This window comes from Amblyomma americanum, chromosome 4 (genome assembly GCF_052857255.1).
Source record: "Amblyomma americanum isolate KBUSLIRL-KWMA chromosome 4, ASM5285725v1, whole genome shotgun sequence".
In the NCBI taxonomy this organism is placed as follows: Eukaryota; Metazoa; Arthropoda; class Arachnida; order Ixodida; family Ixodidae; genus Amblyomma; species Amblyomma americanum.
Window position 1 is genome coordinate 121,295,717 of NC_135500.1, and position 72,089 is coordinate 121,367,805.

General features: G+C 49.1%; 1 protein-coding gene across 1 annotated transcript; it reads left to right on the forward strand.

Moving 5' to 3' along the window:
- Window positions 1-9,976: 9,976 nt before the first annotated feature.
- On the forward strand, window positions 9,977-34,438 carry LOC144128304 (heart- and neural crest derivatives-expressed protein 2-like). The gene is made up of 2 exons (XM_077661621.1): window positions 9,977-12,136; window positions 32,204-34,438. Exons 1-2 carry the CDS (start codon window positions 11,504-11,506, stop codon window positions 32,291-32,293), a joined length of 723 nt encoding a protein of 240 aa, XP_077517747.1. The 5' UTR covers window positions 9,977-11,503; the 3' UTR covers window positions 32,294-34,438.
- Window positions 34,439-72,089: the final 37,651 nt, after the last annotated feature.

The following is a 72,089-nucleotide window of genomic DNA, read 5'->3' on the forward strand; positions in this document are numbered from 1 at the left end:
ATGCAATAGAAACCCTACAAGCAGCTGCTGAACGAACAAGACTTCGTGCCGGAAAAGGATGGCTAAGGCGTCTGTTTATAAAATACGTTTTTTTTTCTTCTTTCCTTTCGCACCATAGTTTTACTTTGTGCCAGTCATCAAGAAAAACGCGCGCGTAACAAAGTATAAGCACGAGCACGAATGGATAAGATGGAAAAAAGATAAAGAGGAAAAAAGATAACGATAAGAAAGCTTAGGAAATAAACGCTTCTCTGGGTGGACGCGTCCACTTTTATGTCTCGCCGTGCTCCCTTTTACGACGTCGTGTCGCGCGACCGACGCCCCCATGGGTGCGCGCGCGACTCTTCCGGCCGTCCGACGAGGTCTCCGTCTCATGACGGCGACCCTCCTCTGCAGCCGCGGCTTGTAGGCGACTTTGCCGAACCTGATGCGCGCACTCCGCACTCGTAAATCACCACTCCGCGCGGTGAAATATGCCTTCTGCCTCGACTGACAAGGAGCGAGCTGTCTGCGAGAGAAAGCACACACAAAAAAAGAAAGGATGAAGCTCGTCTGTACGAGGAAAGACGACAAGCGTCGAATTAGCAAAAAAGTAAAATGAGGTCCGGAAGGGAGGGGGGTTAGAATAAATGTTACGAAGGCTGACTTTGCGCAGGATTAAACGCAACAGCCTAGCTCTAAGCGAGTATCGTTACGTGTGAATTGGCAGCGATCGAAGGCAGCGCAACATACCAAGCACTTATGAGACAGGAACTATAGCCAAGAACCGATGTGGTGATCCTTTCGGCCAGGCTATGCGAGAACTTACTGTTTCCTCAAGTAATTCGCGCAGCTTTCTAGTTTTTGCCCTTTATAACACAGTTAAGTGCGCAGAAGATGTTCTCACGAACTTGCTGCTGTGAAAGCAAATATGCCATTCAACGATGCGTCTCATATCATTATACGTCCCTTTTTTTTATTAGTAGAGGGTAGCCAACCGTGGCACCCTTCGGGTTAACATTCCTGCCTTTCCTCTTCTTTATCTCTCACTCTCTCGCTGTAGAGTTTGATGTCTGATGTTTTGCAGATGTTTTTGCCTTGCAGTGAATTCCCCTCGGCTGACGACAATAATGCAGATGTCTAATCAAGCGTCTCTGGAGACAGCAGAAACATCGTTATAACAGCCACAAACGTGTAGAGAACCCTGATTTGGTTTTCCCGTTCACTCCTGCGCGAAGCCACACGAGCCCAAAGACAGACTGCGAGGGGTGTCCTTCATACAGACTACACTATACCAGCACATTATTGTCCTAATGTGAAGAAAGCTGCGCGATTAAGATGACGTCAGTTTCCAGAGATAGTACATCTCATTCTATGAGTAGAGTATACGCTTTCCTATATACGCGCGTGAGCACCAGTTTCATACAAATGGCTTCAACTCACTTAGAGAATACTATCATAAAGGACGCTGTTATTTAGAGCCACTGGCCAAAATCATGGTGCAGGACAGGCGGTACGGGCCATTGTGACCTTTTGACAAGTGGTGCGGACAGGTGGCCTGAATTTTCGATCCTGAGAACATTTGCGTTCGCCGATGCTCGTCGCGATATGCTCGCGGCCTATAAGGCGCAGGGCATACTATACCAGACTCCATCAAGACGCTATTGTGGCCGCAGGGCAGTGCGCTCACTCGTGAGCGAACTTTGGTGAGCCTCTGTGCATTCCTCGAACACACGGGCTTGACGTCCCGTCTGTTCTCCGTCAGGTAGTTACACGCAGTGACCGAACGCTCCGCGAGTTCTACCTTGAACGATTAATAACTGGACGCCCCACTCCAGTTGTAACCTACACAGTGCTGTGCGCGTGTGTGATTTAATTCCTCTAAAATGAACTAATCACGCGCACAACCTGGACACATTTCTTATTGTGTAAATAGTTTGTACATATTACTTCTCCCCCTATCCTCTCTTCCTGTCCCCTCACCTCTTTCATTTCATTTCTCCGTTCTGCTTACTATCCTTTATTTCCGCTGCCCCAGCTCAGGTGCTTCAGTATCGATGGCAGATGCCGGGGCTAGCAAAAATCTTTTCCTTCCTTTTTACTATTATTTTTAATAAAACCACTACCACCACCACCACATTTGCTGTCCATGCATGTTTGAAGAGCCATCTCTTTTTTCGCCTCCTTCGTCAACACCAATATTCCTTTTCTTCACCTTCCCTTGCTTTTCCTCTATACCCCCTAGGTTATCGCTAAGGTTTTCCTCAATTAATCATCCCCTTCTCTCTCTTATACACAATGCTTTTAGTACGACAAAGCCTCGCTAGCTGTTTGAGCGGGCTAAGGTTCGAAAGGACGCTCAGTTGTGCAGGTAGCTGTATATTTTACAAACCAACTTCGGGTAGACTTTGCTGTCCTATACTGCTTGGTCTTTAGTTTCTTCCTGCTTATAATGAGCAGTGCTTATAATGTACAGTGGCCTCACTGATTGTCAAATGTGAAGTGCTCAAAGGACGTTTTTTAAAGCAATGTATGCAGCCCCAAACAGCAGCAGGCACTACTAACGCGTAATGATAGGATGCGTTTCTCGCGAATACGCAGCAACAATTAACATGTGGTGCGCATTACAAACACGGTGGTAAACCTCTGTGGACCCTTCATCGTTCAAGTCTCGTTCCAAGCACCAATCATTTCCATTCGATTTTACTGCATCAATGAAAGTACCACGGCATGTTTTCGCTCGCTTCTCCTTTGCTTTTACATAGCGCAAATGATAGCATTACCTTGAAAGCCTTCAAAACTTTGTCACCCTCTTGGTGAATAATAATAGTAATTGGTTTTTGGGGAAAGTAAATGGCGCAGTATCTGTCTCATATATCGTTGGACACCTGAACCGCGCTGTAAGGGAAGGGATAAAGGAGGGAGTGAAAGAAGAAAGGAAGGAAGAGGTGCCGTAGTGGAGGGCTCCGGAAAAATTTCGACCACCTGGGGATCTTTAACGTGCACTGACATCGCACAGCAAACGGGCGGCTTAGCGTTTTGCATCCATAAAAACGCAGCCGCCGCGGTCGGGTTCGCACCCGGGAACTCCAGATCAGTAGTCGAGCGCCCTAACCACTGAGCCACTGCGGCGAGTATCCTCTTGGTGATGTTTTCTTGCTCACGCATTGCAGGGTGCCATCCGAAACATTACAGCAAAGCTTTTTTTTTTTTTTGCTTTCGTCAAACGCAAATTCAATGTTTTTAATGTTCCTCCACTTGTAACGTTTCTGAAACGTTACAATGAGTGTTGGAATTAAGCATCTAAATAACATAAAAGCACCATTTTCTATAGTGACAACTTAGTCCTGCAAGAGCATGCAGGCTTGCCATTTGTGAAGGCACACAACTTAATCAAAGCTTTTGCAAGGACCAACGAAGAAGGCGACACTTGAGCTCCACAATACAGCACAACATGAAACTCGTTCACACTGACCTTCCGAACGAATATCATGGAGTCAAGTTTATATGATGAAGGATGTCCCCCATGAGTGATAGTGGCGAATGGGTAATACGCAAATATTTGTGACAAAATAATGAGCAGTGCATGCAATCTATGCCAGGCACAATATAATAGATTTAGCTGCAAACTATACTACTAGTTGAAGAGTAGAGAGAGATTAAACATTTATTTATTTATTTTATACTGCGGAATCGCTTGACTTCAAGCAGGGGATTGTGGGTGGGGTCCTCAGTCCGAGACTCCAGTGGTTGCTGCCGACGCTTTGGCGATGGCGACTATAGCGCCTCCTGGTCTTCCAGGGTGCCACTGGCCAGCGTCACCTCGCACACTGCTCTAGCGCCGCGTTGTGTGGCTTTAAGTGGTTCGATTTAGCTGAGCATGTCCATGTAATGTGCGTGAATGTGGCAATTTCGCCACACCAAGGACATGTATCTGCGTATAATGTTGGGTGAATGCGATGTAGGTGGTGAAGATTGGGGAAAGTAAGTGTTTGGATGCGTCTTAGCGGGTAGGCGTCCGCCGGGGAAAGTTTCAAGAAGTGTAACGACAGTGCAAAAAGTTTTGAGCCATCATGCTTTAAATATATTTTAATGTTGCCTAATAGTTATGATTTGATCACTGTAACAACTTTTCTGACAGCATTAAACAATGCTTAGTTGGAACATCGAACTAATTTTATGATACAACAAATAACATTATTTGATAATTTCTAACATTATAAAAGCGTTTTAAGTCAGTATTGGCGCAATGTTTGCGATGAATACTAAACGAACCTTTACAATATAACAGAAAACGTTATTTGTTTATTTTTTACGTAAACGTAACGTACGGTGCGATAATAACGTTACTACAACTTACATTACAATTTGATAGTGTAAGGTGGGGTTTATTCTGAGAAGCTTCCTAACGGGAGCAGGGCCAACAGCGGGTCAGCTAGTCCAGCCGAGAGCGTGTGCCAGGCGATGACCATGCAGCTCGCGCATATGCTCGTCGTCTTCTTTACAATAGTATTATTCTAATGTTAGTTACTGTACCTGGGCTAATGCTGAAACCAAGATCTATTAGCGACATTGTGTAGCGTTATTTGGAAGCTCGTCTACGATGTCGAGGACATTAATACTTCCAGTGAGCTTGCGAGAACTAGCCAACCCTTCGTAAGTGTAGCCAACCCATTTTTCTTTTGACGTTGCCGCCTCTGCCTTGAAAAATAAATCCGCGGCCTGGCAAGTTCGTGAGAACACCGCACGAATCATGTCGTGCGTTGGCTACAGAACCGAAAGCCTATGGAATGTATCTGCTCACATCGCTTCGCTTGTTGCTGCATAGTGTCATTGCTTACGCGCGGCATGAAATGGCAGATACGTTATCACAAACCACTCGAATATGACACCGCGGACGAGGCGCACTTGACACTGAATGATAAATTATACCTATCGCCAAATGCCCTCATCCAGGACTGTTAGCACTTGCACGGCAGGTATACCCATAGTGAACAGAGCAAAGTTTTCCCTCACCGCAACAAAAGTTGGCATCTGCAAAGGAAACGGCAGCTACTCCACGCGGAGTTCTGAAAAGGAATTAGAATCAGCTGAAGGAAATGACGGAGAATGAACGGGTGCGTATGCAATGCGAACGATTTGTTCCGTTCAGCCAGCTCATTTCATTTAATTTAATTCATTTCATTCATTTAATTCATTAATTTAATTCATTAATTTAATCAGTTTAATTTAATTTATCGGCGTAACAGAGAGGAGTAGGTAACTAACAATATATACATCTGTAATAGGCAGATTAATTAAGATGATTATACACAGCAGACTTGAAGGCGTCGGGTGCAGTGATGGACACGCCTCGCATTCGGGAGGTGCTGGGTTCGATCCTCAGTGGCTTTGGGGAGGCGCCGGTTTTCTAATGGGTACAAGGTTTCCGTCAGCACGGTAATCGGCTTTTCTGGTGTGAAATGTTTGGGCAAAGGGTCTTGGATCAAGCCTTTGTTTTGACGGGCCAGTGATTCATCCCGCCACCAACCATCCCTAAATCCGCCTCGTGTGGCAAAAGACCACATGTGGCCCTTTTTGATGATGAATTGATTAATGGACGATCTCTTCGTTGCTCTACCGTATTATCTACTAGTTTCATGGTTGGCTAAAAGAAAAAAAAAAGTAGTTATGTTGCTTCCTCTCCTTTTTCCTTCGGGCTCCAAAGTTGTTGCCTTTGGCTCATCGATATGTCGGCACCGGATCCATCACTGCGGTTATTGCAAGACACGCGACGTCTTTTGAACCGCAGAAGAACAGGGGAAAAAGAAAGGCGGAGAGGTGGGTGGGGAAGTCGGTGATGGCACGCGGACTCACACGAACCGAAGAAAGCGATCGGTGCCACCGGCGTTGCCCCGGGGCAGCATTCGTCTGGTCCCTCTGCCCCCAGGAAAGCAATAACTCAGCCGGTGGTATATACTACCAGGACTGAGGAGGAGCGAGAGGCTCCTTTTCCTCCGCTTTTCCGTCTATACTCGGGGAGCAGTGGCAGCAGTGCACATACTGATGGAAAGGCGCGCCACTCAGATAGCGCACCGTCTGTCAGTGCGAGTGGTACGTAGCATGACGCCTTCTTGACTGCTTGCTCTCGTCCAAACGGCCGGACCCGCAGTCCGCTGAGAGCCCCTACAGCTTCTAGAATACTACGGCGGCGGCGGTAGCGGCCGCCCTCTCCTTTCGGGACACGTCGCGAGAGAAAGTGAAACCCGAACCCCGGTCAATTTTCCGACCCTGCGTGCGTCTGCAGCACGGGTCGCTACACTGGAAGAGAAATAAAGGAATGGGGAGACAGTGGGGAGGTGACGGGCGGTCGTTGGCTCGGTTCGTTTTTCTAAGCCGAGACCGCAAGTCTGTCTGTCTGGACTGTTTGGGTGCGCCGTGTATACCCCCCCCCCCTCCCCTCCCCCCCCACCCCCGCCGCCACGCCGTCGTCGCCGTCTTTGAGTCTCTCTTGTCTCAGCGAACACTCGGAGACTGACTATGCAGCTGACCGCCACTGCGTCACCTCCTCCCCACTTCACTCTTTCTAAACACTCTTTTCTAGCCTTTCTTTTTTGCTATGCCTTCCGTGCACGGAAGCGGCCGACGGTCGCCCCCAAGACCTTGTGTACTTGCGCTGTCGTCGCACCATCACTTTAGGAAGGCGGCCGTGTTTCGGGGAAGCAGCGTCTCTTTCCAGGCCCTGCCGAGACTGGTCGCGATGCGTCCGGAATTCTTGGCTACAGGAATTCTTTGTTTCTGTCTGCATGTCTCGTCTGAGCTCGCGTGCCTGCGAAGCTCACTAATACCTCATTGAGTGTGCCCTGCAGGGCCAGTTTGTTCTTTATGAGTGATCGACATTAAGGTGTAACCGATAGCTGTTTGAATTTGTTGCTGGGACGTTATTCTCTTGTGTCTGCCGTTTACAACTTAATATTGCTCACATTCAGCTGAAGCCTGATGACGTCCTGAGAAGGCGCAGGAATATTTGCTTTAAATCAGGGAAAGAACAATTAAGCCCAGCCGCTTCCTCAGTTGGTAAAGCGATTGCTCCGGTGAAGCGATGGTCCCTCGTTTGAGCCCGCCTTTGTACACTGCACAACATGGACTGGTGGGCGAGTTGGTTCTTGCGAACCAGCGCAACAGCTTGATGCCAAAATAATAATAATAATAATTGGTTTTTGGGGAAAGGAAATGGCGCAGTATCTCTCTCATATATATATCTTTGGACACCTGAACCGCGCCGTAAGGGAAGGGATAAAGGAGGGATTGAAAGAAGAAAGGAAGAAAGGGGTGCCGTAGTGGAGGGCTCCGGAATAATTTCGACCACCTGGGGATCTTTAACGTGCACTGACATCGCACAGCACACGGGCGCCTTAGCGTTTTTTCCTCCATAAAAACGCAGCCGCCGCGGGAACTCCGGATCAGTAGTCGAGCGCCCTAACCAGTGAGCCACCGCGGCGGGGCTTGATGCCAAACAACAAAAGGAACAAAACACAGCGCTGTTTTGTCACTTTCTTGTTTGGCTTACAGCCGTTGCTCTGGTCTACAAGAACTTTGTACACTGCGTTTCTTGCCAAATGGTCCCTTTTACAATGCCGCAATTCTGCATTGCTGCCAACAGTGGCTCCTGATGGGAGTTGGGAAATATTTGAAAAGAAGAAAGAGATCTGTGCAATGATTTTCGAGCGCGCCATAATGTCTTGAGAGTTCTACCTCTGGCCCTTTGAAAAAGGCCGCATACCTTCGGAAAGCGCGGGGCAGTGTCGGTGGACACGAAACCTAGTTTTGTGAGATAGTTGGTTTGGTTCGGTTTATGGGGGTTTAACGTCCCAAAGCGACCCAGGCTATGAGGGACGCCGTAGTGGAGGGCTCCGGAAATTTCGGCCACCTGGGGTTCTTTAACGTGCACTGACATCGCACAGTACACGGGCCTCTAGAATTTCGGCTCCATCGAAATTCGGCCGCCGCGGCCGGGATCGAACCCGCGTCTTTCGGGCCATCAGCCGAGCGCCATAACCACTCAGCCACCGCGGCGGCTAGTGAGATAGTTGATTTGAACTCAGTGACAACAATATCATAAAAATGGAAAGGAAATTAAGCGCTGAAGATTAATAAGCGATGCAAAATGAAGTAAACTAAACTAACATCCTGTCGCAGTTGCTTAATCACAACCGAAGGCTTACTGACGCACGTTTGCTTCGAGCCATGTTATCGTGCCTAAGGGAAGCGTAGCTCAGAAGACATCTCTCAAGAAAACGGGAGAGCTACAATTTCGCCGCTAATTCCGAATCTTTCTTTAATTTCTGCTCCCTCGATGTCCATTGACACTAGCACTTGTCACTTTTATCGCTGCGCTGCTTATCTCAGCATCATGATAAATTTGTCGACTCAGATCAGAGCGCAATGAGCCCTACGATTTAGCGTTGTGGAAGAAATGTGCACCTGAGCTTCCGCGCTCATGCGAGCATATTAGTTATGGCGGCGCTGGTTCATAACAGTTTGGAAGGCTCGTCATCATTTCTCCTTCACAGGATGGATGTATCATTACGTAGTTTATCGAGGTACTGCAAAAAAAAAATACAGCTGTTAAAGGACGCCTCCTTTCCCAGTGAATTTCAGCGCCATTGCTTTGCGGACAAACAAGCGGACAAAAGGTTAGGTCGATTGTTGTTGTTACCCGCCGCGGTGGCTCAGTGGTTAGGGCGCTCGACTACTGATCCAGAGTTCCCGGGTTCGAACCCGACCGCGGCGGCTGCGTTTTTATGGAGGAGAAACGCTAAGGCGCCCGTGTGCTGTGCGATGTCAGTGCACGTTAAAGATCCCCAGGTGGTCGAAATTATTCCGGAGCCCTCCACTACGGCACTTGTCTCTTCCTTTCTTCTTTCACACCCTCTTTTATCCCTTCCCTTACGGCGCGGTACAGGTGTCCGGTGATATATGAGACAGATACTGCGCCATTTCGTTTCCCCAAAAACCAATTATTATTATTATTATTGTTGTGGATTTTTTCTACGTACCAAAGCAAAAATAGAGAGAGGGGGAGTGAATTATGAATGGAAAAACAGGGAGGTTAACCAGGCGACGCCCAGTATGCTACCCTACACGTGAGAAGGGGGACGAAGGGAAAGATAGAAAGGGGAGAGAGGAAGGTAGATTAATTTTTCGCGTGTCCGTAACTAGCAGGGTACACTGGACACACTCTGAAAGTTTACAGCCTTGAAATCAATCCTGAGTCTTTCAAGATTTATTTGAAGCAACATCACAGCTGTCCTCTGCGATGAGGGTTCAGTCCAAGGACCCTGTATCTTGGCTTCACTAAGGCGGCGAGGATCTAAGCGGCAAAAATCGAAAGATTTAAAACATAGTGAAGACGTTCCAGCGTGGACGCATGCCGGATTACTGGACGCCTCCTGCGCATGCGCGGTGTCCACACCTCACCCCTACCATGCCAAATCTCTCTGTTAGATCTTGCGATCTCGTCGTGGAAAAGAGATCTCAGAACTACTCGGCTGACGACTGCGTTCCTTTTATTTTTTTGGCGCACAGTAACGGCATTCCTTTGAGCGTTGGACAAGGGGGAGAACTCATTTCGGTTCAGCAGAGCTTATAGGAAGAGCTCAGAAGAGTATTTCGTCCCGCCAAGCGGCAGTCGGAGCGCAGAGACCACCGCATAGGGCACGTAGTACGCCTCCCGGCCATTTGCGCCCTAATGACTCCGGCCTGGGAAGCACGACGGGGAAAGACATTACGCCAGTAACAAGCATGGCACGCAGAGAAAGAAAACAATTGAAAGGAGTCGGCGCGCGTATTATCATAAAGGTGCAAAGGCACCCATCGGTGGTGCGCGTCGGGGTGCTCCGGCGCTGCGCCCGCAGCGGTGGGGGGCGTCCTCGCGAGGGAGAGCGGGGCGCGGGCGGGGCCAGGCCGCTGCCCGCCTCTGAGCCCTCCGCGGGGCGCATGGCGGACCGGCGCAGACGAGGCGCAGTCCGGCCATGCGATGCCCGAGCACCGGACTGCCCGGCCACGTCAACGACGCCAAACTTAAGCTGCCTCACCCGACCTCCTTATCTACTCCGGTGGAGTCCGGAGCGTGCAAGACAGCACCACCGGTGGCCACTACCTGATGACGAACGCGCAAGAGCCATGGACTTCCCTCGAGAGTACCGTTCAAGGCGAGTGCATGTGCAGTAGTTCGGCGCAGTCGTCCCGTGAAATGCGACTCGCGGAAGCCTGTGTGCTGTAAACGAAAGCTTGTTGGAGACTTTTGAACTTTGTGGAATCATCGCTGACCACCCTGACCGGAAGAGAAGTGTCTTGGCCGCAGAAGACTGTTAAGCGCAGACTGATCAAACGGCGTCATTTGAATATTGTGGTTCCCAGGCACATGGACTGTGATCAATGCGTGACTGGCCGAAGCCGTTTCTGCCTGGAGGGTGTCCTTGATGGTAGTGCGCGGGCAGGGCCCGAGGCGTACACTGGAAGCGAAAGATCACGCTACTCTTTGCAGCCTGGTGTGTGAAAACCGAAGAACAAAACGCCTCGAAAAAGAACTCCGCGCGGCTTTTTTCTTTTGCCGTAGAGAGGGACCCCGAATGGGCCCCGTGCGTCGGAGGCTCCCTACCCACAGCTGCGGCCGAGGAGATCGCTCTTCCAGACGCTAGTGTGCACGGCTTTTAGATTGAGGACCGTTCGTAGAAGTGCGCGTTAAGGTGGCGGCAACTCGAGACTGATTATTTTTTGAAGGCAACAGTTTGAAAACCGGATAAAAAACGAGGTCCGTCCTATATTTATTTTTTAAATTTTTGCGTGGAACACTCTCATAAACAGCCGTGATCATCACAAGCAAAACCGCGGGATTAGCGAAAAATACTGGGAAGAACGGTTCAGAACTGGAGTGTTCGCAGCCCATCAATTTGGCGAGCCATCGTTCCGTTTTTCTGTTCTTAAAAGTAACCGCGCTACAAATGCACCCATTGATCTGTCTTCGACGGACTGCGACATGACAGTCCAGCAGGGAGGCCTCACTTTCTTCATCACGAAACATTACGGAATCCTGCCGGTGGTGTGTGTGCTTTGTGACGCCTGCTAACAATTCCTTCGAGGGCAGACCAAGGGTGTATTGTAGTCTTTCATACAGTCGTAACGCTAGAAAACCTAAGAGGAATTTACGACCACCGACTGAGTTACGTGTGAAACCGCAGCTATAGTTCTCTGTTCACCCACTTACGAAGCCCGCAAAGCCACACGCCTTCCGCCAGCCGATATAAAAGCAACCAAAGTGCATCAGGCGTAGCCATCTCAAGTCCAGTCCAAGAAATCGTGAGTCGCGCCTTCGTGCTAGTAAGTGCGCAGCAACACAGCCAAAGACTGCGCGTATTCGTCTACGGAAGCCAAGGGCCAAGACTGCGGAGGTAGAAGGACGTTCAAGCGACGGTCCTTACGCAACGAGATCGCCGTAGAGCACCGCCCATTGCGTACTGCGAAGGTCTGTCCATCCGGAGACATGAGCCTGGTGGGCGGCTTCCCTCCGTCGGCCGCGGCCTTCGCAGCGCCGGAGTCTCTGTACGGCGCGTACTACGCGGGCGGTCCTCCGGGAGCCGAGTACCTGGGCTGGCTTCTCGGGGACCAGGCGGCGGCCGGCGACTTGAGCGGCAGTGGCGGCGTGCCGGCGTGCTCGTACTCGGCCGGCGGACCCGCGAGGCCGGGCTCGGACGAGCCCTGGGCCTCGCCTCACCCGCCCAGCGCCCCGCCGGCGCGCGGGGTCAAGCGGCGGGTGACCGCCAACCGCAAGGAGCGACGCCGCACGCAGAGCATCAACAACGCCTTCGCCGAGCTGCGCGAGTGCATCCCCAACGTGCCGGCCGACACCAAGCTGTCCAAGATCAAGACGCTGCGGCTGGCCACCTCGTACATCGCCTACCTCATGGACCTGCTGCAGGGACCGCCCAACGCGGCCCACCAGGCGTGCTTCAAGGCAGACCTGCAGGCGGCCCACGCCGCGCTCACCCTGCACCAACAGCAGCAGCAGCAGCAACAGCAACATCAACAGCAGCAGCAGCAGCAGCAGCAGCAGCAGCACCCACAGCCGCAACTCACGCCGCTCGGATCCCCCGACGACGTGCGCCGCAAGGAACTGGTAAGTGTGCCCTCTTCTTTGTAGCGAAAGCGCGAGGTACATCCGTGTATGCGGGCCTATTTGATTTCGTTCGGAACAGATCAATTAGAACAGAAAGTGTAGAAAGTTAACTACGGTAATAAGATAATTCATCCGATGAAATATGTTTGACGAGGGTACCTACCTGGTCTGATAATTCGCAGTCACGAGGGTGTCTCTAGCTAATGTAGTATTTTTATAGAAAGATCTGAAGTGTATAAAGTAACGCACCCTATATACACTGCAGCTGTTGACGCTGCATGACGGCACTTTCTCAGCTACAAGCCGGGGAAAATTTCATACTATATTTTTTTTAAATAAACAGGATTCCATTGAAGAAGTGAATAGGGATAGAAGCTTTATGTTATCCCGGCCTTAGACCTCTATAAATACCTTTTGACCAGAATAAGTTACTACATATACCTATACAAGTGCAGAAAATGGACACTGTTAAATACCTGAGGAATAGCGAGTCACTGGCGAGCGAGAGTGGCAATCCACCTGACGGGGATAGCCAGTTCATGAATACTGCATGTGGGTGTCAGTTCACAGAAATTTCTATATCCGTGGCTTTTGGTGCGCTGAGGGAGAGCATTATGTTATCGGCCGCGAACGATTACAGACCACTGAAGCGGCTCAGGTCCGAGTCGTCGAATTCAAGCCGTGAGAGAAAAAAAAAACTGCTGTATTTCCTGAACAGTTACTCTCTTTATATATCTCTCTGTGTAATTGAATTGTAGCAGCGGTGTAGAGGCTACACAACTGGCGTCACAACATATTTGAATGATGACTTCATGTTTGGCTGATTGGTACAAATACACTTCCTGGCGCAAATGCCTAGGTGTACACGAATGCTCTGTTTGAAAACGCCCACCCTCCCCTCGCCACCCGGTCCTCGAACAAAGTTACAGTTCCATTTGAACTGTCAGGTAAATGACAAGCGCACTGCGTGTGGTCACGGCGGTGAGTCGATTTTAGGTCGCCAGGGATTTCATGTTGTCATGGTTCACGTGTTATTTTAATGTTTGGTGAGTGCATGTGCATTGCATGTCCTCAAGCACTGTGCTTGAATATGTCGTTGAGGGTGTCGGAGGAAGGGGAGTAAACTCGCTCATGCGCACAGCGGCAGTGCTAAGCCGTATTCGTGAATTCAGTTTAACCTGGAAGGTGGCTTTCCAAACCGCAAGCTGGATATTCATTTGATTGCAGAGCCACCATGACTTATGAAGCCGCCACAAGCGGTCTTGTCTTTGATGGAGCATTTGTCGGTAACCGGATCTATTCGCATGCCGATAAGATATAATTATAATTGTTTTTTTTTGGGGGGGGGGGCGGGGGAAGGAAACGGCGCAGTATCTGTCTCATATATCGGCGGACACCTGAACCGCGCCGTAAGGGAATGGATAAAGGAGGGAGTGAAAGAAGAAAGGGTTGCCGTAGTGGAGGGCTCCGGAATAATTTCGACCACCTGGGGATCTATAACGTGCACTGACATCGCACAGCTCACGGGCGCCTTCGCGTTTTGCCTCCATAAAAACGCAGCCGCCGCGGTCGGGTTTGAACCCGGGAACTCCGGATCAGTAGCCGAGCGCCCTAACCACTGAGCCACCGCGGCGGTTCAAATGTGGAATTACACTTTTTGCACGGATGATATGGTAGCAGCTAGTGGAATTATTACGGTGAAACTCATGGAAGTCAACAATGCACGAATTAAAATTCCTCGTGCTTCTTAATTGTGAGCTGCGAAGAAAACGCGACAGAACATCCGAATTACTTTGGTTCCCGATTCTAAGCTCGTCACAACTTACAACACATAATTTAAACATGTGAAATTTCGGCACATTGAAACTTAGGATAACCGCGTCTGGCAGACATATTGTCGTGGGTCCTGTCCGTGGCTTGTTACTTCGCGAGGCAAGCTCCAGCAAGACACATTTCTAGGATGAAGAGCTGCTTGTGTGCGTGGCAGTCCGAGAATCGCTTGACCAAAAATAGCCTACAGGTCGAAGGCATGAGGCTTAACGGCAGCACCGTTTCCCTTTAGTTGGCTGCATATTCTACATATCAGCAGGAGCACTGTACCTCGTGCTAACCTTTCGGCCTCTGCTGTCATTAAGTTTTGTTTTTCTATGTCCTCTACTGTTATAGGCGGTGTTTCATTTTATTCTTGACGGACTTTTTAAACTAATGCTACAATAGCTACAAAGCGCCGCTTTCGGAATTGGTTTATGTGGCCAGGCCGATATCCTGTCCAAGCATATCGGTGAATATTGGCTGATTACCAACGCGTTCTAAATGTCTTACTGATATTTTTGCTGTAATTAGTCTGCATTTCCTTAAATTACCATGTATGACCCAAGTCCTTCGTGGCATCTTCTAGCTTCCAATGACAAGTGTATGAGACAAGTGCTACAGGAGGAAGAGCACAGGAACACAGCTAAAACATGAAATGTGAAGACAGTTATTGGTAAAAATGTGTGCACTGTACACGCATGCACGCACGCACGCACGCGCACGCGCACACACACACACGACATGGGAATGTCACACACACACACACACACACACACACACACACACACACACACACACACACACACACACACACACACACACACACACACACACACACCTTTCGTGTTTTGTGTTCTAGCTCGAAAACGAACCACCCGTCCGCTTTCAGACCTCGGAGAATGCGGTTGTAACTTCAGTCCACGCTGGGCTCACGAAGAGCCAGCTGCAGCTAGGCTCTGCTGGTTCTAAGAACGCCTCGGGATGTGGCGCCCCCATTCTGTCCCCGTGTCCCTGCAGCCTCTCTCGCGACGCCGTCTCGAGGGCAGCGTCTCTCCCCCCTGTCGGGATCCCGGCTTTTGTTCGACCACGTCGGCTGTAATTGAGTTGTTGCACGTGGTGTCCGCTTCGTCCGTTCCGCTGTCTCGCCTCCTTCTGCGAAAGCTAGAGTCTTGGTCAATGCACGCTGTGGCCATGGCTGCCTCTCTCTCGGGCAGGAACACGAAAGCAGCAGCGCTGAACGTTTCACGCTTTGGATTCAGCCTTTGGTCCATGTGGGAAAGAATGGTCGGAGTTTGAGTGGCTAGCAAAATCTTTTGGGTGGACTCTGTTGGTATCCATAGTTTTCGAGCTGAGGTCTTCAGCAGGGACGATATGCCGAAGAGCAGTATCTCTAGCTTTCAAGTAAAGGTTGCGCGTAGCTTCTCAGAGCACGAGCTTTTGTTCCTGAAAGAAACAAGGAAGGAAATGGATTAGTTGCCACTGCGATATCTCCCAGAGGCTCTGCGAAAGAGAAGGAGAAAAAAATCACTTTTTTTTGGCCTTCTTAATTAGACGCATAGAACGATTGCGAGCCGGACCAGGACTCGCTGTAGGTTGTCGTCTGTACCTTTAACAGTGCTGTGTCTTAGGTTTCCCACTTGTTTCTAGTTTTGTTTTTAAGTGCGCTGCTTTTCCTTTTAAATTGTTTTATTTTCTTTTGATAATTTAGCTCATTTTCATTTATCTTGAATCGGCGTTAAGCCGGGCATAGCGTTGCTTGTGCGGGCTCTCTCTGTCTCTCTCTCTTTTATGTTGTCTTTATATCTTCTGAGAGGACCAATAAAAGGGTAAAATGGGCGCATGAGGAAGGACAATTAGGGCAATGAGGCTGCTGTATGAAGCTTGTTATAAGGATAGCCTAGCAGGGGCTAAGAGTAATTGGAATTCGTTACCGGAATCTGTTTTTTCCTCGCAAAATTTTTCTGATGCGTTAAATCGTCTATTTACCTGCTAATATTGATTATATGTATGTTTTGTATACGTGTGCTGCTGATATTGTATAAGTTTATTCGTTTGGTTTATTCTTTTGGTATCCGTGCGCTGCTAACATTGTATAAGTTTATTCTTTTGGTTTTATTCTTTTGGTTTCCGTGTGCTGCTAATATTGAATAACTTTATTCTTTTGGTTATGTAACATTATATGTTCACTCCTGCTTGGGCCAAGCAGTGGCCTGCAGTATTATGAAATAAATAAAATAAATAAAATAATTGGAATTGAATTCTGCGGTTTACGCGAGTTTCTCGGATAGCGAGGGAAGGGAGAGATAGGAAGGTTAACCGGAAAATGTCTGGTTGCGTAAACCCTAACGTGGGGGGTGGAACAAAGGGAGAAAGAAAAAAGAGTGGGTAGGAAAGTTGAGTTCATCGTGTCAACAGAGCGTGACCGTAGCCAGAGGTCATATGTGTTCGATAAAAACAAATAACGTCCACATGTGTTTACAGGCGGACACTCATGCGTGTTGTTGTTGTTGCCTGAAAAGATGATGGCACATACCCACGGTGGGGGATTGGCCAGTGTTTGGTGCAGGTCCAAACAGGGAATGTCTAATCCAAGTCTCTAGTTTGGATACATAAACAGTGCTTTCGTGTCGCTCTTGTTTGAATGTCGCTCTTGTTTGTGTGTCTCTTGTTTGAATACATAAACAGGGCTTTCGTGTCGCTCCGCGCTGACGAAAGCTGATGCTACGCATCTAAATTTTTGGCCTTTAGCAAGAGTCAACCAAAGGGTCAGCAATTACAGGGCCTCCAGGAGATGCCAATAGATGACGGAGATGGTTGGGTGTGCACGAAGGGGAGCAAGGAAAAAAGAAATTGACTACGCTTACGCTTGCACATAGCATCTGAGAGGCGTTTCGAAGCGTTTTGTGGTGTCTCACGACCGCACCTTCCACCAATAATAAATAGAGATTGCACGATGCGTGAGGCACAGTTTGCGTTCACGTGGTGGTCATCTGATCTCGGGGAAGAGCTACGCTTCTTATAAGAGGGTAAGTGCAGCGCGAAGCACGAATCACAGACCGAATTTCGCGTTGGCTTCGGGTAGCGTCCTATGGATACAGCTCTCGCCAGAGCTGTATATAGCATCTGCCCCGCCTTGCCGCTGAATGTGTGTATACTTCGCAAGAAAGTGCCGCACGAAATACCTCAACCGCGGCGAATCATTGCGGGAACAAACTTCAACTCACTCTAACGCGTCCGGCTTGTCGCCAGAAGCTTCTTCGTCTTGGTTCCCACGTCGGAAGCATTCTCTTGTTCTGGACGCCTCAAACGAGATCAGGCAGAGGATATTCATCATGAAACGGCCAAGGTTGAGCCCCATAGAAACTAAGCATTTAGAAATTTATACCACCATGACTTTTCGCAAGCCATCGCTACACAATCACCGAATGAGACGTCTCCGCAGTGAAGTATCTCCGGCAGGCGTTACAGCCTCCCGTACCAGACTGCCTTCCCCACAGTCGTCAGAGGCCGCCGCGGTGGCTGAGTGGTTATGGCGCTCGGCTGCCGGCCCGAAAGACGCGGGTTCGATCCCGGCCGCGGCGGTCGAATTTCCATGGAGGCGAAATTCTAGAGGCCCGTGTGCTGTGCGATGTCAGTGCACGTAAAAGAACCCCAGGTGGTCGAAACTTCCGGAGCCCTTCACTACAGCGTCTCTCATAGCCTGAGTCGCTTTGGGACGTTAAACCCCCATAAAAACAAAAAAAAGCCACAGACGTCAGCAAATACGCGACAAGCCCGAAGGCGTTGCGGTGCCTTTTGTCGGCTCCGCGGGGCACCGCGTGCAGCTGCGTCGCGCAGCCGCCTTATTTACACTGAATACACCGCGCCGTGAATCCTCCGCGCTTGTTCCCGCCTGGGGAGAGAGCGAGAGAGGGGGGAAAAGCTGTCACTGCGTCCAAGCGTGTCTCGGTGCATGGTGCGTCCATCGGGACCACTACACGACACTTGTCGGCCCGCTAGGCCCCGACGGGAGCGCACCCTGGGGGTGTCTCTGTCCGAAAAGATGCTGCCACAGGGGTCGGGCCGAAACGTCACTTTAGCGACGCCGGTTTGTCAGCGAGGCAGCGACATGAATCGGCGGGCCTCGCGGGCGCACGCGTGAGGCGCTGAAACACGTGTATCCGATTGCAGAGCAAACATGGCAGAGCCGACTACGCTGCGACCTCCTCTCCCACCCTTCTTTTCATTGCTTCTTCCTTTTCCTTTTCGTAGCAATGTCTGTCGTCGCTTTCACCTAGGGAAATGCATACCGCTTCAAAATTCGTGTCAACCGAGCTGTCTCGACTTGCGTCCTCTCGAATGTCCATTCAGTGTACCTCAGTATTACCCCTTTTAAAAAGACGACGGCAACAGAGACCTAATATTAGGCCTCCGGGGATTCAAGAACTAGGTATTGTTGCGCCTAGTTGCTGTTGTTGTTGTTGCCTCGAATAAGATGGCACATACCCACGGTGGGGGATGGGCCAGAAAATAACAATATTAACGATATTAATTGGCGCCATACTTCACGCCCTTGAATATTTTGCGCTCGTCGTCTTCTGCTGTAAGCACGTTACATCTTCACATGCTCAGAAAAATATCTCGCCCTCAATACTTCTTCTGCCTCACCTTTATTTGTTTTCGTAACTGTAAGCTCTGCAACTATGTACCCACAATTGCTCTGTCACGAATTTTTTTTTTTTTTTTTTTTGCGCGAGAGACGAACGATATGGGATCACGTTTGTAGCGAGCGCTATTGTCCTCAGTCTGCAGAGCCTTTGTAAAAACTTTCCTGTTATTGTGAATCTGTGCTTTCAATTGTTGCCACCCCTTATGTAACACCACTCTTTTGGGGCCTTTAAGGTAATGAAATTAAATGAATCAACTGATCAACCGACACAGATCCGCTGTCTACAACCTTGAGCGAGCAGCGTCAGATCGCTCATTTAGACCGCTGACTCTCCCGTGCAATGAAGAGCACTTTCCCCTCTGCCAAGTGTTGGCGTCTGCAGGTGCGGATAGATCACCTTACATCACCTCGCTGTTTAATAAAACGACGCGTCTAAACGCGAGCGTCGTAGTCATGCAGTAGTATACAATAGTCATGCAGGTCCGGAAATGCGTTATGCGCGCACCATGACCGGCACACCTTTTCGTTAGAGAGCTCTCTTTAAAACTTTAAGCGTTTTGTTGTCACGGTCACTCTCGGCAAGGACGTGCTCCCACGGCGCGCGATGTGCTGTGCGGGAGCCCGTTCTTGTGTTGCTCAAAACTACGCGTCTCCTGTGACGGTGGGGATCCCACGGTGGTTGGCATACGTGTCGCCTCTCAGTTCGCTTTGAAAACAAAGCCCGCGTCGGCCCCGGTGTGCGTTATCGAATCACCGCGTCCTTGCGTATGCATATTTTATTTCGTGTTCCATTGTTCTCATGGTCGCGGCACACCTGTCTCCTGGCTATACTGAGATGGAAAAGGCGCCGCTAGGATAGTCAGTGGCCTTGTTTCAACAATTCTAAATGCTTTAATCTGTAAAATACGTTCCTTAGACTAGCCCTTTTCATTCTCCTAACATTAACCAACAAATACTTTAATCGGCGTTCCGTCACTTCGCCGAAGTGACTTCGTCTCTAGTGAAACAGGTCAGTTAAATGCTTGGCATGCTAACTAAGTTATTAAATGAGCGTTTAGGTCGGCATGCGTTAAAATCAAGCTGGAAACCCCGAAAGTCGCGTTGTTTGTATACGTCACAGCTGAGGCGGAAACTAACAGGCGTTCGACTGAAGACAAGGTGACCATTTAAAACCAAGTGATTCGCTGGTTGTACGACTGGAGGTTAGCTTAGAAGACGTTGCAAGAATCTGCGCGGATTTCAAGGGGTCGCACACGGAGCCAGACGTGCAGTGCTTTTGGGAACTTCCCGGGATGACCGGATCAGTCGCCGAGCCCGTTCAGTGAGACTTCTGCCGCTCTCCTGCATGGTGTTCCTTGAACTTAAGATCGCTCTTCTTCCTAACACGTAAGATCCTACGGCAGAGGACATGCACAATTACTATCTGTAGACCTTTCCATCTTGTATACACGCAGATGTTGAGGTACCTGCTCTTTGAACTGTTGCAAGCCAGTTCAGAGAGCTTGCGCTACGGTATGCAACGGTACGGTATGCAAAACCTGGGGGGGGGGGGGGGGGGGGTCTATAGCGTGACAAGACATATTGACCTGGGAGCTGTTTGGACAGCATCAATCCCGAAATCTGGCCTGAAGTCTATGTAAACTGACTTCCCAGGACAGGACCAGGGGCTTTGTATGCATTGAGGACCGGTGTGGAATGAGCGTTTTTGTACCAGTATGGCATCGTTCACGCATGACACTGCAGGCGCGCTGCTGTTTAAGGTTCTAAAGAAGAAAAAAATAGAAATAAACTGCGGTGAAAGCGACGGAGGGCCGACGGGAGAAATGCGGAGAAAGTCGGCGAATGCGAACTCGTCCTTCTCGAGAACTGGCCGCGCCTAATCGTAGCGAGACGTTACAGCGACTGCAGCCTGGATCGTAAATCACGTACTCTGCGCACCCAGACGCTGCGCTTTGCGGAAAGGAAACCCTCGAGTTAAAACTTCACCGACAGACTGTAGCGTCTCGATCGCGAGTCTTCGAAGTGTGCAGATTAGCTCGGCCGCAGCAAGCTGCCGTTGGCATTGCTTTAAACACGTCGCGGGCAGCGTCGCCGCGCCGCGCATCTCGGCGTTCGTCACAGGGCCTCCCGATGCGCCGCGCTGTCCGAGCGGCCTACGATAGCCGAGGCAGGCGTAACCGGAGCCCGCGCGTTCCCCGGCGGCGGCGGCAGAGGAGCAGAGATAAAGCGCGCCCTTCCATCGCACGCCAACAAGGGGCCCCCATTGAAAGTGGCTGGCGCCAGCCCGACGGCGCTTCTTCATCGGCGCAGCCTTGATTCCCTCGAAGGCGATGCGCCGTTGGCGCTCGAATCCATTTTTCAGTCACGACGACGCCCCGTGCTCCTCAGCGGGCCGAGACCGCGTGACAACATCGGCGAGATGAGCCGGAGCGGAGGAGTCCTCTTCGCTGCTAACCCGGAGCGTTTAGGGGCGAACGCGAACTTCCGTTATGTGCGCTACGTACAGACTTCGACTCTGTACGAACCACGCAATAACGACGCAGTTTTTTTTTTTTTGTACGCAGAAATAGTTTTATCAGTGCAGCTTGTCCTTGCATGCAGTTATCATTTTGTGTGTGTGGGCTTCACTGTTCATTTACTGGAAGCGTTGCTCAAGTCGCTGCGCTTATCAGCAACGTCATTCGTCACACTGTCACTAATGACAACGTGTCCGTCGCTTCCTGACGATTCGTCTCCGTCTTCGATCGTGTCAACGTCCTCACTCCCTCGTGTCTTCCAAAGCCAAGCTGATGGCGTGTGGCGATGCTATAGAGTGTACCGGTTCTAGGAAGCCCGTCTTTCCTCTTCCGTCAGACATTTAACAGCAGGTCCGCTTTCCGGCTCCTCTTCTTCTGCGTAAGATGGGCCGATCCTGATGTGCACGTGTGGTTACAGAGTTGTGACTGGCATGGCCGCTAAAGTGTGGTGCCCTTCGAAGCTGCCATTTCTTTGTCTCCATGGATTTCCCTTTATTTCCTTGGAATTGCTCTACCTTGCTGGGCGGTAGAGTATACTCCAGTATACCGAGCTGACGACCCGCGCACGCAGTGACTCCGTTAGGCATGCAGTTGTCATCATCATCAGATCATCTACGTGCTCTGCATATAGACAAAGGCCCCCGCCATGATATCCAATCGGCCTTGTCCTATGTGCCACCTGTGGCACCCTATCCCTGGCAATGCCGCCATGATTATTGACTTTTCAGCTGAAAAATTTTGTTTCGTAATTTATGGAGGCTCTTTATGGGGGCTCTTTACGATCTTAACATTTATCACTTGACTAACGGAGCCGCCGCGGTGGCTGAGTGGTTACGGCGCTTGACTGCTGGTTCTAAAGACGCGGGTTCGATCCCGGCCGCGGCGGTCGAATTTCGATGGAGGCGAAATTCTAGAGGCCCGTGTACTGTGCGATGTCAGAGAACGTTAAAGAACCCTAGGTGGTAGAAATTTCCGGAGCCCTTCACTACGGCGTCTCTCATAGCCTGAGTCTTTTCGGGACGTTAAACACCCATAAATTAAACTAAACTTGTCTAATGGGATGAATATGTCGTTTATTGCCGAGTATAGCCTTTCCGCAAACCACTCTATTGCCATGGTTGATTGAAGTTTGTTCTGATCCTTTTAGCAGTTACCTTTGGAAATACCTTGCGGCAGCGGCAAGTGAGATAATTGGTCCGCAATTTTTCGTCTTTTGACATTATTTTTCTAATCGATTAATGTGATGTTACCATTCTTTCATGCTTTTGTAAACCTGAGGTCAAGAAACGTTGCACAGTTTCCTATAGCAAAGCACCTCCGCCGTCCTCCATCTGTTCTGCAGTCACTTGATCCTCATCTAGCGCTCTTCGCCTCTGCATTGCTTGTAAGGGTTTCATTGCTTCCTCTTTTGGTTAAACGGGAAATTTTTATTTCCTGGACTCTACTGTTTCTACCGTTAGGCTGCGACTGTCCGTTAAGTCTACACAGATTTCCTATACTACACTGAACCATCTTACTCCAAACAGGTTGTCATTCATCGCCATCACCTCTTCGGTAAAGTTATCTTCTTCGGTTAAAGCAGAATATGTGCTCACGAGCGCCGACGTGCGGTCTTGTGTTTTCCTTTTGCCGCAAACTCCTTTATTCACTTCCTCCTCAGAGGCTGCATTCATTTGCGGTTCGACCATTGCCTCAGCCAGCCGTGCGCTCACCTCCAGGAAATCCGTGGTCCACGCGACAACACTCACCCTTCCTCCCCACCCGCCCACTTGCTCCTTAGCTTTCCCCATCCGTTCCCTTCTCGGATCCACCTTATTACAGCACCTCCATATTCTGCGCATAGTACCGCGTTGGGCACCCATTATGGGTCCTAGTTAATTCACACACACCCCATTTGGACCCTTCTGTGTCTGTTTCCTGTCCTTGCGTTGGCAGTCGAAGGTAATCATCGTTCTTCTCAGATTATTTCTTTGTGCCAATTCTAGTTATTTCATGCCATTTCTGGAATCTGCATGCACCACAATGTCCTGCTCCCTGCTCGCATCTTCTGTACCTTCGCTCTCTCAAGTTGCACGCTAAACAGAAAGGAGTAGAAAGAGAGCGTGCTGTCTCCTCTAGCGAACACCCTCTGATAGCAGGGAGCACGCTAAAGGACACCGTACTCCTTTTTTATTCCCATGTTGGCGTATTTGAATGGGGGTACACTCTAAACATTAATACACCTAAATGGGAGTAAAAAGGGAGTAAGCTGTCCTCTAGAGCACTCCCTTTTATTTATTTTATTTATTTTATTTATTTACAAAATACTGCCGACACTGAGTCCAAGCAGGGTGGGCGAACAAGGCAATCAAACCACAAAGAACGCAGCACTTAAAAAAAAGAACACAATATAGCTATAATTTAAGTGCTGCGTTCTTTGTGGTTTGATTGCCTTGTTCGAAAAAAAAAAAGAACAGAATATAGCTATAATTTTAGCCCCGCCGCGGTGGCTCAGTGGTTAGGTCGCTCGACTACTAATCCGGAGTTCCCGGTTTCGAACCCGACCGCGGCGGCTGCGTTTTTATGGAGGAAAAACGCTAAGGCGCCCGTGTGCTGTGCGATGTCAGTGCACGTTAAAGATCCCCAGGTGGTCGAAATTATTCCGGAAACCCTCCACTACGGCACCTCTCTCTTCCTTTCTTCTTTCACTCCCTCCTTTATCTCTTCCCTTACGGCGCGGTTCAGGTGTCCAAAGATATATGAGACAGATACTGCGCCATTTCCTTTCCCTCCAAAAACCAATTATTATTATAGCTCTAATTTGTTAAAACTCATGGGACAATGGTTTAATTAGCTGATTCCAATCTGTTATTGTGCGTGGCAAAAACGGGTGTTTGTTAGAGGACAGTTTAACCCCTTTTTAATCCTTTCTGCTTTGAGTGTACGATTAAGTGGGAAGACTGACTATAGCTCGAACAGACCAACATACGAAGGCCACTGTATAAACGGGTCTTTTGCTTGAATCGTCACCAACTCCCGACCAGCTCGCCCTATTTCTCTTCCTCCACCGATAAGCATTCCGTGCTCATTCATTCATTCATTCATTCATTCATTCATTCATTCATTCATTCATTCATTCATTTTTCGATCGCGTGGCCTCTGCAGTACACTGTCGCGCGCCTTCCTTGCCTTGCCCTTCTCCGCGGGAAGCCCCCGTGACGACGTTGCGCGGAGCTCGGCCGGTGCTCTGGATTGTCTCCATCGCGGCGGTCCTGCCATAACAAGAGGCATTCCTGCGGGCGAAAATACTCGCGTATACACGCTGCTGCTGCTTCTGCGTTTCCGCCACGCCGTGTGGGGCTGCCTTCCTGGGCAGCGTCTGCATGGGCATGTGTACAAGATATTCCAGTTCGTGCGTCATCCGCGTCGTGTCGCGGCTTGGGTGCATACTGCAGTGTGTGCTCGTGGTTGCAGTAGACAGCACGTGCTTGTATACACCGACTCATGCACTGTTTCTGCTGGCCAAAAACAAAACGGAAACGAGGGAAGGAAAATATTACGGGTTTTCTCACGAAAAGCTCGGCGTCACAAGGCTCACCGCCCTGTGGAGTCTTGCAGCTACAGGAAAATATTGTTCTGAGGTTTCTAGCTCGGGATAAGCGAACGTATGAATATCAATTTCGCCTTTTGCTTTTAGATATTGTTGCTTAATGTTCTCAGAACGTTAGAGAAGAAAAGATTGGAGCCGTAAGATTCTCACAAATCCGGAAAGTTGAGTGATCAAGTTTGCTGAACGCATAAAATTTCCGGCCGCGGCGGCCGCATTGCGACCCATGTGGTGAGAATTCGGGGCAGGTTAAAGAATCACGGGTAGTGAAATCAATCCGCATTGCTTCAATATACGATTGCATGCACGATTTCCTGTGTTCAGTCGTACTACATAAAAAAAGCATTTTTCTTTTATTAAACGCTCGCAGATTTGCTGCGAGTGACTGAAAACAAAGACATAGCTTGAATGTTAAATGATTAACACTTAATTGATTTAAAGTATTCGGAAAGTAGACAACGTATTGTGATTGCATTGCCTATTTATCGATTACAGATCCCACTGTAGTCGCACACACGAAGTGTCATATGCAGTGAAAGGAGGCCTTCCAGCCAATGGCGTCGACGGATTATCGTGATGTCGGGTTAACCTCCCAGCGTTGCATCGCAGGTGGCTGGCAGGTGCTTCCATGAAAAGGAATTAACCTCGAAGCAATGGCCATCGGTCGACGCTATTGGCTACAGGGCCTCCCTTTGATAGGTGCTCGCCGCTTCTTTCTTGAGTTCTGTGTATGCGACACATATTCTGTTTACCTGTTCGTTGCATAGATCCATGCCACGGTAGCGCTACGTCAATATAGCAGCTTTCTTTAGCCTATACTTACAGGCGCTTTATAATGCGCTATAAACGTCAAGTCCTGGGAAAATTGCACGGCAGTAACAATAGTACACGATGAGCTGCACAATTCCTTACCTGCCAGTAGAGTAAGTCGCGTACTCTGAGCTTCTTGCAATGTGGGAACATGCAGAGTTTAATACTCGTGACCAGAAATAAGTGTCAGGCGCTCGCAGGATGTTATTCGATCCCACACGACTTTGCGGTGCTTGCCGAAAACTTTCTTTCCATCCTTCTCATCCCCTTCTCCCAGCAGCAATTTGTATACGTCACTTAACGTCAACTGCTCCACCGCATCCACAAGACCGCGTAAAACTGAATTACGGAGGCAACGTGCACTTTCGATACACTGCGATAAAAATCACGTCACGGCGGGAGCGCCGTGTCACGCGAGAAATCTCGATTCCCGCGGATAATCGTTCGTGTGCCGTCCGTGGACCCTTGCTCGCGGCGTCAAAAACAGGCGCTCGCCACCAAGCCGCGCACGCGCCATTCACTCACAGTCCAGTCGCGGCAGGGACATCCGCAGCCCCAATTTACTAATTGTGTTGAAGAGATCCTCTACACGATAAGGTATTAACGCTCTATTGCCCTCTCTATAAGCTTGCGGTCGCACTGCACTCCTCGTTTGATTTTGTCGTGAACGCCTTATCGCATGCGTCCTCAGGGACAGCACAGCCGGCGACATATATATCCAACACTCTAGGCGGTATTGGCACACCTCCCACTCCTTTCATTCTTCCCCATTCAACGACTTCGTGCGGAGGCTTTCCCGTAACCATGCCCGTAACGGTGCCTGCGTGGCGGGCACGCATGGGAGGGAAGGACCGCCCTGGTCACGTGGCCCTGGTCGACCGGTTTACCCCTCCTTCCCCGTTCCCTCTTTCGATTCTCCCCTTGCCTCTAGCGGCGGCAACAACAATGGCGGAGGCCGCCTGGTATTTCCCATTACGGGATAATCTAATAAGCTCCCGACGACGGCCCGACGGAGCTGGGGCCGTTTGCAGGCTTCGCGGTGGCCTGGCGGCGGGATCTATCTAGCGCTCTCGCTGATGCAGACGCACGCCCCGAACACCGAGGGACGAAAAAAACAATCGGGTAAGAACGCGAGAGCGAGCGGGGCTGGCTGCCGCTTCGTTTTATCGCTGCGCGGATAACTCAACGGGCGACCGAGGGTCTGCGCGGGGCGCCCCCGTTGTACGTGGGGAGGCGTCTCGGTGCGGTCTCTGGTGTGTGCGCGCGGTTAATGCGCGAACTTCAGATATGCTATCGGTTACTCTACGAGAGCGCTTCTTTAGGGACAGATTAAGTAAGAGTAAATAAATAAACTGCTGTATCGTCCGTGAGTGATGGAAATTTGTGAGTCGTAAGATAAAATGTGAGAGGGAAATTCAACTACACGCTACTGCCAAGGTAGAGGGTACAGTGCGGTCTTTCACTGTTTTCGCATCTGCAGCGTAATATGTATTAGAATGAAGCTGGCGATGCCTCATGACACTTTTAGACGCGGTCCTAGCTATCCTTCCCTATAGCCCTTGCCATCTAGGGATAGAGAGGGAGATGTGAAAGCGCTCGTGGAGGATGATACTCACTAAGGCGGTGCACTTAAGGCTGTATAGTTGGCGTAACATATATCGAAGTGATACAGCGCCAGAGACGGCACAATGTCTCTCACTGTGGCCTGTCTTTCTCGTGCTGTACCTATTCGCCAGGAAGCTGTTAAAAGGCCGCAGGAGTATTGATGTAAAAGAAAAAAGAACACACGGCGGAAAATAAAGAGTATGTGCAGGTGTCGCACTATGGCTTTAAGGGGCCTTCAATCGCACAAGCAGCAAGCCGACTTTAATCACTGTTTTCAGCCAATTTACTTTTCATAGAAATTATTTATATGAAGACCTGCTTTATGGATCTTTTAGCGGGAACCAATCTGTTCAGATTCACGAAAAACAATAGCATACTTGAGATATCACCCAGGAAGGAGCACTAAACGATGTGGAGCTCGTGTTCGTGTAGAAGTATGACGAAGTCTGTACGTTGTATCCTTCCCTTCTTATTTATTCGCCCTTGGCAGTCTGAGAAGTCGTTTCGGAAAAAAATCGCAGAACGGCGGGACAGGGGATTAAATGAGAAACGCTGCGCGCTTTGTGCAATCTGCAGGGGTGAAAAGTCATTGCCTGTTGGCGAAAAGAGGACAACGCACTGTTGCGTAGGGAGCAGAGGAGGAAGGAGGAGGAAAAAACTTTTTTTAAAATTGAAGGGGAGTTGGGCGAGCTTGTGGGTGGGGCCCTCATTCCAGGGCTCCACTGGCTTGATCTGCCCTGCGGACCTGTTGTACGTATGAGGGCCCATTGGTCCTCCAGCTTATCGCTGGTGAGCAGCGCCTCCCACCGCTCAAAAGTTGCACGCTCAATCGCGATAGTCTGTTACCACTGTTTATGTATCTAACAAAGGCCACACGTCTTTGTGAAAATGTTAACCGTTTAGAACATAAAAAAAAACAGGTATCTACGCAGCTGTGCCACTCATGCAACTCAGAACTACTGAGGAGTGCACGGACTACGAAACGGTGATGATTTCAAACGTCTACAGTTCTTCATTAACCCGGTAACACTCCTTCGAAGGAAGAGCGCGAGAAAAAAATCCGGCCGTATGCACCGAGGTAACCAGGTCAGCTCGGAGAGCGTGACTTCACCTTATCGTATTCTACCAGTATACCTAAGGATGCAATGATGACAGGAAGATAAAAGAGCACAGAATGGACGATGACCCTATACCTGCTTGTAAATGGAGAAGCGCTTGCACGGACAATGCTCTGTCACAGCGGTCGGAGCTAACGATCGGCCCATCATCGACGGCGCCACATGGCCTGCCCCCGCTATACCGTCCTGCCGGAGGCCTCAATGGGACGCCAGAATGTGTCCGGCCCATCTCGCACAGTGTGTGCACGCCGGTGCAAGCACGCTGCGTCCGGACCAGAAAGACGCACAGCGCATGTCTGCCTGGCTGCCAGGCTCGATCGCGGGTTAAGTGGGTCGTCGGACACAAACCAGATGACTGCGGCTTCTATTCGGGGCGGCACTATCGGCGGGTGCGCGCAGCTCAAGTGGGCAGACAGCGACGCGTGTGTAAAGACGCAGGTTGGAGGACGGGTCATCGAGACAGGGAAGACGAGGCGTCATATGTATCACGTGCCTGGCAGAGCCCGAAGCCTTCGCTGCTCATTTGGGTCTATTTGCGTTGCGGTGATGGAGCGAATCAGTGTTCCTGGCCGCGGATTGCATGCCACATGGGCAGCACCGCGGGCAACATGTCCGCTGCAAACACAGTATTTTGTGTCCGCCATGTATCATGATGTGTGGGGTTGCATGAGGGTCAACTCGGTATACTGTGCAGAATTCATCGTCTCGAGAATTTTCCGCTCTGCTGTGTTCTGGCCTTTCTAGCGTGGTCTCATTTGCATTGTTCCGTGCGTACACTGCTTTTGTCTGTTGTTGTTTTAGTTCTGTTGTCTTTCGTATGAAATACTTCGCTACAATACTGAGGTACAGAGTGCCTCGACTATTGGATTTATATCATCTCTATAGTTGTTGTGACTATATGGGGCGTAAAGGAGATGATGAGGGGGGGGGGGGGGAGGGTGATATGCGAACATTACCTTCAGCTTCCCTTACTAGGGGAACAGTGCCCAGCGTCAACAAACCGTAGAAGAGGCCTTCTGTGACCGCCGTGTAAAATACGGACCTCAATGTAGAAATGTCTGACCCCGCACACACGAACATGGTAAAAAGCAATGAGAGCATCCGAACTGCATAATTTCCCTTTTTTTTGCCTTAAAAGTTCACAGCGCTCCTGGCAAGTTTAGAACGGCATTCTTTAGACATAGCTTTGGGGAGAAGTGCCTCCAATACAATTATGTGAGCAGCTATAGAAGAGCCTCATCTAGACCCATGTCAGGAAGTCTGTCGAAAGATCATACCACCGTCTCGTTCAAAATTAAGCGGCACAAAAATTTGGAGCTTAGTTCATATTGGTCTAATCGCGTATCATTGGGTTTAAAGGTAGCGTGGCGCAAGCATGGACAAACGCAATGCGCTTGTATGTGTTTTATTTGTGGCGTTTACCTGCATACTTGGGATTAATTAACCGTAAGACTACTTGTCTCTCTGTTGGCGTCAACTCAACGTTTACCGAATCCGACCAATACTTTGACGGACCAGACTCTTGCATTAGAGACGGTTTTTTTTTTCTATCATATAGGAATATCGCCATCGTGAACTTGAAAACAGACAGATAGTTTGCACAGCACACGGGCGCCTTAGCGTCTTGCCTCCATAAAAACGCAGCCGCTGCGGTCGGGAGTGCACGTTAAAGATCCCCACGTGGTCGAAATTATTCCGGAGCCCTCCACTACGGCACCTCTCTCTTCCTTTCTTCTTTCACTCCCTCCTTTATCCCTTCCCTTACGGCGCGGTTCAGGTGTCCGCCGATATATGAGACATATACTGCGCCATTTCCTCCCCCCCCCCAAAAAAAAAAAACAATTATTATTATTATTAGATAGTTTTCAGAGGTTGCGTTTTTCTGTTCGCCCAGCTGAGAGCTTTCGATATTTGTATACGTCGTGCCTAATTGTCGTTGCTTACGCGCTGTGCTTAAGACAGAATTTTTATGTTAATGAATCGAGGTCAGCTATATATGAGGAGCCGTTCATGCTGGCAGTGTGGGCAGTTAGCAAGTGTGTGCAAGGCATTATTTGCGCCGAATCGCGTCGCAGACATGACACAAGAAAAAAAAAACAAAAGCAGAAAAGAGAGAGATAAAGAGGGATAGGGAAGGCAGGGATGTTAACCAGAAAAGCGTTCTGGTTGGAAAAGCAGAAAAGCACGGAATTATGTTCGTAACCTGCTTCGTCTCTTGTGTCTGCGCTGCTCTCTGCGTGCAGAAAATTCTCTTTGGAAAGCTGTCCCGGCACTCTGCAGCAGACTCGTGCTTGGCGAAGGACGCGGGACTGTGACCTCAGCTGCTCTGTCTCACGCATAGGTATACAGGGCTAAATATAGGCGCCACACTGGGCACTCATCCATTGACTGATTTATTCACTGCGTGTGTGAGTTATGACAGGGCTACTAAAGCGCGCTGAGCCATCAGAGGCACGCCATGCCCGCGATGGCCTTCTAAGGAATGAAGGCAGAAAGCTTTTGTGCGTTGGAGTTTGAATTTCGAAACCCCTACTAACGTAGCAATCATTAAATCGAACTCAGGAACTACAGCTGAGAAATCACAAGCATTTTTTTTTTACCATCACTTCCCGGAATAATGTAACATTCGATTCAATGCATCGCCGCTGATCACATGTGCTCGGAAATCTCTGAAGCCAGGAGAATTTCAAAGTACAGAAATATTACTCGGTAATGGCAACGCTACGGTCTTGTGGGCTTTAATTCTTAGAAACTCGAAAGTAAAAATCAAACTAAAGTTGTTGTGTTTTTCAGGCACTCCAAACGCAATTGAAGATAAAAAAAAGAGCATATGTGCTCAGTTCCCTGGAAAGCGTTGCTTGAAAATAAACCACAGCAAAGCAGTCAAGTCTTATAAAGCACGTGTTGATGCTTTCCGATATTTTTTTCTTCCTGACATCATTGGAATCCGGAATGTTTTGCCTGGTGGTGTTGTTCATCAGATGTACAGAATTTCGAATGCTCGATTGACATTTTGTGTGGCGGGCGTCTAACTTATTGGCACTATTACGTGTCATATTTGCTTACGTTATATTGTGCTCCTCCCTTGTAACGACCCTCAAGTTAGGGTTAGTCGTACCGATAAATAATGATAAGAAAAAAGCACCTCGTCTGTTCGTCCCTCCATCGCACTCCGTCTAGCTACATACCGAGGTTCTCAGATTCCGCGTTACCGGTTGTTGACAGACATTGTGCTCGTTTTTCAGGTCACTGGATGTCGATCCCCATGCTGAAGAAAATGTCGAATGCTCTCGCCACCTAATGCAGCGACGCTTATTAAATTACGTTGCACTTAATGGCTGAGACTGAAATTTACCCCGGACAACTACCAGACTCCATCAAGACGCTATTGTGGCCGCAGGGCAGTGCGCGCACTCGTGAGCGAACTTTGGTGAGCCTCTGTGCATTCCTTGAACACACGGGCTTGACGTCCCGTCTGTTCTCCGTCAGGTAGTTACACGCAGTGACCGAACGCTCCGCGAGTTCTACCTTGAACGATTAATAACTGGACGCCCCACTCCAGTTGTAACCTACACAGTGCTGTGCGCGTGTGTGATTTAATTCCTCTAAAATGAACTAATACCGCGCACAACCTGGACACATTTCTTATTGTGTAAATAGTTTGTGCATATTAGTTCTCCCCCTACCCTCTTTTCCTGTCCCCTCACCTCTTTCATTTCATTTCTCCGTTCTGCCTGCTGTCCTTTATTTCCGCTGCCCCAGCTCAGGTGCTTCAGTATCGATGGCAGATGCCGGGGCTAGCAAAAATCTTTTCCTTCCTTTTTACTATTATTTTTAATAAAACCACTACCACCACCACAATGCCTGTACGCTGTCGAAAGAAATCACAACCTTCGTTTTAGTCTTCGAAATTTATTGTTTGCACCCCCTTAACCGTTTTATCTCTCTCTCTCCCCCGTCCTCCTGCCGCAGGCGAACGTGATCCAGGCCGAGAAGAGGGGTAAAGGGCGGACAGGCTGGCCACAGCACGTCTGGGCGCTGGAGCTCAAGCACGACGCCTGAGACCCGCCGCCTTCGAGCTTCAGCGGGACACGGCCACACTCACTGCTGCTGCTGCTGGTGATGTCGTGCCACGTGTGAGCGGAAAACACGCGGCGCGTCATCTCTCGGACCCTGTGCCACTGCATCTCTGCAATGCTGGACGCTAACTGGCCCGGCCAAGTGCGGCACACCGACGGCTCCTTCGATTCGACGCCTTGTGTCGTTAGTTCGTCCCTTCCTTGAGCGGCGTGGTGTCGGTAGGGACGTGAGAAAGAGGATTTCACGTGCACGCGTAACGATGCGCCTGACTTGCCCGCGCTGAGCCGTATCCGTAGCGTCCGAAACAAACGCAGTGATCACCTCGCGTATTGGAACTCTTCTATCCCGGTCAAGTGTGTTAAGGACGCATCTTGGCAGTGTGTCGATGGCGAGTGCGCATTGCCAGTCCTGATCATTCACGTACATAGTCTGAAGCGCTACATGTCTGCCAGGCTGCATCGAAAGCCACAAGTCCAGGACGCATCAAGCTGGCCTGGTTATCGTAAATTTCGCCCGCGCAGCTTTTCGCTGGCGTGGTACATCGTGATAGCTGATACCAAAGCCATGTTACCAAAGCCCCATCCATTTCTTTTCTTTTTTTGTGTGTGCATATCGGGAGTTCCTTGGGTTGCTCTGGTCATTTTCCGTTGAACCAGCGTGCGCAGCCGACCGCGAAGACTGCACTCATACGCGTTCTAGGCGTGAAGTGTCTTAAAATTCTGTGACCATGTCAGGTGAAACTCGGCGCTGCGTATGCAACTGCGGCTATCCCCGTCGAAAGAGAGGCGGACTGGAAGAGGACAGGGGGAGAGGAGTGTGAGTACCTGTGTAAAAACGGGGCCAGGCACCGGACAGCACAGCTGTCACCAAGCGGAAGAGAAACACGCATTTGCGCGAAGTCGCTCTAGCCGGCGAAGAACTGCACGCGAAAAGAGGTGTTATTTCCCCGTGTGGGCCACCCACTCAAGCACGAAGACGGCTGTCTCGAATCGACGTGCTGCACGAAAAAGGAAAATGCTTGGGACGAGCAGAAGCCAGACAAGCCCGAACGCTCCACGGACCAGATGGTGTACGCGTCAGTGCAACCCGGACACACCTGCAGCAGCCACCCTTTTAAAGCTGTGCTTTACAGTTGGAATGTTCAGGACGGGGCATTGTGCGCTTAGAGTACGGGCCACCTATCAAACCAAAGAAAAAGCAGCGGGTTTTGTTTTTCTAACCGAAGCGATACGGAAGCAATATAGCTATACGTAAAAGGAGAAGTGCATAGCTGCTACATTAAATATGTGCGCCTAAAGGTTTACCATGATGTGATAGAGAAGCATAACAATGTGTAAGCTATCTACAGCAAGTCTTAAACCTATGAGAGTGAAAATGAGGCATGGGTTCAGCAGACAGTCCTTAGATGACTTCTATCTAAATTAGTTTTGTTGTGTACAAAACAGCAAGTGGCTTACACAGATATGTGAACAAGCTTTTGCGTTACTCATGATCTAACGTCCTACGTCAGCTTGAATCAAGTTCGCAGCCACATAGCCCCGTGAACCGATTGTTTCTTACACGCGCTGAAACATGTCTATGGCTGCAAACGTGAGGAATAGAACAAGCGAATACAACTCATTTTGTCTGAGAAATGGTAACTTACTACGCCGATGTAAGGACGCATCACACATGCTTAAACGTGTGCGGTCTGTTCGTACAGGCATGGACCAGTGCCTGATAACAATACTCACGCTTCCATCGGCAAAAGCCGCTGCTGCCTAAGTAGTGTTATGTGTATACCAAAGCAATGCAGACGAATTTTCGCCAGCGTATAAACTTTCTGAGGTGTCGGTAAATGAAAACTGAGACCTCCTGCCTATTTACAAATACCTGAAGTATATGGCGGTGATAACGTTTGCTCCTGTAAATATTGGTTAATTTGTTCTGTCTCGCATTTATGTTTCTCGGTGCGGCAACTGCTATGTATGCTTCCTTTGGAAGCTTTCTGTCTCTCTTCATAGCATGCGTTGCTAATTTCTTTTACACAGACTGTTGTAATTTAGTTCCAAACTTATCTGGCAGCGTACTTAAGTGCAATGTTTTACTATTTTTTGTTTTAATCGACAATAAAGAGAGCAGGAACTATGTCATGAGCTTTGCTTCTTGTGTACATGTGCACGTCATGTCGCGAATGCCAAGCGAAACAAACTATATCAATTCTAATGCGTTTCACAAGTCACTGAATATTTTATAAAATGAGTTGAAAGGGTCACCTATTGTCCACACTAAATGTGTTGGTACCCTTACAGGCAAAGTTCCTTTCTCACGCACCTTTGTTTACTTTGTTAGTTTTTCGTTATGTGCGAATTCGGATACTGCGTAAGCGTGTCAAAAGCAGATTCCTTATTTTTAGGGGTTCGAATGCTTACTCTCCGCTGTTTTTAAACCAGCGAAAACCAAAAGACAGCTAAATGGACACGTTATACTGAAAAGTTGGTGCCTTGTAGCTGTAGTTATTAAATGAACTATGCGTTATGCTCCGCTAGAAAATGACATTTTTGATCTAGAAGAGTTAGTGGTAAGGAGATACCCAGATCTGGCATGAGCTCACGACGGCCTATTCGTGAAATTATTCACGTGGATGCAAGAAGGATGTTGCAGAAAAACGCATTCGGATTAACCCGACCGCGGCGGCAGCGTTTTTATGGAGGAAAAACGCTAAGGCGCCCGTGTGCTGTGCGATGTCAGTGCACGTTAAAGATCCCCAGGTGGTTGAAATTATTCCGGAGCCCTCCACTATGGCACCTCTTTCTTCCTTTCTTCTTTCATTCCCTCCTTTATCCCTTCCCTTAAGGCACGGTTCCGGTGTCCAACGATATATGAGACAGATACTGCGCCATTTCCTTTCCCCAAAAACCAATTATTATTATTATTATTAGTCTCTGCGCTCAGCTTACGAGGGCGGATGGGCCGGAGTAGGCACTCCTTAGCGATCACTGAAGATGCACGTGGATGGGGTCGACCATGACATGAAGCGAAGTGCATCGGGTTAGTTCTTCTCACTGTTGCTTAAACCGGTGCAGACAAATAATTTCTAACGCAAACAAATGATATGATCTGTGTTATAGGCATAAGGAGATGCCGTCTAGAAATATCAGTCGCAGACGTTCAGTGGAACATAATTTAAAATGATTTTGAATGCTGCCCGAGGAACCGCTCGGCACCTCCACCCGCATAGGGTGACGTCAGGGTCCACTTGCCCCATTAATGTTGATGTCACCGAACCCATGGTTCTTCTTAGGAACCGTTACTTTCCGGCGACGCCAACGTCATCAGTATTGTAGTAGTCCAGGTTGGCAGGTTGACTGCGACGTCATGGTGCACAAGGTGCAAGGCGCCGAGAGACCGAAGCTGCCGGCACAAAATTGTTTGAAATAAATTACAAACGCAGCGCACTGGTGTTCTGAGCTCATTTCTGTGATTACCTGACTCGTAGGCCTCTTTCAAGGCAAAAAGACGGACACCCAAAAAGTTTGCGTCTCTATCCGGTTAAGAATAAGAAGGAAAAGAAAATATGAAGAGAGTCGATTGCGTTCACACTTTAGCACAGGCATGTTAAAAAAAAAAAGTCCACTGATGCGGCGTAAAAGTAGAAGGGAGGACAGGCGATTGTAAAGGAAGAGATCTAAACAGTGACCATAGCACGACAAAAAAAAAAAAAAACGTGGCCTTAGGCTTGAGACAGACTGCCAAACTTTGTGCCGAAGTTTTAACATTTGTTCCGAATACCGCAGGTCGATTCGGGGTTTACGTATATTAAAAAGCCGCATACACAGTGACAAGCACAGCTTTCTCGTAGTATAATCACCAGAATTCGCATCGGGGCTCGTCGGGTGACCAAATGGAGTAAACAAAAAAGAAAAACTTGCCAGTCGCAGAACTTATTGCAGCGCGTATATACAGAAAGCTTGGCAAGCAGTGTCAATACTACCGCCTCCTTTGTATACGGAAGGTTAAAGTGCAAGCGACAAACTATACGGTCCCTGCAATTTCCTCTGAAGACTTGCTTCGAAGCGCTCGCCGCTTAATTCCATCATGCTTTTAGATAAATAAAAAGAAATATTTCTGCGCATCTCCAGTCCAGTCATGCGTTAGTGTTCACATTACGAACTTCTGCGGCGTCTGACACGTCCATCGTGCTCAGAAAAGAAAACAACTTCCAGGCAATCTCAGTGACTCCCAGGACGCTGCAGGCCTGCAGAGTGCAGTAAACTATCTGTGTGTAGAGTGCAGTCAACGAGTGCAACGACCACGTCCAAGCTGTGAAGATCTTGCTCTTTTCGCAAAGTTCTTGCTTGAAGGGACGTTCCGCACCCTGACGCCTGCCCAGTGGACTATTCGCTTCGTAGCCGTGGCAAGGGGACACCGCGCTCTTTTGCCAATCAGTGACATGGGAGCCGTGCCGAGACACGCGAGCCCCGCGATAGCGGCCCCGCAAAGCGTTCACTTTCGTTAGCCGCGCACTCTGCAACGCTCATGTCTACACAGACTGTGCGGTGCGCGTACACAACATACTACGCGTACACAACATACTCTCACGCTGGGAACTTATCGCGTGGCGTGCATGCCCTTTGCGAGCGATCTCGTGGGAAAATGGGGGACCGCGTCTTGAACCCCGCGAGCATGGAGACGCGACTTGGGATCGCGACCACGGGGCCACTTATGCGATAGTGCGTCACGTGATGGCGCCTTGCGACCCGCGGACGTTCCACACGGGTCATCTGGGGTTCGTGCAGCTGGAAAGCTTGAAGGTCGAGATCGCTTCTCTCTCTCTCTCTCTCTGCAAATTGAAGCGGGGGAGGATTTCAGTCCAGTGTCCTTTACGGCATTCCTTGAGATAAATTAATTACTGAAAAAAAGAAAGGGATTCCAAGATCCACGTGAGCAGATACAAAGAGACGTATACACAGTTTTCTCTAATATGTTGGTGGTAGTGGTTTTGTTACAATCACGAATCAATCAATCGATCGATCGATCGATCAATCAATCAATCAATCAATCAATCAATCAATCAATCAATCAATCAATCAATCAATCAATCAATCAATCGGTGTTTTATAGCGCCCAGCAACAGCGAGAGCCTTTGCGCTGGCGCACTCTGGGACAAGTACAACGCGAATACAGTACATAAGGATGCATAAGAACACAAAGCATGAACTGGACAAATATAAGATGGAATTTGCATCGGACAGCTAGTTGCATTAAAGGGAAAATAAATTAAGACAAAGAGAGTAGTGATATAATAAAAGCGCGAAGCAGAAAAGCGACGAAGAACTGAGACCATATACACAAGGAATTACAAAAACGGGGTCGCAACAGCAGCAAGCACAAAACACAAAGAACAATGTAGGAAGAAAACTAGCTATGTGTGTGCATCGGACAGCTAGTTGCATTAAAGGGAAAATAAATTAAGACAAAGAGAGTAGTGATATAATAAAAGCGCGAAGCAGAAAAGCGACGAAGAACTGAGACCATATACACAAGGAATTACAAAAAACGGAGTCGCAACAGCAGCAAGCACAAAACACAAAGAACAATGTAGGAAGAAAACTAACTAGGTTGTGGAATGAATACAAGCAGTCGTTTCGAACTTTCGCCTGGAAATAATACTGTAAGTGCTGAAATAGTTCATGTTATTATGGGGTTTAACGTCCGAAAGCGACATGATAGACGCCGTAGTGGAGGGCTCCGGATTTCAACTGCACTGACATCGCACAGTACGCGGGCCCCTAACATTTCACCTCCACCGAAATCGACCGCCGCGGTCGGAATCGACACCGCGTCTTTTAGGTCAGCAGCCGAGTGCCATAACCATTGAGCCACCGAGGCGGCCAAGGCTGAAGTCGACAGAGGTCGTATGAGTGCATATTATATGTACGTTGTAGCCTGAAAGATGGGCAGTGTCTGTTGCATGACATGGATGTGCGGAAAGTGGAAGATTTCCTGGTGGCTTTCGGCGGTGCTCTCAGGCAGATTTCAGCCAGCAAGCTTGGCTTCAGTCGTAACAGAGCGTTGTTGACGTTAGCCTCAGTGATTAGTTGCATGCAATAATGAGACGAACGAGGAGGAGGCTGGTGAGAAGTGTCAAGGCCATGAGATCCGAAAAACGGAACAGAAGTGTTACGGAAATCAATCAGCCACCAAATGAACCTCGTTTCCCGTCGCATCAACGAGGAAAACATCTTCCCGTGTTTTCGACTCTGCATGGGCGGACATATCGACTGAACCTTTTGAAATCGCGGGTTGAGTTGTTTTCAGCGAATGCGACATAACCTTAATGATCACGCTTGCAGAGCTTTTACACAGGGACCTGTAAATAGTTTAATTCGAGAGTGATTTGCTTCACAATGAGCGCGGTTCCAATGAGGAAATTTTATGGTTTATGGGGGTTTAACGTCCCAAAGCGACTCAGGCTATGAGGGACGCCGTAGTGAATGGCTGCGGAAATTTCGACCACCTGGGGTTCTTTTAAGTGCACTGACATTGCACAGTGCACGGGCCTCTAGAATTTCGCCTCCAGCGAAACGCGACCGCCGCGGTCGGGATCGAGCCCGCACCTTTCGGGTCAACAGCCGAGTGCCATAACCACTGAGCCAGCGCGGTGGCTGAGAAAATTTGAATAGGCGTGTATACACTCCTGGAGGTGAGCTGAGAATAGGCGAACCTTCTCTCATTCACGCAGCTGCAGTAGAACAGCTGAGAGCAGTTAATCGTTGATACATAATTATAGAAGATGACGTCATCCCCAGCCACAGATTTGTATAGAAAACGCGATGAGGATCGAGTGACGAGAAGCTCGGAATTTGAGAACTACACAAAATTAAAAAGAGAACAAATGATATGAGATATTTAATGGGCGTAAAGGGATGCATTCTAGCAAGTTTCAGTCGAAGGCGCGTTGAGCGGAACATAATTTAACACTATTTTGAATGCTGTCCGAGGAGGCGCTCGTCGTTTCCACTCGCGTCGAATGACGTCAAGGTGCACTCGCGCCAATTATTGTGACGTCGCCGAACCTAGTGGTTGCTCACAGGAACAACCAGTGTTTGCCGACGATGTCGACGTCATCAGGAATGTGGTAGACCAAGCCTGGACGGCCGACCATGACGTCAAGGTGCACTTTTCAGCGCTGGCGCCGCCCGAGAGCGAAGCTGCCGGTGGAGATTCGTTTGTAATTTCTAACCCCAAAACTTTGTGTCTTCACCGCTTTAAGAAGGGGGACGACATTTACCAGGAACTTCAATGTGGATATCGGATGGTAAAATAACTACAGAAGCGGCATTCGAGAAACAGGTCTATAGCGCGTTCCCGAAGTAGTTCCGCCAGTGTTCCTTTGTATAGAAGATGGGTAAATGAGGAAAAATCCAAAACATACGCAACTATGAGAGCGGCGTAAAGGTTGTATTGGTCAGTGTTACCATTAGTCCAGACTGTGCCGGGATAAATGTAATCTCCAGTGATTAGTAGCTTGTGATTAAGGGCTTGAAATCACCGCTCTCTCAATAGAATTAATACGGTGCTGAAATTCTGGGAGAGATGCGTTCGGTTAAGTATAAAGCGTAGAAAGCAAGATATTTTGTTCGTCGCCACAGCGAATTTCAAGCCATGGAGATTCATTCAGAATTTCTATAGCTCCGCACGGCCCCATGCGTGTACAGAGCTGCCAATAACCATTAGAACACCACAACTTCGAAAATAAAAACATGAAAATAGGGGTGTCAACTGCGGAGACTGCGCCGTATTCATCGGACACCTGATCTGAGGCAGAAAAAAAGGAAGGCATAGGGTAGAGAGGTAGGTAATAGGGAAAACAGGAAAACGACAGGAAAAGGGGCAGTGGGATGTGCGACACTTAACGTCTCCTCTTTATAGTCTCAAATCTCCGCAGGAGGCTGTATTATTGAGTCCATCAAGCCTGATTTTCTTTCTTTCTGGTGCTGCTTCTTCTGTCTTTCCATCTCTCTTTTGCGCTCTTGCGTTGTCTCAGTTGTCTCGGGTTTGTTCGAGTCGGTCCCTCCCTACATCCGGGCCTGGTCCGAACTGAGGCACCGGCTTGCAGTTAAAGAACACACGCGCGTGCAGCTTGGGAGCAGCACACGTGGACGTTTCCGCACAGTTCGGGAGCCGAAACGCACGCGCTTTACGACGCCGGCGTGGCGGCCACATTTCGCGGCTGATTCGCCGCGCCGCAAGGGAGAGGCCTCGGACCGGGAACGTTGCCAACGGCGACTGCTGCTGCCGTAAGCGGCGGAGGGAGAAACAAACACGGTACGTCGCTGGCGCGCGGAAACAGCCCCTATCTACAGCGTTGGCCATTACGGCGCTGCTTGTGCGAGGCAGCGGCGGAAGCGGGCAAGCGCGGCCTTCTGGCATATTCTCGGCGCTTTCTTTTTTTTTTTCGTTTCCTTACTTCGCCGAGACGGCGGGTGTTTGATGAATGAGCCATTGCTCTGGGCTGCTCGGCTTGGGCGCTCACTTCGGGGGAGTGCGCGTGCTGCTCGAGTGTGTTCTTTATTAAAAGAAGATTAGGGACAGCGCGGGACCCTTAACTCTTAGTGAAACCATGCCGTGACTTCTGCTGCCGTTTCTGGTCGCCTTCACTGCGCCCGCCTTAATGACGTCCTAGTGGTGGACAGAGACGCAAGCTAAGTCGGCATTCGCGATCAAAGCTTCAAATATGCGTGCGCGTTTGGATGTGTGGTCCACTGTGTCTCAGAGGTTTAATAATAATAATAATTGGTATTGGGGGGAAAGGAAATGGCGCAGTATCTGTCTCATATACCGTTGGACACCAGAACCGCGCCGTAAGAAAAGGGATAAGGTAGGGAGTGAAAGAAGAAAGGAAGAAAGGGTTGCCGTAGTGGAGGGCTCCGGAATAATTTCGACCACCTGGGGATCTTTAACGTGCACTGACATCGCACAGCACACGGCCGTCTTAGCGTTTTTCCTCCATAAAAACGCAGCCGCCGCGGTAGGGTTCGAACCCGGGAACTCCGGATCAGTAGTCGAGCACCTTAACCACTGAGCCACCGCGGCGGGTGAGGTTTAAAAGACAAGTCTCCAGCATCCAGTGATCAGGCATGTGGTAGCCCTAGCAGTATATGGACAATATACATCGCGAGAGCGAGATGGAGTTGCTCCGTCGTAGGCGACGTCCGGAATTTTCTTCTACAGCGTGGCTATGTTTTTGCCATGAGCGCGAAACATTGTTGCGCGACCTGGGCAGACGTTCATGTGCATGGACAACGCCGTTCCCGCTGTGTTCACTGAAGGTGCACAAAGTAAAAGAGCATAATAACAAGGGTATACCTTTGTAATTTTGGAGGTCACTGCCCGTCTAGGGGAAAGGTATGAGAATAATAAACGTTTGAGAGTATATAACACCTGCTGAGCAACTGTCGACTTGATCAAAAGAAGGCTAACCCGAACTGGACCTTAACACCGCTATAGCAGCGCAACCCACAGCCGCTGAATATTGGTATTTCGGGAAACAAAGTAAAGCGAAGTCATCACGCTGAAGTTCGCTGAAGAAAGATGCTCGTGCTGTAAATGTGACACCTCTGCGGTGGGCGCGCTGCCCGGGACAGGTGCTTGTGTAAGCGTGACTTCAGACACGAGCGGATAAAAAGGCCTCTAAATTGAAGCGCTTGTTCGTTTCAGCTGAACAAAGAAGAGAACAAAGACTATATTCCATGATGCGCATACGAACAAGCCCAACGGAATTGTAGTGGGCAGGGATGTGAATGCTGTTATGCACCGCCCTCCCCTGCCATCAGTGGCCCTCATGGTTCCACGATTACTCCGCTTCACCGCTCCGCATACCCAGGAACCATTTCCCAAAGAGCACGCTCGTCCGACTGTCGTTTGCTCCCGGCCTCCTCCTCCCTCACGCACCCTTGCAGGACCAGCTCTCCATCACTCCTCAGTAACTCCCACTGTCTGCGCTGTGAGTGCTCTTCGGGTTCATTGTTTCTCCTCTCCACCGGCGTCGTTCGGAGGGGCGCTGTGCGCAGCGACCTCACCGCTACGGCGGCGGCTGTGCGACGGCGGCCGGGGGCTGTGCCTGCCGGCGACCGTGGACAGCGAGAACCCCGGCGTTGAGGCGGAGTCGGAGCTCCCCATTGGACAGCCTGTGGCCCGCGATGCGGCAACGATGCAGACGCCCTCTATCGACCCGGTTCCGCACCGCTCACTCCGTCCCCATTTGTCTCTTCTTGTGTGCTACATCATACGCAGGCGACCATCATTCGATTGTCTCTCTCCTCCTCCTCCTCCTCCTCCTCCTCCTCCTCCTCCTCCTCCTCTTCTTCTTCTTCTTTCCTCCATTCCACCCAAATCGGCTCTGGCCGGAACAAGTCGTTGAAATGGTGGAGCCATCGTAGAATGAGAGAGACAGAGAGAGTGACGTTTAATACAAGGAACGAAGAAGTGCTCGACTGGAGGAGCGTGCCTCTGGCCTGCTATGCTTGACCCTGATGAAGTGGGAGGCAAAAAGATGGTGAGAATGAGGATTGGAACTGATGACGTCATAATACAACGAACAGAACCTAAGAGAGGAGCGTAACTAAAACTAAAACCAGAAAAAAATAAAACAACTAAAGAAAAGAGCGGAGTTGAAGAGGGGGACAGCTGAATTTAAAAGTAGAGAGTATGCGGTGTAAGAAACTGCTATACCTTTCGGCCTTCCCGAGGCAGAGAAGGGATAACGGTACGATCGCGCGGCGACAACTCTCGAAGCTAATGCTCGTATGCTTAGTTTACTGCCGTGCACATTATTATGACTTCGCTTGAGGCGGTCCTTCGTTTCAACAGTGATGCTGTTAGCGTGGCTCATCAGTGGCGTGAGCGTCGCTGGCGTTACACATCGTGTGACCACCTCGTGGTCACTTGGAATGACCATGTTGTCACGTCACGTGACGCGAACGGCAGCGTGGAGCAGTCCAAACGCGCTCCGCTCAGGTGTTAGTAGAGTCTACTCATCATCATCACCAGCAGCAGCAGCAGCAGCAGCCCGACTACGCCCATGGCAAGACAAAAGCCTCGCCCATGTCTCTCCAGTTAGCCCTGTCCTGTGCCAGCTGCGGCCACGCTATCCCCGCAATATTCTTAATCTTATGCGCCTTAATATCATCAGCGCCTCGTCCCGTCGTACTTCTTGTTCTTGTGCCTCGTCCTTAGTGCGCTGCTAGCATGGATCCTAACCAACTAGCCCAACAGAATTTTTTTTTACTTTTTTATGCGAAAACTGCTAAAAATGTTTTGCAGTGCTTTTTATGCTGTGTTATGTTTGTTTCTATCTTATTTCCCACTCCTGCCTAAGGCCTCAAATAAGGCTGGCAGTATCTTCGAAATAAATAAATAAATAAATAAATATCGCCCATTTAACTTTCTTCCGCCCCCTGCTACGCTTGCCATTTCTTGGAATCCACTCCTAACGTTACCGTTAAGGACCAGCGGTTATCTTGCCCTCGCATTACAAGCCCTGCCCAAGCCCATTTCTTCATCTTGATTTCGACTAAGATGTCATTAACCCGCGTTTCTTCCCTCACCCACTCTGCCCTCTTAATGTATCTTACCATTTTCCTTTCCATAGCTGAGTAGTCCTCAATTTGAGTTGATTTTTCGTTAGCCTCCACATTCCTGCCCCATAGATGAGTACTGGTAAGATAAAGCTGTATCATACCGAACAATTCTGGACAAAAGAATTTTTTAACGGAAAAGAGCTTAACGAACGCAGTTTTTTCATCTATTGTAAGATTTCACTATAACAATAAATATATCCGCAGATCTTCCGTCTGCAGACTGTTACGTCTCGCCTACCTACGACGCGCGGTATAGCCGGCGCGGATGCAACGGACGCCGCGGCTTCGTTCATCGCGGCCGCAACGCCTCCCGCCAAGCGCGTCCAGGCATGTTTCAGTGCCACGTGTCGTCGTGCGTGCGTGTGTGTGTGTGTGCATGTTTTGCCCACGCTTGTCAAAGCGCGGCAGCCGGGGAGAGGAGCTCCTCAACTGGGAGGCGAGGAGGTCTGACCGGCGCCGGCCTGGCGGACGCGCCCGTCACGCCTGAACATGTTCAAGCGTCGCCGTATCGGATGACTCTTCCCAAGCCGTTCCCTCTTGCCCTCGACTCCGTGGGTATAAAGCGAGCTGCCCCGGACGCCAACGAGAGACTTCGATTCCTTCCTTCGAGTAACGTGGTCGCCCTGACCGGCTGCTCTTTTGCGATGCCAGAATAAACAAGTTGTTCTGTTGCCAGTCGACTCATCCTTTGCCGGGACCTTCGAATGTTTCCAGCTTTGCCCCAGGCCGCCAGGCCAACGCTACCCTTGGGGCTTGCAACCCAAATGCAACAACTGGTTGCCAGCGGTGAGATCCCGACAACGGAGGCCAGCAGCGAAGATATGCGGTCAACTGTATGCTGAGCAGCACAACGACCATCCGGGAGCAGTGCAACGAGCCCTGTGTGATGACTGGTTGCCTGCAGCGGAACGACTGCGCTGAATTCTTGGCTGCGAGGTTTGGTGAGTGCGGGACTTTCTTCTTCTGAGTTTTGCCAGGCTTTTGTTAGTGTCAGAAACAGAGCTGGTAATTGTGGTTGTCGTTGCTGCCGGGTTAGTTTGCGGCAAGACAATAGTAGGCAGTAGAGAAAGCAGCATTCGGAGCAGCCATGGATTTGAAGTCGTTGCGCAAACCGAAATTGCTGGAGCTTGCAAGAGAGTTGGGTCTTGATGTCTCAGACAAACTCAGAAAACCAGAACTGCTAAGGGCGATTCTTGAGTTGGAGGCTGAGGATGACGAGCTGTCGGAATGCCTTGAGACCATTGAGGAGAGGGAACAAAAAGAGAAAGAGGAGCGCGAACGTAAAGAACAAAAAGAGAAAGAGGAGCGCGAACGTAAAGAGCAAAAAGAGAAAGAAGAGCGCGCTTTGGAAATGAAGCGTCTCGAGGTAGAGATGGAACGCGCTCGTAATGGAAGTCAGGCACACGGTGCAGGAGAACGAGTATCGTTCAAAATGACTGACCTGATGCGGCCGTTTAAGCTTGGAGAGGACATTGGTTTGTTCCTGGTTAACTTTGAGCGAACGTGCGAGAAGCAGGGGTTCTCTCGGGAAACGTGGCCACAGCGCTTGCTCACTTTGTTACCCGCCGAGGCGGCCGACGTAGTCGCTCGCTTGAAGAGAGAGGAGGCAGAGGATTTCGACCAAGTGAAATCAAGTCTGCTAAAAAAGTACAGGCTGTCAGCGGAGGCGTTCCGTCGGAAGTTTCGGGAAAATGAAAAAGGCAGAAATGAGTCATATACAGAGTTTGCCTACAGGCTTATGTCAAACATGCAGGAGTGGCTCAAAGAAGAGAAAGCGTTTGGTGACCACGAGAAAATTCTGCAGTGTTTCGGGCTGGAACAGTTTTATAGTCGGTTACCTGAGAACGTGCGGTACTGGGTCTTGGATAGGCCAGACGTTAGTACAGTGGCTAAAGCCGCCGAGCTAGCCGAGGAGTTTGTGACGCGTCGGGCTCGCGGAGCTAAGGACGGTCAAAAGGGTGAATTTGGCTCCAAGTCTGAGAGGCCGAAGTTCACACCCATGAGAGCAAGGGGGGACACGCGTAGTGCGGATGCGAGTGAAAGCAGTCCGACCGAACGTAAGGAGACGGCGGCAGCCGAAGCCGAACGCAGAAAGCGGTTCGAGAGGAGGCAAGCGCGCGTGTGTTATACGTGCCAGAAGCCGGGTCACTTTTCGGCGCAGTGTCCAGAAACAAAAAGAGAAGTCGTGTGTTTGTCATTATGTAGCACTGACGAGAACATGAAGCTTCTCGAGCCTTACATGCGAGACTTCCTCGTGAACGGGAAAGAGTGCCGAGTGCTTCGTGATTCCGCAGCTACAATGGATGTAGTTCACTCCTCTTACGTAGAACCCGATATGTTCACGGGCGAGTGCGCATGGATTAAGCAAGCCGTGGAAGCTCATAGCGTGTGTCTGCCCGTAGCAAAAGTGCTTATTGAAGGACCTTTCGGAGCACTTGAGACGGAGGCCGTAGTGTCATCTAGGCTGCCCCCCCAGTACCCGTACCTATTTTCGAACAGGTCCGATCACCTCCTGCGCGAGAAGGGGCTTTTGTTTGGTGAGGCTAGCGTTCAGGCCTTAACCAGACCGAGAGTTCGGGAGCTCGCTGCAAAGGCGGTAGTTGCGGGGCCGACGTTGTCGAACAATGAGAAAGGGTCGGAGGCGCAGCAAGCTGATATTCTGAGCACGTCAGAACTGGATAAAATTGAGCCTGTAGCGCTTAAGGCACCAGGTACTGGAGAGGAAATGCCCGACACGGGAAAGTTAGAAGAGCTTCCGGTCGAGCTTCCGGGACTAGGCTCAGTGACGAACAGGGAAGACACTGATCAGGTCATTAGTGACTTAATCATTAAAGCACCGCTGTCAGCTGAGCAGAGAACCGAACTACACCAACTCTTAAAAGAGTTTCAAGGTCAGTTCTCTGAGAGGCCTGGTAGGACTTCTGTCCTTACTCATGATATAGAACTTACCTCGCCAGAGCCAGTACGATCCAAGGCGTACCGGGTGTCACCCCGCCAGCGCGATATTATGGAGGCTGAGGTAAAGAAAATGCTACAGCTCGGTGTTATTGAGGCGGGTGAGAGTGATTATACCTCCCCTTTGATTTTAGTTGAGGTACCGGGCAAGGAACCTCGTCCTTGCGTCGACTACCGCAGGCTTAATTCTATCACTAAGGATCAAATTTATCCGATCCCTAACATCGAGGAGCGCCTTGAGAAAGTTAGTAGCGCTCAGTTTATTTCCACCCTAGATCTTGTCAGGGGTTATTGGCAGGTTCCACTTACAGAGGAGGCTAGTAGGTATGCGGCGTTCATTTCACCAATGGGAACATTCCGTCCTAAAGTTTTGAGTTTTCGTTTGAAGAACGCGCCATACTGCTTTTCAAGCCTCATGGACAAAGTGTTGCGGGGACAGGAAGAATTTGCTTTACCGTATTTAGACGACGTAGCGATATTCTCCGCATCCTGGTCTGAGCATATGGCACACTTGCGGGCAGTGCTAACCCGCCTGCGCGAAGCGGGCTTGACAGTCAAGGCTCCCAAGTGCCAATTAGCACAGGCCGAGGTTGTCTACCTCGGTCACGTGATTGGACAGGGTCGTCGCCGCCCCTCTGAAATAAAGGTGGCCGCTGTGCGAGACTTCCTGCAACCGCGCACGAAGACCGATATTCGGTCGTTCTTGGGTGTCGCCGGCTACTATCAGAGGTACATCCCCAGGTACTCCGATATCGCGGCTCCCCTGACGGATGCTCTAAGAAAAACAGAGCCCCAAACAGTCGTCTGGAGCGAGACAAAGGAGAGAGCTTTTAGCGCCCTAAAGAGCGCCCTAACAAGCCAGCCTGTGCTACGATCGCCAGACTATACCAAAGGGTTCGTTGTTCAGTGCGATGCTAGTGAGCGAGGCATGGGCGTTGTACTGTGCCAAAGGGACAATGGAGAAGTGGAACACCCCGTCCTGTATGCTAGTCGTAAGCTGACCTGTCGTGAGCAGGCGTACAGCGCCACCGAGAAAGAGTGTGCGTGTCTCGTGTGGGCCGTTCAGAAATTGTCATGCTACCTAGCCGGCTCGAGGTTTATCATTGAGACGGATCACTGCCCTCTCCAATGGCTGCAGAACATCTCTCCCAAAAATGGCCGCCTCCTGCGCTGGAGCCTCGCTTTGCAACAATATTCCTTTGAGGTGCGTTACAAAAAGGGGAGTCTCAACGGTAACGCCGATGGCTTAAGTCGAAGCCCCTAACGTAGGAATCCGCCTCAAAGTTGTTGGTTACTGATGTTTTCTTCCTGAGGCAGGATTTTTAACATATTGCTTTTGTTTAGTGTTTCAAAGTGATTATGTGCTTTCTAGTGCAATTTTCCAATTTGTGGACGCGTTCTGAGTGCTGCTTGACTACTGTAAGGAACTAGGCAGTAGTATAAAAGGGGAAAGAGCCTGGCAGAGCTTAGTGAGGGTTGTCTCGTGCTTGCTGACTGAGCGGTTGCGTTTCGGCGTAGTTCTAACGCTTGCTGGGAACGAGCACAAAAAATGGCAACTCTCCCGAAGTGACTTTACAGTGTCCTATGTGATCCTGAACCCGAGAACGAGGCCTTCTCTGTGCGCTGCGCTCAAGCAACGTCGAGGGACGATCGGTTTCGATTACGAGCATCATCGAGCGACATCCCTCTGGACAGCGGATGCAGTCCCCTGACCATCGGGATCTCCTTCTCCCGGCGGGGCGGTCTGTTACGTCTCGCCTACCTACGACGCGCGGTATAGCCGGCGCGGATGCAACGGACGCCGCGGCTTCGTTCATCGCGGCCGCAACGCCTCCCGCCAAGCGCGTCCAGGCATGTTTCAGTGCCACGTGTCGTCGTGCGTGCGTGTGTGTGTGTGTGCATGTTTTGCCCACGCTTGTCAAAGCGCGGCAGCCGGGGAGAGGAGCTCCTCAACTGGGAGGCGAGGAGGTCTGACCGGCGCCGGCCTGGCGGACGCGCCCGTCACGCCTGAACATGTTCAAGCGTCGCCGTATCGGATGACTCTTCCCAAGCCGTTCCCTCTTGCCCTCGACTCCGTGGGTATAAAGCGAGCTGCCCCGGACGCCAACGAGAGACTTCGATTCCTTCCTTCGAGTAACGTGGTCGCCCTGACCGGCTGCTCTTTTGCGATGCCAGAATAAACAAGTTGTTCTGTTGCCAGTCGACTCATCCTTTGCCGGGACCTTCGAATGTTTCCAGCTTTGCCCCAGGCCGCCAGGCCAACGCTACCATTGGGGCTTGCAACCCAAATGCAACAAGACTAGCATTTTTTCGCTATTAACGTTTTTGCTATCGTCAAAAGTGCTCCCCATTGGTTTGCTATGGCAGTCCTGATTGCTCGATGTGCGCGATGGAAAAATATTAAAAGATTTTTGCTACACATCGGTAGAATGAAGCACTACCCACAATATTTTCATAACAGTATCTTACAATTTTCCAATATTCTAAATCTTTTTTTCCAAGAATGCCGGAGATGATACTTTCCTGTTGAGAGATATCGGCAAACTGCCATTCATGATCTGGGAGCCTGCGAAATGCGCTCCACCCCAGTCTTTTTCCTCTAGTTATTTCCCTCTCGTGATCCGGATGTGCGGTCACTACCTGCCCTAAGTAGACGCATTCCCTTACGACTTCCAGCACCTCGCTACAAATTGTAAACTGCTGCTTCCTTCCGAGAGTGTTAAACTTTACTTTGGCTTTCTGCATATTAATTTTTAGACCACCGTTCTGCTCTGCCAGTCTAAGTCATTGATCATGTTTTGCAATTCATCCCCTGAGTAACTTTGCAAGTCAGTGTCATCAGTGGATCGCAGATTACTAAGGTATTTCCCATTAACACTAATCCCCATCTGGTCATTATATCGCAAATATCAAAATCAGAAACAGCTGCTCTGGTAAAACACATTAAAGAGGCTTTGAAACGCCATCTGAGGAGAGCACATTAACTCACTTAATCACTGCACTGTGTTGCCATGAAAACCAGAGCCAAATAATACTCTTCTACACGCAGCAGACGACCCACAATCACGCGTCAAAGTTGGCGAGCCCTTCCCGGCGACATTTTCATGCTCGCACCTTCCTCCGCCCCCCACATCTGCGTGGACAAGGTGAGAGGTGACCATTGGTTAGATTCTTTCAGACGTCAGGCAGCTACCGTGGCCGCGTCCAATACGCCGCTTATCTCCGGTGGGTCGGGAAGCTCCGCTCCCAGATGGGGGTCGGCGAAGGAGCGCCTACCATCCAGCATGCAAGAAGTGACGAGAGGAGAGGGAAAGGCGCGAAGACGCTGAAATTCAAATTATAACTTCAGATAACTCAGCTTCTACAAAGCGCATTTAAAAAATATTTGCTGGACACTATTCGTGAAGCGACGTGCTCCAATATCCCAGACATGCCGCAACTTTATTAGAGCCCCCTTCACAGCCCCTTTAATGCGAACGCATAATCGAAAAAGGCATTTTCATTTCGTCTCAGATCTCCATCCTGCAGTATTTGGTATCCGCGAGATTTTAGCTCGTTTGTGGACGCCTGAAGGAGTGGGGATGAGATAAAAGAAACGGCACCTCACTGACCAGCAAAATGTATGACATTCGTGTCTTCTCTCCTTGGCCGCACACGCAGAAAGAAAAAAAACCTCCCCGTTTATAGCGACCTTTTTGACTAGCAGGCGCACGCCGAAGCTTTTGGTTATGGCATGCAAAATGCAACTTGCCCCAGACGCCACAGGTGGAGCCCCTTACACAGGTATGTGTCTGCAAGAAACGTGGAAAGAAATGCAGGAAAAGCTACGCCAGCTCCTGCTCACTGAAGCAAGCGCCATGACCTTTTGGAAGATGGGTGGACACCTCAGAACCATCTTTTGTGCGCTTTGGTTTCGGTGACTGCCTGGGAGCCTATTCGTGCATAATTCGTATGACTGGTAGCCTGCCCAGGGCCATCTTGCTCCGAGTTCCGCGCGCATTGCGTGTTACTGCTCATTAGGCCTACTAGCTAGGGCAGCGCCAGTAAGTGCAAGAGCTTACAGAGATATCCATGGGTCTTGGTTGCTCTCGCCTTGGCCAGAGCAGATAGAAGCTCTCAAATACAGCCGCCAATGACCAAGGGCAGTGTCATGGCAATATCGAAAAGCTTGACGGGCAGTATGAAAGATGTTGTATTCGAGAGCTCAGAATTAGTTTCTTACTACTTGGGTTCTTTAACGCGCTCTCACATCGCACTACCCTGGGTTGTTTCTCCATTTCGCCTTCATTTAAATGCGGCCGCAAGCTTCGATCTCGTGACCGTGGCTCCCGCAGCCGAACGCCAAGGCCACTGAATCACCGCGGTTATTTAGGCCTAGCTTATCTATCACTTTACCCGGCAGCGATGGTAACTCACGCGCCTCTGCCGCCTTGCGCAACACCGCTGTATGTTTTGCGATGTGCGTGTTTAAGCGGTCGTTGGTTATTGCCTGCGGCAATTAAGTCTATGCAGGGGCATAACCAACAGATTCGCGAAGGAGTTTCTGGACCGTTGCCTTGCCGACCTCTCCCCCTACTCTACCCCCCCCCCCTACACACACACGCGCGCGCACACACACACACACACACACACACACACACACACACACACACACACACACACACACACACACACACACACACACACACACACACACACACACACACACACACACACACACACACTTTTTAAATTATAACAAGTACCGAATATCGCGCGCATGTTCTGTTCGCCCCACGAAAAATATTCTACCGGCGCTACTGTTGTCCTGTAGCGCGAATTGCAGCATTTTTTTTTTTCAAATGCTTTTGATTTACTCGAAATAACGCCCCACGAACTTGCGTCGAAAGCATCAATTCGCGCTCGGACAAAGCGGTGCTTACAAGCTTAATTGTCTCAACCGGCAGACTAACCTTCGGAATTATCCTACACTGTCTCTGCTTACAGGCTTGTCGTACACCGTCAACAGCAAGATGTTGTTGCCTTTTTATTGTTGTTATTATTACAAAGACCGAAAAACGACGCTGCTAGACAGAGGCGCCTTTAAGTGACCCCCGTTGCTCACGAAAACTAGAAAAAAAAGAAGAAAAACTAGCAAATTGCCAGTGAGCTATAAGAGATGGTCAGGAGAACCTTTTCTCTCTTCGTCCAGCCACGTGCATAACCGAGCCCTTCGCCTTCTCAGCAGCAGGTCGGGTCGGGGTCCTCCGCCGACGCCGCGGCTCGCCGATTTACGACCTCGGAGGGAGGTGGGGGGGAACAAAGGAGGAGGGCGCACTGGAGGATCGGCGGCCGCAGTCACGCGAAGCTGTCGATACCGGCGCCACAGAGCGTCTCGACGGCAGGCCCGCGAACCAGGAGCGCAGAGTGAAGACGGCAGCATGGCGCCGTGGTGCCAGCCCACTTCCTCCCCCGAAGGAGACCTTAACAGTGTAATGAGCAGCGCCGCTCTGGTGAGGAACGGAGGGCGCGGGGGAGGACGCAGCTCTCAGCCCGCGACAACAGTGGCTGTTCTCGGAAGGAGAAACGACTCCTATGCTGTCCGACCTGGAAAAAGAACTGAGCGACGGTGCGAAGCCTAAAGTGTCCCAGAAGGGATCGGGGGCTGTGTAAAGCACAGATGAGCTGTTGTGATTGCGTTCTTTTTACTTCGGGGAATCATTTCGCTACGTTAGCTGTGTTTAAGGATGCCCCGGTTGTGATTCCGTTATTTTTACTTCGCGGAATCATTTCGCTACGTTAGCTGTGTTTAAGGATGCCCCGGTTGTGATTCCGTTATTTTTACTTCGGGGAATCATTTCGTTACGTTAACTGTGTTTAAGGATGCCCCGGTTGTGATTCCGTTATTTTTACTTCGGGGAACCGTTTCGTTACGTTAACTGTGTTTAAGGATGCCCCGGTTGTGATTCCGTTATTTTTACTTCGGGGAATCATTTCGTTACGTTAACTGTGTTTAAGGATGCCCCGGTTGTGATTCCGTTATTTTTACTTCGGGGAACCGTTTCGTTACGTTAACTGTGTTTAAGGATGCCCCGGTTGTGATTCCGTTATTTTTACTTCGGGGAACCGTTTCGTTACGTTAGCTGTGTTTAAGGATGCCCCGGTTGTGATTCCGTTCTTTTTACTTCGGGGAATCATTTCGTTACGTTAGGTGTGTTTAAGGATGCCCCGGTTGTGATTCCGTTATTTTTACTTCGGGGAATCATTTCGCTACGTTAGCTGTGTTTAAGGATGCCCCGGTTGTGATTCCGTTATTTTTACTTCGGGGAATCATTTCGCTACGTTAGCTGTGTTTAAGGATGCCCCGGTTGTGATTCCGTTATTTTTACTTCGCGGAATCATTTCGCTACGTTAGCTGTGTTTAAGGATGCCCCGGTTGTGATTCCGTTATTTTTACTTCGGGGAATCATTTCGCTACGTTAGCTGTGTTTAAGGATGCCCCGGTTGTGATTCCGTTATTTTTACTTCGGGGAATCATTTCGTTACGTTAACTGTGTTTAAGGATGCCCCGGTTGTGATTCCGTTATTTTTACTTCGGGGAACCGTTTCGTTACGTTAGCTGTGTTTAAGGATGCCCCGGTTGTGATTCCGTTCTTTTTACTTCGGGGAATCATTTCGTTACGTTAGGTGTGTTTAAGGATGCCCCGGTTGTGATTCCGTTCTTTTTACTTCGGGGAACCGTTTCGTTACGTTAGCTGTGTTTAAGGATGCCCCGGTTGTGATTCCGTTCTTTTTACTTCGGGGAATCATTTCGTTACGTTAGGTGTGTTTAAGGATGCCCCGGTTGTGATTCCGTTATTTTTACTTCGGGGAACCGTTTCGTTACGTTAGCTGTGTTTAAGGATGCCCCGGTTGTGATTCCGTTCTTTTTACTTCGGGGAATCATTTCGTTACGTTAGGTGTGTTTAAGGATGCCCCGGTTGTGATTCCGTTCTTTTTACTTCGGGGAATCATTTCGCTACGTTAGCTGTGTTTAAGGATGCCCCGGTTGTGATTCCGTTATTTTTACTTCGGGGAATCATTTCGCTACGTTAGCTGTGTTTAAGGATGCCCCGGTTGTGATTCCGTTATTTTTACTTCGCGGAATCATTTCGCTACGTTAGCTGTGTTTAAGGATGCCCCGGTTGTGATTCCGTTATTTTTACTTCGGGGAATCATTTCGCTACGTTAGCTGTGTTTAAGGATGCCCCGGTTGTGATTCCGTTATTTTTACTTCGGGGAATCATTTCGTTACGTTAACTGTGTTTAAGGATGCCCCGGTTGTGATTCCGTTATTTTTACTTCGGGGAACCGTTTCGTTACGTTAGCTGTGTTTAAGGATGCCCCGGTTGTGATTCCGTTCTTTTTACTTCGGGGAATCATTTCGTTACGTTAGGTGTGTTTAAGGATGCCCCGGTTGTGATTCCGTTATTTTTACTTCTGGTAATCGTTTCGTTACGTTAGATGCATTTAAGGATGCCCCGGTTGTGACTGCGTTCTTTTTACTTCGGGGAATCATTTCGTTACGTCAGCTGTGTTTAAGGATGCCCTGGTTGTGATTCCGTTATTTTTACTTCGCGGAATCATTTCGCTACGTTAGCTGTGTTTAAGGATGCCCCGGTTGTGATTCCGTTATTTTTACTTCGGGGAATCATTTCGTTACGTTAACTGTGTTTAAGGATGCCCCGGTTGTGATTCCGTTATTTTTACTTCGCGGAATCATTTCGCTACGTTAGCTGTGTTTAAGGATGCCCCGGTTGTGATTCCGTTATTTTTACTTCGGGGAATCATTTCGTTACGTTAACTGTGTTTAAGGATGCCCCGGTTGTGATTCCGTTATTTTTACTTCGGGGAACCGTTTCGTTACGTTAACTGTGTTTAAGGATGCCCCGGTTGTGATTCCGTTATTTTTACTTCGGGGAACCGTTTCGTTACGTTAGCTGTGTTTAAGGATGCCCCGGTTGTGATTCCGTTCTTTTTACTTCGGGGAATCATTTCGTTACGTTAGGTGTGTTTAAGGATGCCCCGGTTGTGATTCCGTTATTTTTACTTCTGGTAATCGTTTCGTTACGTTAGATGCATTTAAGGATGCCCCGGTTGTGACTGCGTTCTTTTTACTTCGGGGAATCATTTCGTTACGTCAGCTGTGTTTAAGGATGCCCCGGTTGTGATTCCGTTATTTTTACTTCGCGGAATCATTTCGCTACGTTAGCTGTGTTTAAGGATGCCCCGGTTGTGATTCCGTTATTTTTACTTCGGGGAATCATTTCGTTACGTTAACTGTGTTTAAGGATGCCCCGGTTGTGATTCCGTTATTTTTACTTCGGGGAACCGTTTCGTTACGTTAGCTGTGTTTAAGGATGCCCCGGTTGTGATTCCGTTCTTTTTACTTCGGGGAATCATTTCGTTACGTTAGGTGTGTTTAAGGATGCCCCGGTTGTGATTCCGTTATTTTTACTTCTGGTAATCGTTTCGTTACGTTAGATGCATTTAAGGATGCCCCGGTTGTGACTGCGTTCTTTTTACTTCGGGGAATCATTTCGTTACGTCAGCTGTGTTTAAGGATGCCCTGGTTGTGATTCCGTTCTTTTTACTTCGGGGGAATCGTTTCGTTATGTTAGCTGTGTTTAAAAATGCCCCTATCAATAGGAGGAACGTCAATGCCTTTATGTCCTGCAGCCTAGCCAGCTGATGGGTTTTGATTCCTGGTAATGTGCAAGGTCCAGAATTGTCTGCGGCTGGCGAATACCGAAAAGTGGGGTGGTTTCGAATGACAGCGCCGTATACGGGGGTGACAGGCAGGCTTGGTTCCGCTCGTGTTTGAGGCAAGCAAATGTCATCAAATTACGAACTAGAAGGATATATCGAGTGTATCGATTATTCGCAACACCTGAGCGATTCGCTTTCTGCTGCTATCATTGGTCGCACGCGATTGCACCGCGCCGCTAACCGCAGGATCATTACAAGCGTATAACGCTTTAGCATGGTCATTATTCGCAGGAATTATCATAAACGAGTACTGTATCGACACGGATTTACATGCTGCATAAAAACTAGCTTGTCACCCGAAGCCGCAGGTCAGGAGCGTTTGTGTACGACTAAGGAGCGAGCGTTCGGGTACATTGCCTCACGCAAGGCCAAGACCTCTGGTAAGTTCCCTCTCCCTTTGGAGGCGCCGGCGGGACCACCAGCAGAAGTTACCGAGCCTCTGGGTTCTCTGCGTCCATCGCTTGCTGGCCGCAGCGGAGCTATAGGCGCACTTCCACTGCAGGCGAGCGCATACTTTTAAGAACATAGAGATAGGGCCGACGGAAAGTGAGGCAGGCGAGCAGCACAGCCGACTGAGGTAAATGGCCAGCCGCGGCCTGAACCCGCGAGGCTGAAAGCAAGAAAAAAAAGGAAATATAAATGTGGGAGATTTTGGGGGTCGTCGTAGACCCCCCCTCCCTTCCATGAGCCCCGCCGCGTCCTAAGCTGAGTGAAAGACGACGTCGCCGTTACGTCGCATGTAATTCGACCCCGTCTCTAAACACTGCGACGTCATTCCTTCTTTCGCGCTTATCTTTTCCTCTCGCTCCCTCTTCTTCATTTCTCTTTCTATTTGCTTTATGTCGGGCCCTCCTCGACTGCGGTCGGCGGGCGCGTGCTAATGTAAGGCTTCCATCCTCCTTCCCCACTCCCCCCTTCGTTTCTCGGCCTCTTCCCTCGGCTGCCTCCAGCTCTAGCACCCGTCGCCTGGTGTTCCGTCTTTCTTTTCCTCTTTTGTCATTCCTTCCCTTCGTTTTCCTCTTCTCAGTCTTTATTTTTCACCAGTGTGTGGCCTCTGCTACCCCTGAGATCGATCGCTTTGTCGATGCGCCTTCGCGCGCTATCTGCCCCCCTCCTTTCCCTGCCTGCAAGAAACGGGGCTTCGCCGTTCGGGACAATGCTCGAGACCTGTCTCGCAAAGATGGCTGCGTCGAACCAGTCCGTGCGTGCTTGAAACGACAGCAGATTGTTCTGCACGGAGAACGCCACGACTTCACATCTAGCCATGACACGTGGTCATTGCATGCGGGCAGTCTCGGGCATCCCATACAAAAAAGTCCTATGGGCGTGTATGGAAAAAGCTATGTCCGTCTATGGCCTTTTATGAACGTCTATAAGCACTCAGAGAGGTGCTTATTGACAGCTATTGAAAAATCTATGCCACTAAAGCTATAGCTTTGGAACCATACAATTGTCTTAAGCTCTCTATAGAAAAATATATCAGCCTGTATAGACATCTATAGACAGAAATAGGAAAGGTCTATAGCTATTTGGGCCAAAATTCTATAGCCGGCCATAGGACATTTTTGTATGGGATAAATACGCCTTAAATGCGATGTTACTCGCCTGGTTGAGGCTTCCTACCTCGTAAATAGATTAATGGTTATAAGTGTGCCCTTCGTACAGCAGGCAGCTGAGAAACGGTGCACCTGCTGTGTGCACTTGTTTTAAAGAACAGGTGTAGCTTCGGTATGCGTGGAAGTCGTTGTTGATGAAATGCCATTGCGCTGGCTGATAAGGTCGGTGAGAGTGCGTGTCGCACGGTCTTTATATTCGATGACCACCGAGCACCTCGCCTGGAAAGTTCCTTCATCAGTAATGTACGCACTCTTCTTAATATCAATAACCTCGTCGTTAGCCGTCTTGAGTCTTTGGTAAGGGAACGCGACTTGGCCAATTGTGTTGGCGTAATCGCTAGTGAGAAGAGCACCTGCCTCGTTGATGAGTCCGGCGCTCTGCGCCCATCCAGCCGTCCGCTTGTATTTATGTATTTTTCCACCATCGGGCGCCGCACTCGTAGCCTCTGGAGGTTACGGCACCGGGTTTCGGCACCAGATCTTTACGACGGACTACGAGTAGGCGATCACAAACAGAACTCTATAGACGGGCGGTAAAATAAGGATTTAATACGTGTAGCCTAGCCAGCAATGACACCCATAACCTCAGCAACGACGCCTTTTTCTTTGGCGTGCAAAAAAAGATGACGTCCATTATCGATCAATTGGATAACAACAACAAAAACAACAGCAATATGCCGCTAGTTGTTGCGTTTAGCATGTACAACTGAAAAGAATTAGTCTGTAAACCACCCCGTCAAAATAGGGTAAGTTTATGGATTATATCAGCCGCTTGCCAGCGTCTGCTGGCGACAGACAAGTCGCAGAAAGACGTTCAGACTCCCCGGGCGGGACTTGTGCAAGCTGCTGGTTGTACTCACGAATGATTCATTACTGAATGGTGACCGTGCGCTAGCCAAGCAGTAAAGACAAAGATACACTATAGCCGAGACATTCCTGCGGTATACCTAACGTGTAGCTGGTCACCGACGTATACATATACGCTCATCAGTCTCACTCCGGCTCCATCCGCATGACTACCAACAACTTTTGCGGGGCACTGGACGAGCTGCGAACCAGAACCGGGTCTATCGAGCTTTATTTTACACTATGTGTTTACTTGAGTCAGGCTGCGCCCTCCGTCTGTGACGCAGCCGAGGCGCTATAGTGTCCCAGCAGCTGCGAAGTATATAGGCGGAGGAAACGGAGTCGTCGTGTAGCAGCTAACGAGCAGTTGGTTTCTTATCTCGGCAGCAACCGTTGCTGCTGGGAAATGCAATAAGGCAGGGCGAGAGAGCAGCGCTTATGCAACGCTACGCCAAGAGAATCCGCGGACGTGCCTAGACTGCAGGGCGCGTCGGTAAACGACGCGCGTTCCACAAATACGACGCGCGTTCCACAAAAAAACGACCCCCCGGAAGTGTCCAAATAGTAGCGCACACACTCTGCCACAGGAAAAGTTGCAAAACTTTGCAACATTTGCAAACTGACAGCCTGGTGCATCAATTAGCTCCGAAAGACTCCCAGCAAGCACTCTTTGTAGACTCGTTTACACGAATGAACTAAATACGCCAGTCGCGCACGCTTTCAACTGCATTTGCAGTTCGTGCATGAGCAACGCAAATTCGCTTAAGATCGTATCATATTTAACGTGGCGGAAGGAGGTGAAACTCGAGATAGCCGGCAGACACCGGCGCGGTGGCATTGTAAACGGGAAATGTACTAAATAGCACGTTGAAAAATATAGGAGGCTACATGGCTAAACACGCCATGAGCGTCGCGAAAAAGTACTTGCCGACCGACGCTTCATTAATGCGTAAGCATTGTATGGCTATGTTTGCGGTTTAGTGTCATCACGCGCTTGTCATCACGATAACGTTCGAACGAATTGAGTTATAAGAAAAAGAATGGTTGCATTAGGTAGAGCATCAAAAACCTTGCCGGGGAAGTCATGACGGGTATGTGGGATAATTAATTAATTAATTAGAGCCAATATGTCCAAAAGGTGGGCGGGACCGGAGAAAAAGTGGCGCAGAATTTGAAAACACCGGAAGTGGGCGGAGCTAAAGCGTGGCGAAAATTTGAAAAACGAAGTGCGGACGGAGCGAAGCGTGGCGTGAAGTTTGAAAACTCAAGATGGGCAAAGATGGAACTTTATTAATTTAGGCAATTAATTGAGACAATTGGGAAATTGGATGAATTGACGTTAATTCTCTCAATCAGAAGATCACGTGACCCTGTACCGTCTGTCCCTCCCGGGCAGCCGTGGTCGTATAGTCGTTAGTACCTTGAGTTGTGGCCGCAGTAACCCAGGTTCGAACCCTGGTCAATGCTTACGCATTCCTCCATTGCGGGGGCCACAGTGACGACATAATTTTTTGGGCGCACAGTCGGGCGTCAATTTTGACTTCGTCCGAGGACGCATGAGCTTTAAATAAGGTCTTCCCTACTCAAACTGTTCGGTCTGCCGCGCTGTTCGTGGCGTTACATAAATTACTTCTGCAAAATAGCTCATTTTCTGCCCCCACGCACTCATTACAAAGCATGTATTTCAAACAATGTCACATGACTCGCTTAGATGATCACTTTTCTTGAGCATGCGCACTTTGTTACCATGCATGTTTGTTAAAATATCAAACAGCACATTGGGACGTCAGCGCTATATTATGCTAGATAAAGGCATTTGTCGGGGCATCTATATGCGCACCACCTGGAACCGTGCTTGAATTTCGCGACTTCATTGTCGGAGATGCATTCCTCTGTGGTTCCGGAATGGTCTTTGTGGTGGCTTTGTTCCGTCCTTTACGGCTTATCGCAGTCCTTTCAATGACAAGACTTCATCAGGCGGGAAGATGTTTGAGAATTGCCCTAAGACACATAGTTTCCGAAGCACACGCAGGGCTTTAAAGAAGTTCAATATGCCCATGAAATACGCAATATTTGGAAGGAGTGTTGTTTCATAAAGCAGCGCAGAACTGGCAGGGCTGAAAGGTTACTCATTTAGCTGTCGGTATGAAGAATTCGGTTCGTTGCAGTATTTTCGTTTATTTGGTGCTGTATATATATATATATATATATATATATATATATATATATATATATATATATATATATATATATATATATATATATATATATGAACCGAATTCTTCATTTCTTCATATATATATATATATATGTATATATCGACGCCATTAGGATTATACATGTTTCTTATCTGGCGCGTAGAACGCCCCACTGAGGGGGATTGAACATTGGCTAAAAAAAAAATGAAAGGTTGATTGCCACAGAAAACATGCAGTGTTTCTGGATTCAGAAATACATCAAGCGAATAGAGGAAACACTTTCAGTGATCTCGAACTATCCTACTAACCTTGCTAACAAGACCTTAACAAGTTGGCAGCCCTATGGCCGAGAGGGCCGGATCGACTTGTGTGCGAGTGGCTGCGAACGAACACTTTACATTATTGCAAAATTTTATTGCCCGCCGCGGTGCCTCAGAGTTTAGGGCGCTCGGCTACTGATCCGGAGTACCCGGGCTCGAACCCGACCGCGGCGGCAGTGTTTTGATGGAGGCGAAACGCAAAAGGCGCCCGTGTGCTGTGCGATGTCAGTGCACGTTAAAGACCCCGAGGTGGTCGAAATTATTCCGGAGCCCTCCACTACGGCACCTCTTTCTTCCTTTCTTCGTTCACTCCCTCCTTTATCCCTCCCCTTACTGCGCGGTTCAGTTGTCCGCCGAGATGTGAGACGTGGATGGATTGATAATAATAATAATTGTTTTTTGGGGAAATGAAATGGCGCAGTATCTGTCTCATATATCGGCGGACACCTGAACCGTGCCGCAAAGGAAGGGATAAAGGAGGGAGTGAAAGAAGAAAGGAAGAAAGAGGTGCCGTAGTGGAGGGCTCCGGAATAATTTCGACCACCTGGGGATCTCTAATGTGCACGGACATCGCACAGCACACGGGCCCCTTAGCGTTTTTATGGAGGAAAAACGCTAATGATGGATGGAAAAACTTTATTTTCGTCAGATTGTATGTGCGGAGGATTCCGTGCTAGATGACCATCAACATGGCTGACGGCGATCTGAGTGGCTCACTCCACGTCCCTGGACTGGACGACAGGGTCTGAGCTCGCCAACACGGCCTCCAACTGCTCGAGAGAAGGATCACGCGTAATATGCGCTGGCGGCGCTATGCTACAGCTCCATCATTGCGCCATTTCCTTTCCCTAAAAACCTATGTTAATTGAAAATCGGTATCAAGGCTGCGCCTGATGGGCCACGGTTGCCTAAAAAAAATGCGCCAGGTCACAGGCACAACAATTTCATTCAGCATCCGAACGCGTATCAACCCTGACAGAATTACTGTCTCTGTGCCACTGCATTGAACCCGGGTCAGAGACTACCCCAACAGCAAAGGATGGAGCACGAAAACTATTTCATGCCGCATGTAGTTTAAAGTCTCTAGTTATCTGTTCAGTCTAACGTTCTCGCATTAAAAATCACATTATACTCAGCACACACGAGCAGTAAACCCTGCAGGCTTTCATCAATTCGCATATTAATACATTACCGTTTGGACTCGTGCAAGAAGTGACCGTCGCTGCTGTGGTTTGATGCGGAGGAGCGCAACGTAAAAATAAAAGGAAAAGCGCAGTGACTGTACCATTTCTGTGCGGACACTTTAATGGGGCATGGACGATGGGATGGAAGATTCAGTGAAATAAGAAAAACAGAAAGAAGTGCCGTATATATATATAGTGGAGGGCTTCGGAATGAAGGAGGAAATGAAAGACGGAAGAGCGAATGAAAATTACTCTTGAGGAAGCGAGAGCTAGGTGGAGTGGCTTTCCGAGTTTTCAGTGGACTCATGCACACCGTGGAGGTGATAATAATAACGATTGGTTTTTGGGGAAAGGAAATGGCGCAGTATATATATTGTACGTAAGGGAAGCGCCGTAAGGGAAGGCATAAAGGAGGGAGTGAAAGAAGAAAGGAAGAAAGAGGTGCCTTGCGTAGTGGAGGGCTCCGGAATAATTTCGACCACCTGGGGATCTTTAACGTGCACTGACATCGCACAGCACACGGGCGCGTTAGCGTTTTGCTGTGCGATGTCAACTAGTGCACGTTAAAGATCCCCAGGTGGTCGAAATTATTCCGGAGCCCTCCACTGCGGCACCGTAAGGGAAGGCATAAAGGAGGGAGTGAAAGAAGAAAGGAAGAAAGAGGTGCCTTACGTAGTGGAGGGCTCCGGAATAATTTCGACCGCCTGGGGATCTTTAACGTGCACTGACATCGCACAGCACACGGGCGCCTTAGCGTTTTGCTGTGCGATGTCAAGTGCACGTGAAAGATCCCCAGGTGGTCGAAATTATTCCGGAGCCCTCCACTGCGGCACCGTAAGAGAAGGCATAAAGGAGGGAGTGAAAGAAGAAAGGAAGAAAGAGGTGCCTTACGTAGTGGAGGGCTCCGGAATAATTTCGACCGCCTGGGGATCTTTAACGTGCACTGACATCGCACAGCACACGGGCGCCTTAGCATTTTGCTGTGCGATGTCAAGTGCACGTTAAAGATCCCCAGGTGGTCGAAATTATTCCGGAGCCCTCCACTGCGGCACCTCTTTCTCCCTTTCTTCTTTCACTCACTCCTTTATTCCTTCCCTTACGGCGCGGTTCAGGCAGATTCTGCGCCATTACCTTTCCCCCAAAACCAATTATTATTATTATTAACACTTTTCGAGTTATTTTTACTCGTTGCAGATACGTCCCGGTGTAAACCGAGTCGCACTTGGCGCAAGCTATTCTTTACTGCGTCCGCTTTCGGCTGTGCCGAGGCGCGTGGATCTTGCTTAGCACTGCGCAGTTCTCAGTAGCAAAGTATGGCCGCAATTACACACGGAGCACACGCTCAAGCTGTAGAGTGCTGACTGTGAGGACGAGGGTGAGCGTAGGGCCGACGAAGTGAGGGCGAGGGAGGGCTAGGGAATTTCACAAAATGAGTGTGAGAGGGCCAAGGATTTGATGGTGAGGGCGAGGGAGGAAAAGCAAAAATGATGACATTTACCTACCTCTGCTTTCAAGTATGGACCAAAAAGCTAGCGGGTAGAAGTAACCAAGCGAAGGTTATCTTTTTGGTGGCTAAAATCAAGACAAGAGTAAAATTTCACATGTCATTACTGGGTGGCTTGAACCACCGCCCGATTTAAAGGGTTCAGCCTTATCCATCCATCCGTCCGTCCGTCCGTCCATCCATCCATCCATCCATCCATCCATCCATCCATCCATCCATCCATCCATCCATCCATCCATCCATCCATCCATCCATCCATCCATTCATCAAAAACCGGTTGGTGTGACACGTGACATTTTTGAAGCCTAGACATAAAAATGTAATGGCAAACATAATCGGAAAGAGGCCCTCGCGTAACAAGCGGTTGCTCCTAGCCAGGTTTCGCTTTCGCTCGCTGCGCAGCGTAACGCCTGTGCGTGAAATTTGAGACGCAGCTCGGGCGCAGCCGATGGAACCTAAAGGCATGGCGAAAAAAAAAAAAACTCTATGCCTAAGGGTATGGATACCGCCAGGGCCGCCGGACAGGCGCTGCGCCGGGGCGTGCCCGTTCATTCAAAAATACCACGAATCAAGCCATGGCTTGCATCTCTGGTAACTACGAAGGGCAAAGTATTCTGCGGCGTCAGAGGAGGATGGCTCGCGGAGGCCATCGAGACTCTATGGCGCATGCTGAGCGCGTGACGTCACGCTCTCTCCTAGCTTTTTTTTTAATTGGTTTTTGGGGAAAGGAAATGGCGCAGTATCTGCCTCATATATCGTTGGACACCTGAACCGCGCCGTATGGGAAGGGATAAGGGAGAGAGTGAAGGAAGAAAGGAAGAAATAGGTGCCGTAGTGCAGGGCTCCGGAATAATTTCGACCACCTGGGGATCTTTAACGTGCACTGACATCGCACAGCACACGGGCACCTTAGCGTTTTTCCTCCATAAAAACGCAGGAACCCGACCGCGGCGGCTGCGTGCCCGTGTGCTGTGCGATGTCAGTGCACGTTAAAGATCCCCAGGTGGTCGAAATTATTCCGGAGCCCACCACTACGGCACCTCCTTCTTCCTTTCCTCTTTCACTCCCTCTCTTATCCCTTCCCTTACGGCGAGGTTCAGGTGTCCAACGATATATGAGACAGATACTGCGCCATTTCCTTTCCCCCCAAAACCAATTAAAAAAAAAGCTAGGAGAGAGCGTGACGTCACGCGCTCAGCATGCGCCATAGAGTCTCGATGGCCTCCGCGAGCCATCCTCCTCTGACGCCGCAGAATACTTTGCCCTTCGTAGTTACCAGAGATGCAAGCCATGGCTTGATTCGTGGTATTTTTGAATGAACGGGCACGCCCCGGCGCAGCGCCTGTCCGGCGGCCCTGGTGGTATCCATACCCTTAGGCATAGAGTTTTTTTTTTTCGCCATGCCTTTAGGCTCCATCGGCTGCGCCCGAGCTGCGTCTCAAATTTCACGCACAGGCGTTACGCTGCGCAGCGAGCGAAAGCGAAACCTGGCTAGGAGCAACCGCTTGTTACGCGAGGGCCTCTTTCCGATTATGTTTGCCATTACATTTTTATGTCTAGGCTTCAAAAATGTCACGTGTCACACCAACCGGTTTTTGATGGACGGACGGACGGACGGACGGACGGATGGATGGATAAGGCTGAACCCTTTAAATCGGGCGGTGGTTCAAGCCACCCAGTCATGACTTGTGAAATTTTACTCTTGTCTTGATTTTAGCCACCAATCAGATAACCTTCGCTTGGTTACTTCTACCCGCTTAAAATCTACTTTCCCTTTACTATCCTTAAACCCCAATGCCTTGGGTAAGTCAGCCCCGCTGCTTTCCACTGTAGGGTGAAGCCCTTTACAGAAAAGTATCGTGTTCAGCCGTTTCCTCCTCCTCTCCGCACGCAACGCACAACGTGTCTATATCGTGGTACCTGACTCTATATGTCTTAGTCCGCAAAACTCCTGTCCTGGCCTCAAACGACAAAGAGCTTCCCCTACTATTATCATAGATATTTTCTTTGGCAATTTCCTGTTTAAAGATCCTGTATGTTCCCAGTGCCGATTTCTTCAGCATCTCTGTTTTACACAGAGCTCTCTCTGTGTCTTTAACCATTTTCTTAGATATTTTCTTTGGCAATTTCCTGTTTAAAAATCCTGTATGTTCTCAGTGCCGATTTCTTCAGCATCCCTGTTTTACACAGAGCTCTCTCTGTTTCTTTAACCTTTTTCTTAACCGATAATTGCTGATTTTCCCCTCCACAGCTGTCTAGACATTTGCTTGTTAATTTTCTAGTTCGCTTTCTCCATTTCGTGTCAACATTCTTTATATACAGATACCTGAAAACTTTTCTAGCCCACTGCTTTTCCCCCATTTTTCTCAATCGCTCCTCAAATGCTATCCTACTGCTAACTTCTCTGCTCTCGAATGACGCCCATCCCATACCACCCTGTAACACTTGATTTTGTGTATTGCCATGTGCTCCCAAAGCTAGCCTCTGTACACCGCGTTGTTTGATTTCTAGCCTTGCTTGAACATGTGGTCTCATGCACAGGACCGTATTGCTGAAAGTCAGGTTAGGAACCATCACCCCTTTCTAGATCCCTCGTACCACTTCATACCTATTGCAATCCACAGTGCCCTATTCTTTATGATAGCTGCATTTCTACTAGCTTTATTCATTACATATTTTTCATGCTCTGCCAGATACTCAGCACCGTTATTTATCTCACCAGAGATATTTGTGCACATCCACTACTTCCAGCATGAACTCCTGTATTCTATGCTCGCTGCCCTCATCATTAAATATCATGACTGCAGAATTTTCCTTACTAAACTTGAAACCTAATCTATCTCCCTCTGTACCACAAATGTCTATCAACTTCTTCAAATCTTCCTTGTTGTCAGCCATTAGCACTATATCATCCACGTATATTAGTCCCGATAATGACTGTTTAATCCATTCCCCTTGCTTGAAAAAAAGAAAGGTTGAAGCCTAGTCCGCTCGTCTCTAGTTTGGTCTCCAACCCTTGCAGGTACGACATGAACAACAAAGGAGACAGAGGACATCCTTGCCTAAGCCCCCGCTGTATCTCTATAGGCCCTGATACATTTTTTTCCCATTTTATAAGCACTCTGTAACCTTTAACATACCTTTTAAAAGATTAATTACTCCATCTTCCACATCCAATGTGCCCCGTATGTCCCACAAATACTCTTGAATAACGTTGTCGTAGGCTCCCCTAATATCCAGAAATGCTAGCCATAGGGGCCTGTGTTCCTTTTCAGCAATCTCTATACACTGCGTCAATGAAAACAGATTGTCCTCCAACCTCTTTTGTTTCCGGAACCCATTTTGTAGCTTTCCTTGCACCCCTTCGTTCTGCACCCAAGCCTGCAGTCTGTACTTTATAATCTGCATCACCACCCTAGCTGTAAACCACAGAGGTCACTGTTATGGGACGGTAGTTACTTACGTCAGCTTTGTCCCCTTTTCCCTTCTATGTCATGTTCATTCTACTTAATCGCCATTCATCGGGGGCTTTGCCATCCATCAGTTTATTCACTACCTGTATTAATGTTTGCTTGAATTTTGGTCCTAGCTTCTTTATTAACATAATCGGAATACCATCTGGCCCTGCCGATGTGCCACTAGGAACCTTCTTCTCTGCCCTTTCCCCCTCTCTTTGCTCAAGTGAAGCAATTGCAGTAACCGGTCTATCCTCCTTCGATAAATTAAGTGCAACATTTCATTTTAAAATTTTTTCTGACATCCTTGTTCCTATATGTTTCATTGCTTCATCCCCTTCTAGTTGAATGCCCTGATCTGTAACAATATACCTTTGCGGTAGCCTAGTCTTATTACTCATTGTATTTAGATGTTTCCAGAATTTCTGAGCTGCTTTTCTATCCTCTTTATTTACTTTTGACACCGATTGGGCACCCTTCTACTAATTTTCTCATTAATGAAATAGGATGATTCCCTTCCAAACTTCATGAAGGTATCCCATTTTCTGCCTATATCAGCTCCTGGTTTCTCTCTCTTGTAATATCTGTGTTCCCTGGACGCTTCCTGACCTTTCTCTATCGCCTTCTCGACCTCCTCAACCCACCAACTCTTGGGTTTGCGTCTGTTCCCCTTTGGCTTGACTCGCACCTTAGCTAGCTCTAGCTCAAGTAATCGAGTTAATTTGGTATAAGTCCATTCATTTTCATTATCCTCAAGAATTACTTCCTCAATTTGTTTGGCTGATGCTTCCAATTGCTTTTCTGAGTAAAAATTCCCCTCTGATTGTTCATCTCGGTTCAGTCCTACATTGGTTTGTCTTCTCCAGCTCAACTTGATACATTTGTGTTCACTACCTAGACTTCTGGAAACGTGTTCATCTATGCTCATTACTCCTAATCTATTATACATCCTCTATGACATTAGTGCATAATCTATCGTCGAGTGCATGCAGACTCCCTGCCTCCCATGTTATGAGCCCTTCACACTTTTCGGTACTGTTGCATAAAACTAAATCATGCCTGCCACACATATCCAGCAGCATGTTTCCTGTCGAATCCGTGTACCCATCCAGGTCTTCTATGTGGGCATTCATGTCGCCTAATATAATTATCTCGCCCTGTCCTCCTAGCTTATCAATGTCGCTTGCAATACATTCTAACATTTTCCTGTTTTCCTCTTTGGCATTAGCTCCAGTCCACAGGTATACAAAGCCAAGGAGTGTTTGCTCTCCTGCCACTTTTCCTTTTAGCCATAACAGCGCCTGCCCATAAATGTTCCTTGCCTCCCAGTTTAACGCTTTGAAAATTCTTCTGCCCTCTGTTCTATTGCAATATTCCCATGTTCTATTGCAATATTCCCATGCGTAGTCTGGGTTACAGGGTGGTTGCTCCATGTCTTTAAGAGGCGTTTCCTCTAAACAATATAGCATTAATTCCTCTTGCCTTAACTGTTCTTCTATTTTCTCCCATTTCAGTCTATTCGTGCCACCTTGCATGTCGGTTGGATTGGTAGCTGGTTGATGAATAGTAGCTGGGTTAGGGTGCCTCAATGCCAGCGCCGGCAATGCCCAACGTTACTAGAAAGAATCTAGTAACGTTGGGCAATGCCAGCGCATTGATGCACCCTAAGAATGGATGGATGGATGGATGGATGGAAGGTAGGAGCGGCCCCTTTGAAACGGGGCAGTGGTTGTTGCCACTATGCTCAGTTTTTTTCCCTTTATTTTTGTTTACTCTGCTGTAAGTTAATACAATTCGCCATTTCCTTTAAAACAAAAAACGTCTTCCTACACTTTAAAACTTATGTCACCTCTCTGCTTTTGTGTCACCAATCCTCCAATCGCTTTTTGTTAAAACCAATTATTATTATTAATTTCCACCGCAGATTTATTTACATGACTATTGTTATCTCTTAACTCCTTAGGCCCCGGGAAGAGTGACTGTGCCTGCATCGACATCGGGATGGATACCATCGCATTTTATGATTAGGTGTTCTATTGTTTCTTCAGATTTACCACAGCCCCGCCGCGGTGGCTCAGTGGTTAGGGCGCTCGACTACTGATCCGGAGTTCCCGGGTTCGAACCCGACCGCGGCGGCTGCGTTTTTATGGAGGAAAAATGCTAAGGCGCCCGTGTGCTGTGCGATGTCAGTGCACGTTAAAGATCCCCAGGTGGTCGAAATTATTCCGGAGCCCTCCACTACGGCAGCTATTCTTCCTTTCTTTCACTCCCTCCTTTATCCCTTCCCTTACGGCGCGGTTCAGGTGTCCAAAGATATATGAGACAGATACTGCGCCATTTCCTTTCCCCCAAAACCAATTATATATATGTAATAGATTTACCACACACAGCACATGTGTCATCTTCATTAATTTTTTTTCTGTAGCGGCGCGTTCTAAGACTGAGCGTTCTAAGATGGGTGGAATGCTAACGCCACCTGGTAGGTTGTTTTGCAGACAAACGTGATGAGTCAAAGTTGCTTTACAGATGGCGCCACCCATGCGCTAACTGTAGAGGCGCTGCTGATTGCTGCTAAGCGCGTCGTCTGCTACTGAGTTCAAGGGGCGTTAAGCGGCGTGGCCACTTGTGTTTTTTCAGGTGGTCGTTACTGTCTTATTTGAAGCAGCAAAGTTATAATTGCTAATATTTATAACTGTTATAATAGTTTCATTGAAGTTAGAATGGCGCCTCACAACATAGCTCAAATTGTTACGAGCTGAAGGGCAACAAGATATTTTCCTTGGCATCAAGGGTGAAATGTGGCTAGCAGATGAGGGCTTCTTGCACCGAGCCCTTTAAATACCAAAATGCCATTGGTGTTTAGCACCGCTACCACCAAATCAGTGCCCTACGGGATGAAGCCCGAAAGCGGGAAATTTTAACACATAGTTAACAGTCGTCAGCTGCAATATACAGAAAGATATACATTTTGAATGCTTCATACGCTAATGGAGTAATATGTTTTTACTTTACTGTGCACGTTTATGGTAAAATGAGCACTTTGTTGGCGCTACATGGTTTGGTTGGCTGAACGAGTTACTTCCTGTCATTTTGGTAGAGCGGCTGCGTTTTTTGCTAGAATTTTGTCAGTTTTTTTACGTAGTTTCAAAATATGAGTAAAACATGACTCTGCGCAGCTTTGACGCTATGTCTGCTTTTATACAACATTTTCAAGGAATTGGCTCTAGCTTATCGACTTGCCGTTGTCTGCTTGTGCAGACGACACGTTAGATACCAATACAATATACCAAGCGTCACAACATGAGCCATGAGCAAGCAGAAAAGTCTCTTCAGTTTATAAAGTATTTTAGGACATTTACACATTATATATATATATATATATATATATATATATATATATACACACACAGTATTGTGCGTTTTTATCGCTGACACTCAAAAATTTCGCCGCCTCAACCGCTGGCTCGTTTGCGGTGAAACTGCACACAGAGCTTGCGTATTATGGTAACTTTTGTACCGTAGCAAGTTTGACAATGGTACTTACTTAGTTCAGGCGCACATGATGCGAAAACGTAAGCGTCTACGAGAGATCGGCGAGCCAAAACCCGCAGACGACGCTTTTTCGCTGAAAACTGGCAGTGGCGCCATCTGTTTGCGGTAGCGGAAAGCGTCACGACTAGGCCGCCGAGGCGAGCGTTGCAAGGAGCGCGGGCCCTTTGAATATAATAATAATTGGTTTTTTTGGGGAAAGGAAATGGCGCAGTATCTGTCTCATACACCGTTGGACACCTGAATCGCGCCGTAAGGTAAGGAATAAAGGAGGGCCTGAAAGAAGAAAGGAATAGGTGCCGTAGTGGAGGGCTCCGGAATAATTTCGACCACCTGGGGATCTTTAACGTGCACTGACATCGCACAGCACACGGGCGCGTTAGCGTTTTTCCTCCATAAAAACGCAGCCGCCGCGGTCGGGTTCGAACCCGGGAACTCCGGATCAGTAGTCGAGCGCCCTAACCACTGAGCCACCGCGGCGGGTCCCTTTGAATATGCCGTTCGGCATTTACTTCATCTTAAGTATTTTCAAATTATAGCACTGAAAAACAAACCAATTCCAGGCATATCTCATCATTTGCCCTATTAAAACGATATACACACATTAGGCCGGAAGAACGGCTCTTTTTCTCGCAGGACGCTCCGTAGTCGGAAGGGAATGGTGTGAGCTGTTGAAATAAACAATACTAATTTATTGGCAGTACACGCCGTACGCTCGTGTGTACGTTCCGTCCATGTGTCCGTATCTTTCTGAACTGTTTTAAGAATGATCTGCCACCGACTCACCCTTGCAGCTGCATTGGTTGGAAAGCTGGCAAGTAAAAGACGTTCAGGCTGCAAAGCAATCAATCCTCAAAGTGGCCTCCTGCAGCGTCTATGCATCGCTGCAACCTGTGAGCGTATTCGCTTGAACACTGCAGCTCTCATGTCCTCGCTTATCGTGTCGAATTCTTTTTTTATATGCTCCTGAAGACGCTCAACACTGTGAAGGCTTCCAGCACTGTAGACGCGCGATTTTATGTATCCCCACACGAAAAAATCGCACGGCGTCAAGTCTGGCGGTCGCGGTGGCCAAGACATATTGGGCCACCCACGCCCCATCCACCGGCCCGGAAATTCTTCATTGAGCCATTGTCTAACTTTGCTTGCGTAGAGAGCAGGGGCGCCATCTTGCTGGAAGATGCACAGCTGCTGCTGCATGTGGTACTCCACCAGCTCCGGCAGAAATCGTTCCTTCAACAGGCGCAGATAAGAGTCAGCAGTCACAGTGCCCTCAAAGAAGAACGGGCCGACCACTCCCTCTCGCCAAATTGCGCACCAGACAACAGTGCGTGGCGAGTTCACGGCCCTGGTGTGAGTGAAATGCGGGTTGTTTTTCGACCTGAAAGGTGTGCACTGCCGCTTTACTTGGCCGTCCAGGTGAAAAACAGCCTCGTCGCCGAACATCAAAAAATCGAGGCGTCCAGGATCTGCTGCCAGTCTCTGCTGCTCTGAGCGACAGAATGAGACCCGCTGGGCTTTGTCTGCTGGGCTTAAGTGCTGGTGTACACGCACCCTGTACGGACGCCATCCTTTAATCTGAAGTGCTCGGCTCACCGTCGATGGGGCTACGCCGAAAAGAAGCCCAGCACGGGTGCATTTCATACGAGGGTTGGTTTCAAAGACCCCCTCAACCGCATCACCGATTCCACGGTGTCCCTTTCCTTTATCTTTTCTTGCTTGCCTATTCACGGATCCAGT

What these genes read in the sequence shown, in the direction of transcription:
- LOC144128304 (XM_077661621.1), top strand. Translation starts at nt 11,504, where the DNA reads ATGAGCCTGGTGGGCGGCTTCCCTCCGTCGGCCGCGGCCTTCGCAGCG. An exon ending in ACGTGCGCCGCAAGGAACTG is followed by an intron (nt 12,137 to 32,203) that starts GTAAGTGTGCCC and finishes CTCCTGCCGCAG; the next exon opens with GCGAACGTGATCCAGGCCGA.